The following is a 72089-nucleotide window of genomic DNA, read 5'->3' as shown; positions in this document are numbered from 1 at the left end:
TAAAAAACAAGATCGACTATGCTGTAGAAAAGCTCCTTTGTCTTCATAGTCTATACTGGAAGAATAATGTGGAAGTAGGCACCCAAAGAGGGGATGGCCAGAAGATACTCCCATGAGATCTCAAATATTCCCTAAAACAAATTAGTATTACATAGTGGGGGTCCAGAAAAATTGCAGAGAGACACAAGAAAAGAAAAATAAAATAAAAGAAAGATTATTCTGCTCTTTTTTTTTGAGGGCAGGAGGGGAAGAGTGATGCTTTAGAACTAGAGATAAATCAGGAAGATAGAACTTTTTCTTTCTCTTCCTTTCTTCATACATACATATGCAATTCACAAAGGCTCTGAAGTTTTACAAGATAACAAGCAGTGGAACCAAAAGAGAAAGTGACTGTTCATGTATATACTTCTCCTTAGAGCCTCTATTACAATTATATACTTTAAAATAGTGCATGAAAACGTAATCCAGTCTTTACATACAAAGATTATTCAATTTCACAATTTTCTCCTTTCTCAAAAAATTGTTCAAACTTATCATTTCCAGTGGAAAGAGGAAAACATACAAAAAACTTTAAAGTTTCATTAAATGTATGAAGAAAACATTTGGTTGTTCCTAGTGACTTATCACTTATGAAAATTTTCAGAAATGAGTTAATATTAAATATATTTTGTATGAAAATATTTTCTGTGGAGTAATGTGAAAGTATTTCTCAGGCAAAATATTGCATCAATCCAAGCTATACAGGACCGATTGTAATTAGGACACTAAATGTTATTAGGCATTAGGAATAGGAATGTTATCAGAGTGTCTCACTTAAAAAAAAAACACACCACAAACCACCAAAAATAATAAAAATAAAAAAGAAAAAGAAAAGAAAACAAAACCAAACAACTGTAGGAAAACGAACAGTAGAAAATATGTTAAAAACAGGTAAAATATTTACAGATTAACCATGGGTATTTTTAGGGGAAATTAAAAGAAAAATGGATAATTTGTTATATATTTACACAGATACTAAGGAAAGACCAACTGATCAGAGGAATCATAGATAAAAACATACGATAACAGCCCAAAAGCCAGTGCTTTCATGTGCTAAAATAAAATGCTGCAATACTCTCTGTAAGTATATAAATGATTTTTAAACAAAGCATGACAACAGAACTACCCTGGAGTGTCTGGACAGTATTGCAAGAAAGCTACAAATTATTTCTGAAGTTCTAAACCTCTGTTGCTGCAAACACAAATACATACAACATTAAATGTACATGAACAAATTGTCATCTCTTTAAAAACAAGATTCGTATGTTTATGTATTTGTTCTATTACTTTGACAGATCAAGGCCAGAGTGTTCAGTCCTGGTCAGGAAACAACATCTAGAATATATCCTAGTGCTGACGAGATTCATTAGGGTTTTATGTCACATTTAGATCCATGATAAGAAATCCTCCTAAATGTAACAAGAATGAGGACTGATTCTTTGCTTTAGCTCTTATTCAATTACTTGTCTAAATGACAACCAAGAACCCTGAGCACAGGTGGGATCTGCTGCAGTTTAGTTATTAAAGCCAAAGATTAATAGTCATATCACCTTGATTTTAATCCTCATTTTTTTCTGATTCCCAGTAACCTTAGGCAAAACGTTTTCTTTTTCCTTTATTTGCCTGCAAAACAACAGGTTGTAATAATTCTGAGCTGCCTCCGGGTTGCTGCCTCGTATTTTTTTTTTTTAACCTGTTATAAATACTTTAAAAATGCTTTCAGATGATAACTGAAAAGCACAACAGTACAAAGTAATATCACCATAATGACATGCAGAGCTTTGTCTAGCAACCAAACAAGCCCTTAATCGCAAAGAAAGCATGTATGTATAATATAATCTCTGACTTGGTGTAAACTGGTGCTGTTCACCAGTATCTATTCTTGAAGCCAGTTTATCCGAAGTGAGGATGTAGCCCAAACCCTTTTATTCTCAGAACTTTGAGCCTGTGGTGAATCTTTAATAACCCCAGTGGCTGTCCTGTTTGTTTAACAGCTGCATACAACTGAGCGTGAAACTCGGCATCGCTGGGCTGAGCCGCAATCGCTCCCCTCTCCAGCAGAACCCAAAGGGTCGGGATCTCATGAAGGTAGGACTGCATTTTGCCAGGGCACACCAGGGTGTGGACATGGACTTTTCTGAACCCACACGGTGATCAATTCATGCTTTGAAACTTTAAAATAACTAAGTACAGCATAAAAACAGCGGCCAATTTGTGGCCTGCCTCTGGAAACCACGTTCTTTCCCTATGCAAATCAAACCACGCACAGTGCAAAGGCCCTTCTGGTCCACTTTATTACAGGAAGGAAAAACCCATTTTTTACCAGCATTGGTTGGAAAAAAATGAAATATTCAAATTTCATCCAAAAAAAATAATCGGCACTTTTTTTCACAGAATTTCTTTTCACGCTTTTCAAAGTATTCCTTTAAATAGATCTTTCCTTTTCTGCACGCTTTTTCCTCTATAATACTTCTTTTATTCACTATCTTTTTCCACACACATCTTTTGTTCTAAGCAGAGAGAAAGCATGTATTAAACAAAGCAGACTTGGTCTTAATTCGATTAAGGTTTTGCTCTTTCTCCTTATTACAAGCTAAGTCAAACAGTCTTATTAAAGAATTTTCTTAATGTTTTTTGAACTTACCTTAATTTTTCTTTTTCCCTCCACTAATGGGAAATGCTGTTACTCATTCACAGTCCATCTGCCTAATAGAAACTAGCTTCTGACAATTAAAGTGCTAGCATGTAAATTCTTGTATGACATGCCCCTATCTGAAGATTAATTTGTGCAATTCATGACTGATGAGATGCATTATTATCTGCAAACTTATCACCTCTCTTACCCAAGTTTCAACTCAGTCTGATCTTTGTTAAGACTTAATGAGAACACATGCAGTTCTTAAGAACAATGGAAAAAGGTGCAAAATGCAATACATTTTTTTTTTAAATCATTTTTAGAAATACTGTCTGTGGGCGTTAGTACAGTTATGAATCGGTTTATAACCAAACCTGAAACAAAACAAAACAAATCAAAAAACCAGAAAGGCCATTTGTTCTTAGAAAACTAACAGTCTGTCAAAATGTTTCCCACCTTAGCACCAAAGAGGTGAAAAAATGGAGCTTCAAAGGATTTGAAACGGTAAAAATTATAATCAGGGAACATAAAGTCAAGCAAATGATCATTGACATTTGGAGAGGGGCTATTTTCGTTTTAAAGAAAATTGATCCATTCAGTCAATCTCCTTTGGGGATTGTCATAAAAACCTTCCACAGAAAACACCTTATCTTCAACAGTTTCTTGTAAGAAAACTAAAGATGATGCTTTACTAGCAAAACTGATACCCTATGGGATCTTAGGGTTTGTCTGAATGGCTTGCTATGGCTCCTGGGTTTTGGGAGTACAGATGCTCATCCAGAGCTGCCACGAAGGCTAGTCCTAAGTTACTGCTGAAACACAACAGTAGATTTGACCATAGTAAGGCAGAGCAGTAGAGTCAAGATCAGCAGTCCAGCCCCGGTTGTCATTCTCCATGGTCAATGATACAGTCCAAGCCATGTGCACAACACCATTTAGCATTTTGTGCTTTCTGCCCCAGCCTTGCATTTAGCCGTGGAGGCATTAGCTTGCAGCTGGGGAGTGTTGCAGGAACATGGTGGCAGCTGAGAGATCTGAATTCCAGTTCCACAACTATGGAGTTACCTTGCAAGGTAGTTATTTCATCTCTTTCTGACTCTATTTCCCCTCCCATCCTTCATTTGCCTTGTCAATTTAGGTTGCAATCTCTCTGAGCCTCTGTATGTTTCTTCAGTGTGAGGTGTTGATTTCTAGAGAGCTTCTCAGTATTATCACAATAAAACCAAATCACTGTGTCCAGGACACTCCAGGGATTGAAATCCAATCTCACATGCACTGAGAAATGCCAACGTAGTCTTCTGCAATGAAGTGGCATATCAACTAGATTTGAGCTTCTCTTACTAATCACTGTAGCAGGGTGATACTTCCTTCTGTCAAAGAATTGTTCTCTTTTGGGATGGAGAAAAACCTCCAGTTTCTGTGGTACAGACAGAATCTGAGGACACGTGATTTCTATAGTTCTTTAACCCAACTATCTTGACAACAGAAGTGAAGAAGAGTGGCTAGAATGAGCAAAAGCGAATGAGCAAAAGCTTAAAGCAAACAGGAGAAGGAAGCTGAAGACTACTCAGTGGGGTTATTGAGGACAAATCGAGGACTTGCTGAAAAAAACAACGAAGAGCCTTTACATGGGTTTCAGGGAGCTTTGAAGGAGCCCTCAAACAACTCTGCTACTTAGTTCTGCTTTAATTCTTGCCTCAATGTGGAGAACTCCTCTGCAACTTACAAACTGCACTGCCAAGGGCAACAGTTCATGTTTAATGTCACAGAGGAGTGAAAGGGCTGGGAGGGGGATAGAAGCCCAAAACTTCTCAAAGATTCTTGCAATGTCTTTTCCTTCCTGTGCTGTGTATTGATCTCCTTTGCTTAGATTAAAACCTCCAGCTTCTGAAAGACACCCACAACTGACATCTATCCCACTAGACTGAAAACTATTTGAAAATGATGCTGCCCTGTGTTTTTTTTACAGTCACGCAGTGATAAGAGTGGAATAGATTTAAGACAAGGTTACTTACATTTGAAAAATTTGATTGCTTGTCTAACAGCAAAACATTGTTATATGTCATTAAATGATAAGGACTGGATATAGCACATGGATATATCTTCATTTCATAACACTGAACACATTTCTTATCCTTCTGACATTACAGTAATTTAACTTTGCAAAGTTATACTCAGATCCTGCAAATTTTTAATGGTTTTGTACACGCTTATACAATTCATATTATGATATCCATTCTCAAAATAACTGTCAAGGACTCCTACTGTAAAGAAGACAGAGTATATTTCCCTGAAAGGCTGTATACTGCAGCACTAGAGCAAGGAGACTGAAAGAGTTTAAAAACAATGATGTGGACTATTATTGCCTTGCATCATTTATCAAAATCTCAGTCAGCAAAATGCATTTCAAAAGAGATCCTGCACAACATAGGATTGAGGCTTTAGCTTGTTTGGGGAGGGAGGAGTTTGAAGTTTTTTCCTTCTTTTTTTTCATATTTCATCAGAAAAACGAACACTGCATTCAGCCCTGGTTCAGCCTGGATGAGTGAGAAAATGCAACGTTAAATCCTAAAAAGCAGCATCGTGTAGCAGTGTCATGTTCATAATCTACTTAGTAACCCTCAGGCTGCGATTCAGCTCGCTTCACTTTCGGCAGTCACTGAGTCACCTTGATCAGGATCCTCGTTGCTGATGGCTCCCCCTGTAGTCAATGAGGAAAGATAAGCACCTACGAAGACTGACTCACATGGTAGGAGGCTTGAATCACCCTGGGGGGGTGACATCAATCGTGTGGATGAACCCATGCCCAAGAGGCATGCCACTGTGAACCACCCCTTGTACATAAAATTCAGGGAGCGAAATGAATTTTGGTAGAAAAATCCTTCTTTCTCCCTCCCTTTTTTAATGAGGAAATATGTTTGGTTTTGAAGGGCAAAACAGAGAAATAGTTGTTGTGAAGTGAGTGAAGACTGGGGAAATGAAGCGGATGCACTTCAGAGTGCTCCCTTTCATGGCAGGAAAGGGAAATGGGTTTAAGATCATACAGCAGTACAGTAGGTTTGCTCACCTTTCACTTCAAAGGTTCACTCATCTAATCTTCTGTTCCTTTTGGGGTAATAGGATGGGGTTATGCTGTTTGCTTGACTATATTTAAAATCGCCTTCCTTACACCAGACTTTGCTGGCAAACACCAGTCATGGTCTACAACCCACTTTCTGTAGTATTCTGTGCCAAGTGTTCTTGAGACGGTACAAATATAACCCATGGTACAAAGCACAGGAAACTTCTAAGACAGCCTGAACTAAAAAAAAATAATAAAATAAAATAAGTACATTAATATCAAACCTTTTGCTTTCACTGGAAAATGCCGTTGCAAGAGTGATCTAGGTCAATGAAGATCTGATTATAGCCTTCAAATACCACCTCTATTAATAACAGTAATTCCCTGAAACTCTAAGGGTTTGGTGATCCTGGATAGCAGACCATGAGTCAAATCCTGGGGACAATTTTTTTATTCTGGTCCATTTTTGATGTACACTGACTCAAAATTTATTTGAATTGCTAAACTCTGGCATAAATTAGAATCGGGTTCATTCATGTAGGGAGTCTAGAAATATTAATTTCTGGACTGTTTTCAGCCTTAGTGACAAAATATCAGGAAAAGTAGGAAGAAATTATATTAGACTATTGAGGTCAACTAGCCCTGAAGATTTCTCTTCATATCTCTCAAACATGCTGGTGTTGTTCAATCATAGCTGAAATCCACCTAGAAAACCGAGAAATTTAACAAAAGTGATCACTACTGTTTATGCACTTATGTTCTGCTTGGTGAAGAACAGCTGAGGAGTCTGAGGTGAAATAGTAAATGCTACATAGATGTGGATGATCCCAGCAATAGATCATCAGCTGGTCACATCCTCCAATGAACCCATAACCATCTGGACAATGGATCTGTCCTGAATGTCTATGTGAGATTGCAGCCTAGTACAGCAACAGGCTCATGAAAACCAAAGGTTTAGGTGCAGGCATCACTCTAAACCTCTGTACTTTTGTCACCTCGGGATTAGGACACTCCATACACCTTTGTTTTTTCAACAAATATGGGCCAAATTCTGGAAGGCACTGTGTGTGGATGATACTTTTCAGCTGAAGAGAAAAATAATGGGAAATAGCAATATTATTAGGAGAAATCATGTATCTCTGTGCAGGCCTTAAAATTTTGATTTTCCTGGACATATGCAGAACATAATCCATAATTAATAACAGACTGTGAATACTTCAGGGAGAGATTTTCTGGATTCTGCCAGGGTTGGGACACACATCTATCCTGGGTTAACAACATATATACAAAAGCCCCATTTTACAAGTTCTTCCATTTTGAAAGGCTCTAACATACTTTTCCCATTGCTTATTAAGATGAGCAATTAAAGAATCTGATAGATTCTTTTGACCCTTATTGGACATATCAACTTCACCGACCAATTTAGAGAGCAAGGAGGAGCCCCAAAGAGTCAGGTGGGGGAAAAAAAGGACAGTCCTGTTTTCATTGCATGTACAGATGCTGACAAATAAAAACGACTTTGTAAGCTACAGTTTTAAATGGTTGACTGAAATCTAGGGTACCATCAAGTTTGCCATCCTCTATTTTTCCTGTTGAATGACTGTAACGCATTCAGGGGAAAAAAAAAATGAAAAAGAGATAAACTGATAAAATAGGTCTTTTCCATCTCTCTAAATTCTCTGTTCTTTGAAGTCATGCACACAGTCACGTGGTAATGTCATTTCAATAAAGCTAGCTTTTCTGTCAGAATCACTCCCTTCATCACTGTTGACCACAAGTGCAGCAGTATGTAGCAGCCTTGTGTTAAATACTGATAATATACTGGGTTGCCTTTTCATTTCCAGGGCGCATCCTCTGTTAGGTAAACAAGGCAACATCAAAATGGTTAATAGGAAAACATTTTGCAGAGACCTTAACAAGCAGGGAGTTTACGTATTTGTTAGAAATCTTCATGGTAGTCACTAGCCATGGCTGAGAAGCAACACACTGGGCTCTGCCAGCGAGCAGTGCCAGGGTACTGGAGTGTGCACAGTAAATTGTCAAACATATTCTGGGAAATGTAAAAGAAAAAGACTGGATTCTGCCCCATGTACCACCAGGCCGATTAATCAGAGACTGCTTGACAAGTCATGAAAAACAGATTCTGTGACATGGAGGGGGAAAAAAAAATAATCAGAACCTGTCATTGTGCCAAATCAACCAGAATTTGTAGGCTGGATCCTGAAACTCACTTGGCCATATGTTAAAAAAAAAAAAAGGTAAAACTTTGGACTCTGTTAGTGTGCTAATTCACTGGTCAAAACTGATAAAAATGGATAAAACATATGAATATAAGTTGTGGCATACAAATACGGGGCTTAAGATTGAAATCTGATACTCTGTAAATCATAAACATTGACGTGCTTTGAGGTACACAAGGATTTCTTTCATATTTATCAAACACCAAAAGAATGCATTGTAATGAGCTGCTGTTATCGGACCTATGGCTTCTGAAAATTGCTGATGTTAAGAATTTTGATCAGCATATCTGCCTCCAGTGCAAAATAGATACATGCCTCTCCTGGTTTTTCACAAAATCATAGAAGGCAGTAGTTTCATAGTGATTTACTAGACATAATAAAAGATTATTTGTAATCCTGTATCTATCCTGAAAAAAAAAAAAAAGAAAAAAGAAAAAAAATGATGAAATATGAGGCACTGAGAAGCTACAAATTCTAGCATTTCAGGTTGAATTTTGAGAATTAACTCCATCTCAAAATTCACTTTCCTTTTTTACCACTTTTTATTGTTTGTTAGTTAATACAACAGCAAGAATAATAGGAACAGTAACACCATTTACAAATTCTTGTCATGTTTCCTATTCAAATTGCTGTCATCTTAAGCTATCGCATACTATGGCAAATATTGAAATGTTTAGGATGCAGTTAAGTTCTCCTAAATTGGATGCAAATGCTGAGTTCAGGCATATATGACTTTAGACCTAGTTGTCTGGTTTCCTTCAATCTTGATTTCTTTTGTAGATCTCATTGAGACTCAAGGAAAATTGTTTCAGTGGTTCCAGTCTTCCAGCTGCTTAAATTTGGCAAGATACAGATTAAACTGAGATTAAGTTCATAAAAGAAACACTTAAAAAAAAGAAATAAAAATTCATTTGCATATGTTTTAATAAAACTGTCTAGGAAAACTACCTATGCTTTTCATATTCCTTAAACATTTTCCTACACATTTTGCTTAATAATTAGGTTACTGCAGGAAAAGCAAAGAATGGTCCCCAATTTTAAAACAGCTGAGCACATACTCAACTTTCTGCGTACAACTGCAGCCACTTGAAGTTTTGAAAAGAAATAGGACTACTCCCTAATATAAATGCACCTAGGCATGTTCACAGGTCTGTGTTTCAAGTTTTGATTGTTAATCATTTTTTATTTGTCCTAATTACATTTTTAATTGAAACATACAAGAAAAATTGTGTTAGGTTCACTCTTGAATAATTCACACACAATCATCTTAACTTAATAAAAAAATACAAAAACCCAAACATTTACCTTTCAGTTGAATCCAAGCATGGATAGTCCCAGCCCCTCAAATTTATTTTGAGAAAGTTATGAGTGTCTGAATAGAAAGGGGAGGGAATAGGTTGGAACTGACTCATGAATGACATATTGTGTAGCTAAATCCTGTTTCCCTCTGTTATTACAGAATGTTGCTCCTTCCCTGCAGATTAACAAATAAAGAAAAATATATACTAGAAAGATTCCAGTCTTTCCAAACTATATATTATACACACTGCTTATGATTGCTTTGATCTTTTCAATTTCAAAATTGTAAGTCTATTAAAGGTTTAGTATACTAAGAATCAGGAGCTAATCTTACATTAAAGTGATTTGACTCACAATAGTGTAAAATGTTGATACAACCGTATATGCAATTTATTTAGATGCCATGTAAAGACCTCTGAAATGGTGGTCTCATTTTCAATAACTAGAGGGAACATACCTGAGTCTGATAACTTCCTTCTGTAAATAAGCCGGCAGGGTTTTGACCTGAGAAATGGGCAACCTCAGATAAATGACCTTCACTGAAATGTCCATGTCCATCACTTTCATGGCAGTTAGCTTGACCTGTTACCTAGGCAACTCTCAGCAGAAACAAAAAATAAAACAAACAAAAAAAAACAACCAAAGCTAACGTATGTTTGGAGTTGCTGCTGTTATGTTCTTGGTAAAATGAACACTTCATTTTAATGCAACCTTGTTCCTGGTTTCTGTGTAGTCAAAAGGTACGCTATCACTTGAATAATGATAACTCTTCAATGCTGTTTCTACAATTCCTTACAAAGGACAAATCAACTCTTTTTTGATCCACAAGTTGAAAATGTCTCAGCCCAGGGACTGCCAGGATGTGCCTGAGGTGTATTAACATGAGTGCAGAAATCACAAAATGTTGTAATTCACTGTGGGAGTAATTCTGCTGCTTAATCCCTGATGTCAATCAATCATGTTAACTGGACAGTGAAATAATTCCTTGGAGAGTGTGTGTCTTGGTTTCGTCTAATGAATAGGCAACCTAAGTGTTTTATGGCTTCTAGTCCCAAGACTTAGGATTTGATCCTACAAGATGTTGAGCAGTCTAGTTCTGATCCTATATTGACTTAAAACATACATGTAGGTGCTTTGCTGGGTCATTGCCAGATTAGTCAACACCTTCCGGGACCAAACCTTCAGTGTGGTCTGAAAAAGAGGTAAAAACTTGCTCCTTTGCTCTTGCGTGTCTCAGGTTCTAAACCTGACTGCTTACATGCAAGGAGTTAATTACACCAGCTCAATTTCCCTCTCTTTCCTCTGGTGAATTGTATTTACTGGTGTGATAAAAAACAAAGACAGGTTTCAGGCTTCCTAAACTCTACCTTCTCATGCAGCTACAAATATCTGTATAGATGCAGAAGCCAAAGCCATTGTAGTGGACAACTGTTTTTTGCTCCTCCTTAGGCAATGGTAACAGTGTGATAAACCCCAGATGAATTAACACACCTCTAAGCTTTTAATTCCCTTCAGCTTTGTTTCACTGAGTAGTACAGGGGAAAGGACTCTTGAACAATACTTGAAAATTTCAAGGTGGAGTTGTAAAAATTTTGTCTTTTTGTACTATGTTCTAATGTATACATTTGATACAGATGCCTATTTTTGCTAAGACTGCTTTCTTTTAACTTATGATATTAAATACGTGGACTTTTTTTGTTTGGTTAGTTTGGAGTTCTTTCAATTTTAAATGTATCATCAGACATGCTTTGCTCCTTAGTAAACCTCTTTATGATGGCCTGCTATGTGACAAACACATGGTATGTCATCACTGTGTCAGGAAGAAACAAATATTCATCTTTATCAATTTCATGTGTTTATAAGACTAATAATCTGTAAGCATGGTATAGGGTCAGAATATTTCCGAAATTCAGTGACTACAATTTTTGATAAATAATAGAATCATTATTAAGTAACTTGATAATGACTTTTGTTTTACAGATTTGGGGTTTCAAATCATGCAGGAAAAGCAACTCCTTTGCATTTTGCCCTACTAAATAGAAACCTTATCCATTACCTGGGTTTCTTGGTACTCTTTCAGTGTCAGAAAGAAATAAACAATAATCTAATGCACCTCTGAAATGAAATGGCATCTAAGGAGTTGTTTTTCAGCTCTCAAAATGATAATTGCTAGAAGTGTTGCTTTAAACTCAAACCTGAAATCCTCAGTCAAAACAAATATTGATCACGGTGATGATGGAACAACTTATTCATTTATTTCATGTCAAGTGCTGCATGCTCAAATGAAAAATACAAAGTTCACTTCACCAATACTCACTTTCTTCTAAAAATGTGTCTGAGCATCACATGCAGAGAAAAAGCTTAAGAGAAATCACCCAGATATAGAGCTGTGTAATATTACTTTCAAATTGTGAACGTATCTGTATAGATTTTAACCTGATCTTTTCCGAACAACTAAAGAAAGGCAAAGACTCTCTATTTAAATGGGCTGGAGGGTTGTTGCTGGACTGAATGTGAGGTTACTAGATTCATGCAGAAGGTCCTGAAGGAATGGCTTGACAGGAAGGAGGAAACAGTAGTAGAGGGACTATTTTACTTTAGGCTTGTTAAGAAATCATAGAAGCATTTATGTAGCAGTAAAATCTCCTTCCTCCAGCTACCACATAGTCAAGCTGCAGGTCTTTACAAGGTCTCAATGAGACAAAAGTGTGGTACTCTGTTGCAGCTCTTTCCATGACCTAATATCATTTTATGGAAAATTATTGGAAAATAAAGAGGTGTTTTTGAGAACAGAAATATTTAATTGTTATGTGTTTCTAATCTACAAAATTTTGGAAAGATTAATTTTGATTTTTACAGTTGGTGATATTTTCATATCTTTTTTCAACATTCCTAATTATTTAATGAAAATCTTCAACCAAACCTTTTTAGATTCCTTCCTTATTACTAGAAACATATTTTATGTTTAACACAACACAAGCTGAAAAGTTGAATTCCAATTTGAAAATAAGAAAAGAATTCTAAGTTAAAATCTGATTAAAATTTGTCAGAGAGCTAAAAAAGAAGGTAGTGTCAATGTGGATATATGAAATTAAACTGTGAGATTAATGTGTTCTTGCACTTGGGGCTGTTGCAGAGCTGAGGGGTTCTTACACCACATGTGAGACGCCAATACTCTGTTGTATTTGGGTGATGCGTAGGAGCCTTTGAAGACGTGTCTGTGGGTAAAGAATTCTTTCACCTTGTTTTTCTCCAGAAGTAATAAAGGCCAAGGTTCAACCCATTGTGGTGAGACTGCACCTCTAATACTGTGTTCAGTTTTGAGCCCCTCACTACAAGAAAGACATTGAGGTGCTGGAGCAAGTCCAGAGAAGGGCAACGAAGCTGGTGAAGGGTCTAGAGCAGAAGTGTGATGAGGAGTGGCTGAGGGAACTGGGGGTGTTTAGTCTGGAGAAAAGAAGGCTCAGGGGAGACCTTATGGCTCTCCACGACTACCTGAAAGGAGGCGGTAGCAATGTGGATGTCGGTCTCTTCTCCCAAGTAGCAAGTGATAGGACAAGAGGAAACAGCCTCCAATTGCGCCAGGGGAGGTTTAGATTGGATATCAGGAAAAATTTCTTCATTGAAAGGGTTGTCAAGCATTTGAACCGGCTTGCCAGTGAAGTCATTGAGTCACCATCCCTGGAGGTATTTAAAAGAGATGTAGATGTGGTGCTTAGGGACATGGTTTAGTGGTGAACTTGGCAGTGTTAGGTTTATGGTTGGACTAGATGATCTTAAGGGTCTTTTCCAACCTCAATGATTCTATGAATCTATTCCTCTGTTCTATCAAATAGTGGTCCCAGAATGATATAGTTTTGTGCCTTGTTTACCTATTGTCATCATCAGCCACTGCGATAATAACTGATTAACAGACTTTCAAACCTCAGCTATTTTAAGACTGTCCCATGAGATTAGCTTCTTCTGCAAAACACCTAAGAAGTGACTCTTATCTTGCCTGAGACCTTTGAAACCTGTTGAAACAACTAAGGATAAAATACAGAGCAATTAAAATTCGATGAGGAACATATTTCTATGAAAATGTCAATAAGCAAAAAATAGACCTTTCATCAGCTTCTGGCTTCTGGTTTGAAAAGTGGTTTAATCTGAACAGTGACTGGAAAGGTTTTTGTTTGTTTGTTTCAGAGCCATTCTGCCTTATTGAGCTCCCCTACAGATTGGGATGTTGTTGGGATGCTTTGAATTAGGACTCAAGGTGGAAAGCTCTAATTCTTCATGACCAGAAAGCACAGCAGGATTGCATGGAGCTGGTATTTAATTAAAGAGTTCAGTTTGGTCTTCTTAATTGCAATAAAAATTGGAATTCTGAAAAAAAAAGAAAATCAGAGACAGAAGTGGAACATATCTTTGGCTATATAAAAACAGACTCTCCTCAACAGACACCATGTTGCAAAGATGCCTAATTTTTCTTCCTGAGCTTGTCTCAGAACTGGAGTGAGGAAAGCACTACCGAGCCAGGTCAGGTCTCTACACAGTTTTCCGTATCTGCCCCTGTGCCTGAGACAGTAAGTCTCAGAGAGAGGTAAAGCACATTTTTCCTCTACAATGCACCTTATTAGCCTACTCTACTGATTCTAGACCTCAAAGCCTCCATACTGGATTTACCAGTTTAAATTGTCACTAGCTTGGGGGCTTCTGTACTTGGTTCCTAATCCCTTACTAGATGTATCCAATGAAATTTTCCCCATTTAAAGCAAAGAAACAATAGCATTATGGCTCCACTTCACAGGGTAGGAGAAAAAAATTCAGTGCTTTCTTTGTCTCTTGTGTGACTTAGGTAAATTGTAGGTGACCACTGAAATCTATCAAAATGTAGAATTCACAATATCCTAGAGAGGATGGAAACATGATCTAAGAACATAATTTTGCAGGACTGGCTCTGGTCTGAAGGCCATCTAAGTTCACTTTCCTACTCCTGACAAGAGATAGATCTGGTATGTCAGAAAGAGAATCAAGATCCCTTCCTTTGGGGCTAGTTAATTCTCATATCAAAATAGAGCAAAGCCTCACCTCCTTGGGATTATTTCTGAATTCTTGTAGTAGAATGCCCTACTACAAAAATACATTCACACACACAAGGTAAGATTGTAAATAAGTGAACAGGAGATATTTTTAATAATAATTTCTGCAAGTGCAATACAGATTCAAAAACATTCTCTACTTCATCTAGTATGTCTGATGAGTCATTTGAGTTTAGCTTTTGGAAACAAGTATAGTTGGCATTGGAGGTGGGTTTCTGCAGTCAAGCTCAACATGTGTCTGCAGTTCTTTGCAAAAACATTGGTCCTTATGATGCTGTAAGGTCAGGCATCACTCCCAATGAGCTATATACAATACCAGCAGAAACGGTTTCTCTTCCAAATTTAAGCTTCAGTCCAGAGCTGCCTATACATTCAAATATAAAACTTTCTGAAATGATTGTTAAAAACAACAGGTTATGACCTAAAGATTCCACTTCTTATAAAAATAGAATGGAAAACAGTAACCCAGTAACAGCTGTTGTTAACAAGTTTCAGATGCCCTGCTTGCAAGTCTGCAACGGAGTGTATCTGATTTAGGCTAATGGCAGCACGTTTCCTTATAAAACAACATCAACAAAACTTTTCTCAGAGCCCCGGTGGGTTTGCACAGTCACATGCCCTTGATCCTATGATATATTATGTCTTTTCCTTTATTTTATTTTTTTCCAAGAGTTTAGCTACAGTTCATCAAAGAACAGATACAACTCCAAAGAAGACATCCTACATTATATGTGAAATTCAGTAACTACTGAATAATGGGAGTGTCATAAAACTCACACTAGAGGCTAAAGGCTTAGGATGAATGAAAAAATCAGGAAAAAACATAGAAATATGCCTTTGAGGTCAAATATTTCTGATCAGATTTATTTGCCAGGCTGAACTGTGGTCTCATCCTAGGTGAGGTACTGTCATGTTACTGCTTTCTCCCTGTAGGCAGAAACCAATCCCGTGAGAAGACCCCAGTTTGACCAAAGATGGACCTATTCCCACATCTCCTTTAAATGAATACTCCAATGAGACTTTCAACTTCTAAACTTTCAAATATAAAGTAGAACCAAGTAAGAAAAATCCAGCTCTGCTGAGCAACAACCATAAAATAAAACAGTTTGAGAACAAACCTTTTCCACTTTTTGCTGTGTCCTTGCCTCTCAAACCCTTTTCCCTCTGCTGCCCAACTGCAGACTCTTTATTAAACCACATGGTACCTTCACCATGGCCATTACTGTTCAGATAAACCATGAACAAACTAATCAAATATTCTATTCTATTCTAAACAGTTTTGCATTCCCTCACAGTGAAGAAACCTTATGTGCCTCGATATATGTAGTATATTTTTAACACAGTAATGGCTGTATGAAAAAGCTTCACACAAAACTTCAATGAGGACTTTGTTCTCCAGCCTCCAGCACCTCATTGTTTTGCAGTGTGAAGGATGTGAATTCAAGTTCTGCTGATTCAGGACAAGAATCTGGACCACAGATTTTTCAGAGAGCATGTGAAGGCAGAGGTGAGTTTTTTATGTGCTTATGATAAAACTGTTCCATTTTCTATATAATCTTTAAGTATAACTAAGCCAGAGGAAGGGAAAAAAAAGGTGCCAAACTGACCTCAAAACTGTAGGTTTTAGTCAAAGTTGGGGCAGGTTATACAGCACAGGAACTGTGACAGCAGATTATATAGTATGATGGTTATGGCATCTTCTTACAATGTGGAAGGATTTAGGTTAAATCCTTTCTTTATGGCTACAAGTTACTCCTGGGGAGATTGTGATTAGATACAAGAGGAAAATTTTTCACAATGAGAACAATCAGCCATTGGAATAATCTCCCTAAGGAAGTGGTGTATTCCCCAACATTGGACACTTTTAAGACTCAACTGGACAGGGTGCTGGGCCATCTTGTCTAGACCATGCTTCTGGAATGAGTCCAGAGGAGGGTCACGAAGAAGATCAAAGGGCTGGAGCACCTCTTCTAAGAAGACAGGCTGAGAGAGTTGGGCTTGTTCAGCCTGGAGAAGAGAAGGCTCTGGGGAGACCTCTTAGCAGCCTTCCAGTACCTGAAGGGGCTAGAGGAAAGCTGGAGAGGGACTTTTTACAAGGGCATGTAGTGACAGGATGAGGGGGAATGGTTTTAAACTGAAAGAGGGGAGATTTAGATTAGATATTAGGAAGAAATACACTGGCACAGGTTGCCCAGAGAAGCTGTAGATGCCCCCTCTCTGGCAGTGTTTAAGGCCAGTTTGGATGACACTTTGAGCAACTTGGTCTAGTGGAAGGTGTCCCTGCCTGTGGCAGGGGAGTTAGAACTAGATGATCTTTAAGGTCCCTTCCAACACAAACCATTCTATGATTCTATGATTCTATGCTTTTGCCAAGGAGATGTTGGACCATATGATCCTTGAAGTCCCTACCAACCTGGTGTTCTATGATTTAACGCCAGTGTAAAACAATTTGGTTATGAACATACTGGTGCAGACGGAAGTACCTTACTCACAGTTTGTAAATCAGATACCATCTCCTTATTTCTGTTGTTGTGGATGTTGTTTTGAAAAAAAGCAGAATTCATTATAGGAAAGACAAAACAAACCACACTGGTGAGGATCAAAAATAATCCTTGGTTTCCATCTGGTTAGAAGAATTCCCTACGGTTGCCCTGATTTGCAAGTGCTTTCAAATCAACTTACTTGCATTTTTTAATAGAAAACTGGTTTATGTATTTCTTTCTTCCTCTCCTATATACTCCTTTTCTCAAGTAATCAGGTGCATTATTATTACTGTATTTAAGATTTTTTTGGTCTGTATTAGGATGTGGAATATTGCTTTATGACAGAGCCATGGAATATTTTTTCATAGCAGACATCTGTGTTCCCACAGTTATTATATCACACACTCAACACATTTTCTCACACATAGAAAGGGAAAGAATTCTACTGTCTATGCAAAAGAGAATTATATTCTTTTGGTAGCAATAATAAATATTCTTCCTAATTCTCGCCTAGGACAAACACTGATGAGTTTCATCCAGACAATACTGAATTCCTTAGACATTAATATAGATTCATTATATCCAGCTAGGTTACTCCATTGATTATGAATTGGAGTATGATCAAGCACTCATATTTTTATAGGTTACATCTCTATGGGGTGTAGACTCACAGAAATATTAGGGACCAGGGTGTAGATTGTAGAATAACATAAGAAAATAAGTATTTCAGTGAAAAACAGAGTCATTAGATTTTTTCACTTTTGACTCAGACTTAAGCTACATAGCAGAGTTCTGCATACCCACTGCTTTGGTGAATGAAGACATTTCTGAAGGTCTGAGTCACTTTCATGCTGTGTAATGTCTGGGGGTGGCTCGCCACTGTTGCACATGTATTGCTCTCTTCAGATCAGCACAGTTGAAGCTGTCCCAGTTAGTTTCAAAATCATTCAGAATCCCAAACCTTCAAAACCTGAACAGTGAATGAAAATTGAACTCATTCAAGCACACCGGTGAAAGGAAAAGTTTCATTACAATTTAGCATTTACTTTTTTTTCCGAGGAAAGGATGAAGTTTTCTTCTCTCCACCCTGCCTGAGACTAACACACTAAAAGAATAAATTACTTCTCTGTGCATGTGTGTGCTAAACTAAACTCCCTCTTTGGACCTTCACCCTTTCTCCTGAGCACTTGTTTGATCTGAAACATGCAATGCACTCACCATGTTTTAACATTACTCATCCTTATTTAAAGCAACTTCTAGCATCTAACACAGATCTTATTAGTGGCAACATAATCCCAGCTTTGTTAATGAGTCACTGGGGTCTACATTCATCCATCTGAAAGCAGCCCAAGTTACCCATCCATGTTCCCTATAGGCACGAGACAGGCGCCTCCAGAGTATGATTCCTCCCAGTCCAAGAAAAATTGTCCAAAATAGATAGGCTGACATGTCTTTGGAATTGCCTGTGCTTGTGTGACAACATTCAAATATCTCTTCCTCAGTTAAGCCATTTTAACTCTGGAATTATTATGCTGCTTTGCTTCACAAGACTGTCATTCAGATTGTTCGCAAACTACTTTGAAGGTGGAAAGTGTTAAGTTATGTCTCAGAACGTGTGATTGTGGCCTCCCTGTAATGACAATGGATACAAGTTTTGGTTGATGTGCTAAATAGGAAATAAAGACATAAGCAAAAACCACAATATGTTTGTTAGGCTCTGAAATATGAGGTAAAAGTATCCTACGTGTTTTAGATGGGTAAATATTTCTTCACCTCAGTATAAAAGTGCAAATATTTGTACCTGAAAATAATGTACCATTTTAGCAGGGAACTCATATGAGATAGATTCAATGACCAATTTGTATCAGCTCTACAATTCAAGAATAAAATTGAAACTTACATTTTTATCAAAAATGGATTTATAATCTTCGTCTTTGCACTTTAAGACAACATTTTCTTATTGAGAAGTCAAACTCTTCGCCCATTGAATTTCTTTCCCTTTTCAATTGTCAAAACTATCTTAGCTCAAATTTAGAATTATGTCAAAGAAATAAAAACCATTGGGAAAATAGTTGCTTTCTAAGCAGTTGTAATGAAACCAGGTGTTTTAAGGACAGCTTTATACAGTGCCAGTAACAAAGTACAAGGGATGTATACATCTCACTTGTCTAGAACCAGAAGGAAAAAAATGGACTTTGTATGAGAGAAATACTGAAATAGAGAAAGAGGGAGAGAAAGAATAAGGAAGAAAGAAACACAGTGCTATCTATCTATCTCATTTAAAAACAACAAAAATAACCACACCAAATGTCATTTTTCAAATACTTTTTCTTCTATTTTCTTTTTTTCTTGTTGAAAGAGGGGGAGTTATGGAAAAAAACAAATCATAGAATCATAGAATGTTTTGGGTTGGAAGGGACCTTTGGAGATCATCAAGTGCTACCCCCCTGCCATTGGCAGGGACACCTTGCACTACATCAGGTCTTTTATATATTGAAAGGCCACAATAAGGTCTCCCCAGAGCCTTCTTTTCTCCAGGCTCAACTATTGATAACAATCAATCACAACTAACTTTGGTTTTGATCAAAAATAATGAAAACCTGAAAAGCACAGGAAATTTAATTTAGTATTTTTGAGAGTTCCTTCACCCTTTGGGAAAATTTAAAATTACACACACACACACCCCCTCCTCCTCCTCATTTTGTTTTTTATTTAAATAAAGGTTAAGCTGACAATATTTGCTTGTCTTTATTTCTGTATAAATGGTTCATAATAATGTGTATACATAGCAAATTCAGATTATGTGGGAATGAAAATGCATGTTCTTACATAAAGGAGTGAGAAAATCAACTGTGTTTGGCATCAGCACTTGTAGACAGAAATACAGTTAGAAACAGGTGGGTGGCTTTGTGGTAACAGTAGGGGGAAAAATAAATTCTAAGAAATAAGAGGGGGTTAGTAGCTATCTGGAAAAAGGTGGGTTATTTTTAGACCTAAGGAACATGCTGTGCTAATATGAATGTTTAAGAATTGAGCATAGTCTTGGTGTAAAAAGTCAAGTTCTTAAATCCCTCTTTTTAGACTGACTTCTTACATACATAAAAAGTGGTAATAATATAAAAAAGACAATATTAATTCGGGTGCAATAATTTAATTTGCTACGTAGGATTAAATAGCATTTTATTTATTATTCTAACACCATTACTTTCATATTAATAGAAAGTATTGGATTAAGGTCTGTGATAAATAAACAGCAGGTAGGACAAGAAATCTATTCTTCACTGTCCATTCTTGACAGGGATGATTTTCAGGATTCCCTAAAAGTGATGCATCCTTCCACATCAACTACCCCTGTTTTTCTGTCCACTAGACTGGTCTGGGGCAACCATTAATGGCACAGAGTAGAAGCATCACCTGGAAAATCAGCTGCTACAATGGGGATCCAAATGAAGCGTTCAAAACATTTAGAAATACCTGCAAGGGGGTGGGGGGGGGAAGAAGAAAAATTTCAGTAGGCCCCAGCTACAAGCTCTTTCCTCTTTCAGGACAGATGACTGATTTCTTGAAGTATCTCTGTGGCAGATGGATGGTTGGTTCAGTTTAACCACTGAGTACTATCCAATAAAACTGAAGGACAATTGTTAAGCCATATTTACAGTATTTCCAAGGACATGATGTGACAGCAGCTCTGGGCAGACATATAGGGGAAATAAGGACCCTCAGTGCTGTAAAAAAAAAAAAATTTAAAAAACATCCCTCATGAACAGGTACGGTTTGGACTGTTAATTCTACTCCAGACATGTCCGTGCTGTAAGAACACCAGTAGTAGGTGCCTCAGTTGCAAATAGGGGTTTGTACTCTGCAGAGGGTAATGACAACACTAGGGTATGCCCAGTTGGTTATTTTTGCTGGTCCCACACAAAATACTGCACAGACTATATGAACTTAATTGTAGGACCCATGGTGTGTTGGCCAGTCTACTGAGATGGAGGTACCCAGTGCACTGCATAACAAAGGAAAGTAAAAGTCTTTGACTATCGCTTATTAAGTTGTAAGTAATATCAGTATGAGCTAGATGACAGTGTTTCTCTCACATCCCTGAGTTCTTACCACAACACTGCAGTGTTTCTGTTTCATGTGTGGGGACACGTGAATAATTTTTTCCTATGAAATGGCATTGAGAGAGACGTGGGTGATCTAGGTGACCAAGGAGAGCTGAGTTCTTCCATTCTAACTTAAGTCATATTTGGTGTTGCAGTTAAGTGAGAGAGTCCTAGAGATATTTTATCTTATCCAAAAAATGGCAAAATGAAACATGTTCTTGAGGTGGATTTTTCTATCCATTAGATTGATAGACAGCCTATACCATTCACTTACTTACACTAGATGCCTAATTTTTGGATGCCAAAGGAAAATGAAATTTTTCCCAACTAGAATGAAAATGAGCCAATAATGCGATTCGGCCATGAAAAAAAGCAATTAACAATTTAAGGGTTTTGCATCAGTTGTTTCTCACAGAGACAAAGAAGACAGTGCCATTTACAAGCACACCTCTGCCTTTGTGTAGAGTAATATGGACAAGGCTGATTATGCATTTATAAGAAAATTAGTCTAAAATAGAAGAGGAAAGCTGGAAGTGGGCATAAGTCTAGGAATAAGTACAGTGGTCTACAAATATATTTGGGAGTTAAATGCAAAAGAGATAAAGTCTAAACCACAATGTTATCATGAATAAGGATGATATAAATTGCCCATTAGTACATTTAGGCTGGAAATAGGAATATGATCATATGTTTTAGCAAGAGGCTGACCTATATAAAGAAGGATTCACCATCCGATTCCATGTGCCTGTGACACAGGCTGTGCAATCTCCTTAGCTATTCATTTCTCATTATACATGACACATCCTTCTTGATTCACATTAGCTACAGAATGCTCTTTTTTGCTGACTGCATCTTTCTCTTAAAAGACATTAAAAGGGGTGAGGGAAGTGAGAAGAAAACCCTTAACTGTGAAAGTAGGAAAAGAAAAAAAGAAGCTTAGTGCAATGTGTGTGTGTGTGTGCTCATTTGCAGATGTTCCTAACACTAAACACAGTGTAAAACATTTAGTCAGAAAATGGATTAAGACATCAGGCTGGAACTGAAATTCAATTTTTTATCTGTCTCACAGTTCTTAATGGATTTGAGATTTCTTAGCTTATAAAGTATCTCAGAAAACGCATTGAACACTAACACAAAACTTACAGTCGTCTACCTCATCTTATAACAACCTTGTTTAAGACCTGTGTCCTCAGACATATGCTAGAAGTAATTTTCCTGTTGTTTAAACACAGAACAGGTAGATTCTGGGTAAGGTCTCAGAAAGAGTTTATCTGTTCGGCTCCATGGCTCCTGTTTGGGACAAGGTATTGAATTTCTAGGCCACAAAGACTGAGCACTTATTCTTTGACCTAGTGACTAATCCAGTTACTCCTTGGAAGAACATCCCACCCAGAGGCATATCTTGAAAGGCAGAGTCCATGTTAATCAGTGCAATAGCATGACCTACATCCTACCGCAAAAATCCATGTACGTGAAATATCCCTGTGAGGCCTGGGGCACTCCAGAGGTTAAAATAAGAAACATATTTACTTAATAGTTAGCTAAAGCCCTAAGAAAAGCTCTTATAATTATAAAAGCTCCCAACCTCTTTTCCATCCCCCATTCTTCCTTCTTCCTATGAAACTACAAAGAGAACACACACCAAAATACTGGTATAGGGCACAAAAAAGCATCCATCATTCGGGGTTAGATGGTGAGATGCAATTTACTGTCTCAAAGGCCAGAAAATGTGATGAAAAATTAATCAAGAGACCAAGAGAGACACCAGACGAAATTTCAGCAGCAGAGAACAGCAGAGCATAGACTCTTGCAGATGTGACTAAGGCAAGGTAATGATACCTTTACAGAGCAGAACAGGGGTCCAAAGCCTGTTCATTTCACCCTGGTGACATGGCCAAGATGCCTGCCTGAGTAAAGTGAGCAAGGGTCAGACAAATAGATGTTTCTTATAGGCAAATGCCACAAAAGATTCTTTTGTTTATAGATACAACCAGCTCTGGTTCTCTCATATACTGCCTTTGAATTGCATTATTTTGCTAAGCAGAAGCCAAGTTTTAGCTGCTGAGCCTACACTGGAAGAGCATGGAGCCCCTTTTGCTCAACAGGGATAGTGGACTTTAAAAGCAATATACTTTGAAAAAATAATAAAAAAGCAACTTCTCAAAAATCACAAGAGTTTTTGTTGTTGCCCAGACATAGAAGATAAAACAGAAGTAGCTGAAGAAGGTTCTTGCTCCAGACACTAGTGTGCTCTTCTATTCTGTGCTGTTCCCAGTATTCACAGAAAAAAATACCAGAATTCCCCCTGAGCACAACCATGGAGAGATTTTCAAGGACTCCAGTTATGTGTGATCTAAGATATGGCTTCCCTGCCTCCAGATCGGAGCACACTCAGAACTTTATTCTTTTACCATCCCTGAAAGACAGGAAGCTGTTGTTATGATAGAAGAAGACATAACAGTGTTGTTATGATAGAATTGCAAGTGGGAACTGAAGGTGTGGAGAAACTACATCAAAAAGTTTTCAGTAAAGCGGGGGACTGGACCCAAGTAGTCCTACAGCCAAGAGTAATCTTCCTTATTCTTTTCATAGTCTTATAATCTCAAAATATAACCTAGTCCTGAAATACAGAACCTGTGTGGTCACAAACTGTTGCTATTTATTTTCCATATATCCACATATATAAATAAATCATAACAAATTTATGCAAATACTTATTATATCAAAGCATGATTTTGGTGTCTGAGAGGGAACTGGACTCCCCTGTAGCTCATTGTTTTATTCTTGTTATATTTTCATGTAATGAACATCTTTCTTCCCTTTTCTCATCTGTGGAAAAGTGAATGAAGCTGATGCTGAACAGGGAAGGGTTAGAAACATTGATGACATTAACCCTCAGAAATTAGAATCAGAAGCAGAGGATATCAGCATGGGATTAAGACTGGGTAAATGCAAACAAAAAATCTGTGGAGAATAATATATATTCTAAACAAAGTTTAATATGGACTGGAATTAGAAAAGGAAGCCAACTTAGTCTAAATCTGGTCTTCATTATGAAGCCAACATTTCAAGAAGAGAAGTAATAACAAAAGAACCAAAATACCTAGTAAAAAATGGGGAAAAATATAAAGAAATGCAACTTTTGGATATTTTCATTGCCTCATGGGGTAAAGCAACCAATCAAGCAAATAAAAAAACAAAAAACAACAATAAAACATGGAAAGAAAGTTAAACATTAAATTATTCACCTCTGTCATCCTTGTCTTCAGGCATTTGTATGTCCCATTTTTCCCTCTCACTCATTAAATACCCCACAGCTTTATCAGTTTTGCTACGAAAACTATCTTCTTCAGGGGACATTAAAATTTTAAAAACATCAACTTTTTAAGTGTCTTTGCTGCTTGTACCTTACAGTTTAAACAATTCTTTTTTTTGCTGTCAGAAGACAGTAAAGAACTAGAGGAAAGTTAGAGGAAATAAAAAATAAAAAGGAGAAAAGATAAAAGGAGAAAAATAATGAGCAGACAGATGGACATTACACAGCAGAGCCCTCTTATACCGCAGTATAACTGCTTCCATGTTAAGCAGGTGCTGAAGCATTTATCTGGACCAAGGTCTGAAAGAAGTCAGGGTGTGATGAAAAACTCCTTGGAGTCAGCAGGAAGTCTTCTATTGATTTCAATGGCTATCGATAAGCCCTAAATCTGACATGCTACAGAACAAGAACAGAGAGACATAGGTACCCATAAATATTTACAGACTTGAAGTCCATCCTATAGTTCATGCATAGTAACTTTAAGGGTATTTCATCCATACTGATTTCTTTTGAATGCCACAGTACAAAAGACATCTGAACCTCTCCTTCCTCTTCCTGAGAACACGTTACCTTGTGATGCTAATATATCTTTTGTCATTTGGCGTTATTTCAGGTGACTTCTCTGCTATTCAATCATGTGAGACAGCCAGAAAGATAAATGTATTTGGGAATAGCAAAGAACAATACAGCAGTATTTTAATCTGTGTCCTGGGTTTCTGTCTTTTTTTCATTTTTAATTCCCCCTTTAAAGTTTACTTGACAACTGCATTTATTTCATGTTGCAGTTGTTACAGGTTAACAATATTGTTTTATCAGGAAACATTTATCTTCAGGAAGAAAGTTATCCTAATACAGAAGATATCTTATCCAAGGACAAATAGAAAGGGGAATATTTCCAGAGGGTAATGTTAATGTTTCTAATGCTATAAAAATAAATGAAATCTGATTAACACCACTAGGAAGAAGTAAGTCATAGCTTGTATATAAAATATAGTTGCCTTGATTGGGAGCATTATTTTTTGGCAGTTTAAGGCAGTACATTAAAAGATGTCATGGTGTTAAAACTATGAAAAATATCTTAATGCTTTGGCATTTTAAATAGAGCTTGAAATCTGGGAACCTGGAGAGCTTTTAAAGACAGCTTTTCTGCCATGAGAAGGAAGTAACACACTGCACATCCCCATGTCCTCAGCGTTCTGGGAATGGCATGGAAAATGACACTTGCACTGTGGGGGAAGATGGGCTGTATGGCAAGGAGGACTTTGGGCACCTCTTGTTTCTGGATGTTGATTCGTCAGAAGGCTCCTCCAAATGCCGGTATGCTGTAAAGCTGTCTCTGATTGCTCCAAGATGCATTTTTAAAAACAATCTTACCTTATGCAACTTCTGAGTGGAGTGCAAAGAAATGAGCAGCTTTACATATGCCCTTCAGCCTCCTCATCTCTGTAGAGGGTGGAATGCCCAAATGTGAATGCTCAGACCTGCCAGCACATCATTAAATCAGGATGATCTTCTAACTAGAGACAAGCATCTAAGATGCAAAGCCAGTCAGGGACAGAGGGTTGTCAGGAGAGGTGCCACCTTGGCAGCAGAGCCCAAAGGCTGTTATCATCCTGCTGATCAGAAAATGACCAGACAAAGGCAGCTGAAAGTCACAGAAGAAACGGTGCTGATCTTACTCAAGCAGCCATTTTTCAAGTGTGTGAGATAAAGAGGGTCGCATGAGGATCCTGGTGAGGCAGTGCATGGCGAGCAGATGCCTCTTCTGTCTAAGCACAGAATGACCTTCCCTGTGAGTTTTAAGGCTGTGACAAGCAATAGCAAAACATTTTTTGTTCAGCCTCTGCACCATTTATTCTTTCTCATATTCTGGCAAATGCATGCACAGTTGCTCATGCATGCAAATTCGGGAAAAGTTACGCTATAGGGCATATACTCAAGGGGCATTGGGGAATTCTCTGAAGACACCTAAGGAATATGAAGAGGAAACAGTGAGGGCAAGGAGAAAGAGTCCAGCTCTTCCAAGGAGTGCTTGAAAGGAATCCTGTATCACATGAGTGTGCCTGGACGTTTCAGATGGGGGACTCCAGGGAAGTAATGACCAACAAGCATTTTGCAAGCAATTTGATCTGCTGGTGAGTCTTTCACAATTTGATTCACCAGGATAAAATTTCAGAAGAAAAAACATGTATCCAAAACACTGAATAATATCCATCACCAAGCAGGAATGCAAACAACAATTCTTCTTCAGGGCCCTGAGATCATCTATTTCTTCCTTTCTTCCCTTGCTCTTCTGTTTCATAACAAATTCAGAGGTATATGGAAACTAAATCACCATTCAGGATTCTGGGCATCAGCAGCTTCCAAGGGTATTTGAAAGAAATTTCATCAGACACAAAACTGAAATCCTGGTGTCAGATCCAGATGCAGTTTTCAGCTTCAAAGTAAGATGACTCTTACTTGAGATAAGCTGGGAGCTAGTCCACTTTTGAGCTGGCAGCATAAATGCAATCTTGTCCTTATATTGCATCGTGCTGTTAGTTGATAAACATTAGTATGAAACCTAGGTGGAACCAAATGGGAATGGATACCACATTCCTGTTGTATCCTGTTATATCAATCTCAGTATACAACATTTTGAGAGAAGCTGAGAGGGACCCCAAAGTTCCCCGTTAAGGAGATTTGCATTGTGAGTGATTTACATTGTGTAAATGATGTAAACACAAGAAATTCTCTCCTTCCTCCATCTCTGCAACAAATAAATTAATGGGCCAGATTCAGCTCTGGTTTTCAGTTTCCATGAACATTCCTGTGGTTCCTGTGGTAGAATTAAATACAGAGTTAGCAAGGTCTAAAGATTTTGCATTGGCTGTTATCATAATGCCAAAGACTAACGCAAAGAGAAGATGGGCATGGCTGCAGGGATCTAGTCAACAAGTTAGACAACTGCTTTGGGTCTAAGTTGTAGGTGCTAAGTAAAGGAAGCTTTCTTAAATACCTAAATTTCCTATATGGTCAACAGAAAGAAGCAGGGGGCTTTGAAAGCCTTCAGAACCTTTCTGCCTTCAGAGGCAGATCTCAAGGATTTTAGGTACCTAACTTAGATAAATGAGATCTCACTTTGGAGAGCTTCAGAGGTTTGTAACTCTCCACATTGCACATAGAAACATTGTAGTAGGTGCCAAAAGTGTTGATCTACATAAAATGTATAATGAGGCAGACTATGTCCCACATTGCATGAGCATCTGCAGAACAGAAATGGAGAGCTACATTTTAAAATCATAATTATAGCTACAGGAGATTCTAGTTTTCTGCAAAAATATTGAAGTTCTCTGAAATTCATGTCATGAGAACTGGAAAAGATGGGTTTTCACTGGCAAGTGTCACTTAATGGAAACCAATAATTTCCATGGAAATACATACCTGATCTTAGAAAAGGATGGAACTTGAAATAAAGATTTTCCTTCTCCAGTAGCCTGGTGTGCAGAAAACATTTGCAGTGAAAGAAAATTAAGGTTCAAGTCCTTGCTGTAAGTATCCAGACCAGAACACAGATATTCTGGGTGTCCTACCCAGTAGGTGATTGGGTATTTGAAACAACTGCCATGAATTTCCAGTGAAAATTCTACATACCTGGATTTTTTTTTTTTGTTTAGCTCAAAAGAAAATTTCATCCACGATTATTTTTCTGTTGACACAAGCCATCTGAGTCAATCTGAAAACAAAGGAACCAAAAGAGTTCAGGTCATCTTTCTGTTTCATGTTTTTCTCCCCTATATTTCTATATTTTAATTATACTGATAAATTGATGCAATGCTCCCTTCACGAACACACCCTGAGTGCAAACCAAAATCTTTATATCAAAGATTTTATACTGTAGATAGGAATGCTACTAATTTCTATATAGAAATGGGAATAATTATAGCAGTATATAAGGTACCTCTATTCATACAGCAGCCCTTTGCTTTAAGGAATAACAGCCTAACTGATGTTAATTGAGAAACAGTTATTCCCCTGTGAAAAGAGGAAAACGTGCCTACTCTCTAAGTAAGATATATTGCTTGATCTTTACTTATCGCATTCATATGCACTTAGGCACATCTTGGGGCTGCAGAACTAAGCCTAACTAAACTTATGAGACTGTGGGGTCAACATTTAAGTTGGTCCGTGACTCCAGCTGGATTTTCACAGTGCTGTGAGCTAGTGGCAGACACAGCCTCAATCTTAATAGGTGAGGTCTGCCATTGCAAGTCTGCAGTTGGACTAATTTGAGGTATAAAGCACACGGAGGAGACTCTCACTGCTGGAAAAAGGCTGATGTATCCCCACTAAATCCACACCTGCATTCAGCTGCAGTGAGGAGAAGGAGAGATATGAATGAAGCCAAGAAGAAACCTTCAAAAGACAAGCTATAAGGAAGACTCGGGGAACTACAGGGCAGACAATCTCACTTCTGTGCCCGGCAAGATCATGGAGCATATATTCCTGGCAACTATGTTAAGGCACATGGAAAATACGGAGGTCATTGGTGACAGCCAACATGGCGTCACTGAGGGCAAATTGTGCCTGACAAATTTGGTGGCCTTCTACGACAAGGTTACAACATTGGTGGATAGGGGAAGAGCAACTGATTTCACCTACCTGGAGTTGTGCAAAGCATTTGATACTGTCCTGCACAACATCCTTGTCTCTAAATTGGAGAGACATGGACTTAACAGATGGACTACTCAGTAGATAAGGAACTGGCTGGATGGTCGCACTCAAAGAGTTACGGTCAACGGCTCAATGTCCAAGTGGAGAACAGTGACGAGCGCAGCGTTCCTCAGGGGTCGTTATTGGGACCGGTGCTGTTTAACATCTTTGTCGGTGACATGGACAGTGGGATTGAGTGTGCCCTCAGCAAGTTTGCCAATGACACGAAGCTGTGTGGTGCAGTCACACTGGAGGGAAGGGATGCCATCCAGAGGGACCTTGACAGTCTTGAGAGCTGAGCCTGTGTGAACCACATGAAGTTCAACAAGGCCAAGTGCAAGGTCCTGCATGTGGGTCAGGGCAATCCCAATCACAAATACAGGCTGGGCAGAGAATGGATTGAGAGCAGCCCTGAGGAGAAGGACTTGGGGGTGATGGTTGGTGAGAAGCTCAACATGAGCCAGCAATGTGCGCTCACAGCCCAGAAAGCCAACCGTATCCTGGGCTGCATCAAAAGCAGCATGACCAGCAGGTTGAGGGAGGTGATTCTGCCCCTCTGCTCCACTCTCGTGAGACCCCACCTTCAGTGCTGCATCCAGCCCTGGGGCCCCCAACATAAGAAGGACATCGAACTGTTGGAGTGAGTCCAGAGGAGGGACAGGAAGATGATCAAAGGGCTGGAACACCTCTCCTATGGAGACAGGCTGAGAGAGTTGGGGCTGTTCAGCCTGGAGAAGAGAAGGCTCTGGGGAGACCTCATAGCAGTCTTCTAGTACCTGAAGGGCCCTACAGGAAAGTGGGAGAGGGACTTTTTACAAGGGCATGTAGTGATAGGACAAGGGTTAACAGTTTTAAACTGAAAGAGGGGAGATTTAGATTAGATATTAGGAATAAATTATTTACTGTGAGGATGATGAGACACTGGCACAGGTTGCTCAGGGAAGTTGTGGATGCCTCCTCCCTGGAAGTGTTCAGGGTAGGCTGGATGGGGCAATGTGATCTAGTGGAAAGGTGTCCCTGCCCATGTCACGGCTGGAAGTAGATGACCTTTAAGGTCCCTTGCAACTCAAACCATTCTATCATTCTATACTCTGAGATGATGGAACAATTTGAGGAGAGAAGGCTGGCTCTTGTTAAACATCCATTATTTTTGTCACAAAATACATAAGCAAAACTGTTTCCAGAAACAGGAGAGATCCAGGGCCTTGTCGTTTGCCACCACTGAATTAATTTACAACATTAAGAACTAAAATTTTCGTATTTCCATTATTTAAAATTTCCAAGTTAACAAAGCCTGCAAGCTTTTGCTATTAATCTTGTCCATACTTCAATATTTACATTTGCATCTCTTTTTCTGGTACATTATTCATTAGCTTATTTATGTATCTTTTTAATTTTTATGCCCATCTGCTTAATTATCTTCTTAGAGTGATTATCAATGCTTTCCATTTCCTTTGATGTCAAATTGAAAAGGGACAATGAGTTCACAGACAACTATAATTTCAGCCATTTTGATACCGTGCCTTGCCCTTTGACCAGCTTGGCAATCATCTGACCCTCCCTCCTGACCTTTGCTTAATCACCTTTCCAATTTCCTTATCACCATTCTCCCTTTGTGTTTCACTCTTTACTTTCAGTTACTAAGAGTAATATAGCTGTGGTCACTGTCAAAGTCATGGTGACCTTGTTAGGACTCCTTCTATAGCCCTAACAAGATAACCAGTTAATGACTTATTCCTTTATCTCAATGTCAATTAATTTCTAAAACTCCTGTTATGTCTTCTTTTTTTCTTTGACTAAGTGTTAATTAACTTGACTAACTTTTCCTCTTTTGTATTTACCCATTATTTAAAACATAATAAAATATATCTGAATAGTTTTATTCCTACACTTCCTCTAAGTATTCAGAAAGTCCAGTTATTTTCCAGATTCATTTTCCTGCTCTACTATGTACTCCTTAAATAAACACAAAGTCTAAGGAAACTTTGTGGAAGCAAAGTCTGGGAAGTTCTTCTACAAATCACTCCCAGGAATAAACATCAGGTCTTTTTCTAGATGGAATAGATGGAAAAAGTGTCAGCTTCAGCTTGCTTTTACTTGCCTTCCATGCTGATTTCCTTAGTCTTTCAAACACTCCAGGAGAAGCAGACAGACCACTCCTGGAGACCATTAGAGAAAAGTATAACTGGCAAAAAATAATTTTTCTTACAGATTTGCTTATTTGCCATCCCTAGACTCTCTATCTGCTTCTAAAACTTGCAGAAACCAGTACGTTCCATACTTCTCAGAGGAAGTTACCTCCATACAGAAGTTGCCCCAATTTAAATTTATCAAAGGCCAAGGCAAAATGAAGGCCAAGAAAGAAGTAATGGACTAAGAGAAACGGGTCTGTCATGTCCATATAAGTGCAACAGAGATGGTTAACGAGATCTTCATGCCAAGACAATCCAAGCTGTTGCTGTATAGCATCAGTCCAGGTATCTATAGCCACAGCCATGTTTACACTGTTTTCGGCTTGAGTTAATAAGCTTTACACGCACACACAACTGGCTCAGTTAAAGTCAGCTCATCTCAGGTGTCCCTGGCCTATACATCCTCTCAGGTCTGATTCCACGGGTAGCTTATGAGGAGCCAACTCAGGTGTATGCAGCCACAGGATACGCATGCCTCAGGAGAATTTTAATCAAGACTGAGAGTACAGGATCCAGCATGTTTTTCAGGGATATCAGGTAAGCTGGCTTTCAGAGAAAAGAGAGTCATGGAAAAGAATATCTTCCAGAGGATGTCAGGTGAGACAGCCATTCTGTAGTCCTTTCATCTGAGTCCCAGACAAGCCATTACAATGAAAAATTGAAGTGAAACCTTTTGATAGACATATGAATTTTGAGGTCAAAAAGGACTATTCTGATTATCTACTCTGATCTATGAATAGCAGTGCTGTGGGCTCTTCCTGCTTCCCTGTTAGACTATTTGCCATCCAAGAATATTTGCCTTGAAAGAGGCAAGGTCTCATCAACAAAATTTCTCTGCAGCAAGTATTCATAAGTTTGCCATGAATCCCTCTGAAACTGCACATAAACTAAGTCAACAGATGCTAAATGCATGATCAATAGGCAAAGGCTGTAACTGAACAGCATTCATCTCTCCTTCAAAACTGACATATTCGTGGAGGGAATCAGTGCCAAAACAAATACAAGCAAAGCAATAGCCTGGAAATACTTTAAACATATTATTTGAATTCTCAGAAGTATCATTTTTAACTTAAAGTAAACATTGGCATGCAAACCTAACCGTCTGCGTAATCCAGTCTTGAAGTGTAACTTTATTTGTTATGGAGATTTGCTCAAGGAAAGGGGCGGGGGAGGGAGGGCGAGGTGGAAAAATAAAATAAAAACACCCCTCCTTCCTAAAAAAACTCCTTTTCTCTTACTACAAAGAGGAAGCAGTTCTTTCTGCAACACTGCAGACATTTTACAAGGTCATGGAAGTGACTGTCTCAAGCTGCTTTAGCAATTTGGGAGGAAGGAGGGATTGAATTGTTATGCACTTGGATGTTCATTTGGCACACCGGGATGGGTAGTCTTTGTTGTTGTTTTAATAGGAGTCAGAGGCTAGGACAAGCCATCCAGATTCCCACCCTCACAAGAGCAGGCACTGGGAGCTGTGGGATTGCTCTTATGTGAGGAAGAAAGGGCCATAACCCTCCTTCTTTGGGAGTCTCTTGTGTCATGCTGTGGCCCACCAGCTTTTTCTGAAATAATGCTGGCTTCTGGCAATCTCCAAATAAAGTCTTCAATTAACGAGGAAACAAAAGCCTCTGAGGACTCTAGCCAGGATGTGCTATTAAATGGGAGATGTTGTGAGCACTTTTTCCAGCTGTGAGATAAATGAGGAGAAACATATCAATAATATTTTAACAAGATACTGTTGACAAAAGAGTCCTTCCTTGCTCGGGATCAGTTTTATGCACTAGGGAAGAAAAAGAAATCTTTATGATCTGTCCTACCTAAAAACTAGCCAATAACCTTAATTAACTAATAAAGTAGATGAGTTTTGGCTTTATATGCATCAAGCCTCCATCTCAACAGAGTTATCTGACTTTCAAGGCTCAATATTCCTTGACCAGGCTTCCCTTTGATTGTATTACCTTCACTGAAAAACTAAAACCATCTAATTTAATATCGTGCCATTGGAATACTATGATAGACCATTTATACTTATCACCTGAAAACAGATTGACACTGTCAAAGTCTAGTCATTTTAAAGGAAAAATGAGTTTTGTCTCCCTTAATTTTATATATCTAAAATTAAGATGTCTAGTTGAATCTTATAATCTAGATTTTATTTCTTGACAGTGAACAGGAAACAGTCTATGAAGACATTAATTCTGTCCTGAGGTATTTTAGCAAAATGGGTAACATAAAACACCCTCAAGAAGTAGTCAGGTCTCCTCAGTGGAAGAAAGGTCTTTGTAGACCAGCTTAAACTAATGTCTTGAATTTTAGTTGACCAATAGTGAGGTGGTGAACATGACCCATACTGACCTATTTTATGCACAAGGTCATGTTGGAACAAGTAGCATTATTGTCATTTACCAGTGGGCAAGCAACCAGTACTGACAGCATAAATGTCAGATTACATGGACAGCCTACAACAGATTTCTGCTTTCACATACTGTTTCACATAGAAAACTGAGGGGAATTTGTCTCCACTTAATATTAAATAATTAAATATTCATTGGAACAAAGAGACAACCTGGTTAAGCGGTTAATGCTTTTGTATAGATCATATGGAGCATTATATTTTAAGTCTTTGCCTTAATGAGTGTTTAATTATTTATAGAAAGTGGAAGCACTTCAATAGGAATTTCTGAGAGACACCTACCTCCTTACTGTCACCATCACGAAAAGTCAGCCGATCCCCTGTGTCTGAGGCTCTTATCTGGACTGTGAAAATATGAGGTTGAGTTCTGGACCTAACAGGAGAAGGACTTGAAGCTAGATTCTTTGCATTCTTGGTGAGTCCCAGAAGCCATTGTAACATCAAGATGGACATCTACAACCTTTTCCTCCAAATTCATAACAATTGTCCCAATATGGAATAGAGAGGGGGGTGGAAATCAAAGCCAGAAATGAAAGTTATATTGAAGGTTTTCACATCTTGGGCACTCCTGGTTTCAACTAAAAAAGCCAGCAAAGAATGTTTTAACCTGAGATTCTCAGCACTACTTTCAAACAGCAACATATTTTCATAATGTGAATGCAGCCTCACAAACTACTGAATGACCAGACCCATCTGCTATGATTAAAAAGAAAATTACTGACATAGTTATTTAAAGAAGAGAAAAAAACTAGATTTTAAATCCCAACCCTTCTTCTCTTCCCCAGTCCCTTTAAAAAAAAAAAAAAAAAGAATGGAATGAAAGGAAATAAAAGAGTAGAAAACAAAAACTCAGCATAACTGAAAGCCAACTCACCTCAGGAAAATAATTTGGCATCAGCCTTTATCGACAGCTGCACTCACTTCAGCACCTGTGTGTATCATTTCAAGTGATGAATGATTGGGGAGGCTGTTTTGTATTAATGAAACACGTTGTGGCAAATCATGTATTTATATTTACAGGACGAGTTTGAGTTGAACCTGTCTTATGAGGCTCAGAACTTGGTGGTAAAGGTGGGATGTATTGGCTGTGTCTATATTATTAAACTTAGGAGTGTCTCCAAATTCTAAGGTCTGAGTAGATATGTTGGCCATGTCCCAACTTGGTGTTAAGGTAAGACCATCTCTGCCCTATCCCAAAGTCCTGGTTTTCATTCAAAGGTAACACAATTTCATTAGACAGAAGCAGTGTTGCTCACTGGTTGCTCTGTGATCAAAAATGATCATTTAGATAAAACCCCGTAGCATTTCATTTTTCATTCAAATTGTAGAAACCCACAAGAAGAAAATCAAAATTTAGCTGTAGGAACCCACAAAAAGAAATTAGATTCCTTTGTGCAAGGGGAGGTAGAAAGATAACCTGTATAACTGAACTTAATGCAGAAGGAACTGAAATTTTGTGACTTGTGTGAGACAGTAGGTTAGCCTAAATAGTCAGGCGACCTTAAAGAAAAGTATTGAACACAATGACTTTACTATACTCCCAAGCGTGGTATCTATGTGAAGCGTGGAAAAAAATACATGGCAAATAATAACTTCACTGCATAACAAAATTCTGCAGAAATAAAAACTATTCACAGTGTTTGATGCAAATTTATAAATAATTTCAGCCAGAATAAAGGTGGGGAGTGGAAAGAGAACTAAAAGAAAAAGTAGTCAAAGTAAATCATCTTTCAAAATGCCATTTTCACAAGGAGATTAAGTTGCATCAGGGAAGTATCTTAAAGGGACGATAAAAAATAAAAAAGCCAAACATCTCAGAAGCCATTGGACAAAACACTTGTCCACTAAAAGCAGAGAATGGTTTCACACACAAAGAAGAAAAGAAATTGTTTTGGGTTAATCCAAGCTGAAAATGCTTTTTCTGGAGATCTTTGTTTTTCTCATTAAACTGAAAGCTCTTCTTATTTGTACTGCTTTAAGATATTTATTTCCAGAAGCTTACTTTAAATCCCATTGAGATCAGCAAAAGACTATCAGGTGACATTAGTGACTGTTCATTTGAAGCCTTATGAGAGCAAACTTTCCTTTTTTCTTTTCTTTATTTTTCTTTTTTTTTTTGTACTTTAAAAGCCTTATGAAAGTTCTGTGAAAGAATGGTGTTGTCAAAATCAGGGAATGCTCTTCATCTTGTTCCTTTTCTTATTAACATTGCATTTTTTGACCGATTAATATACTTTAATTACTTAAAATACCTTTACAAAAAGAAAAAAACAAACGAAAACTTTCTTCTCTTCTGTCAGTGGTACTTATTTTTTGATATATTTGACATATCATTATCATAATGCTAGAGTTATGGATTCTTGCCTGGTGGAAATTGCAACAGTGTAATTAATGGATCAACATCAGATTATACCTCCTAAAAGTCCGCCCCACCATTTCTTACAAGTCAGCCGGACATAGCACACAGAACAGGCTGCAACAGAATGGAGTAATGCTTAGTCCATCTAACGCGCACTGATTCCAGGATACAGGAATACTTTCGCCATGCATTGGTTTGTTACCCAAGCTGTTTGCCTAGATATCAATGTTTAGATAATGCAACATTTACGGTGGAAAAAAGTGATCATTGATTTACAGTACAGCTATTTGCTTGATTCTTCTGTCTGTTACTGAGGTTTTAGTTTGTAAAGTGTATACTGGTTCATCAGTACAGGATCAGTACTACCCCCAATAGCTACTGTATTTTTCTCAATTCCTGACTACCATTAAAAATGATCATATATTAGTTATCAAGTACTAATTAAGCAATTCTTAAAATCTAAAGTCCAGAGGGCAACGCAATCTTTGACATGCACTAAGCTGTCTCAAATACATCTCAGCCTCCACTTATCTTCCATTTTACTCAGCTGAGTCGTTCAAACGTACAACTTAGCTTGTTTTTATTAGAGTTTTCCAATGTACTCCTTGGGATTTGAAAATTGAAAAATTCTAGCAAAACAGTTTTAACCTCAACTAAGACAGGTTTAGGTCCCTTCTGTCTTGCTACAAAGTATCTTTAAACATGAAGCAATTAGGGTGCTTGACGACAAGAAGGATCTCAGGTCCCTGAAGAGACAATGCCCATGGTCTTTCAGTGAAGCTTTAGGGTTGTATGTCTTCCAGAGTAAAGTGCAATCCTACCTGTGGTAAACTATCTGATATATCAGGATAGCCACAAAGAAGAGTAAACTAATTTGACCTAGTAGACCTAATGTCACAGTTAATATCTTATGCATATAAGGACATCTTTTTCTATAACTAGAATTGTTCCTCCATCTTTCTCTTTATATCCCTCAAGCATGCGTATGCCCACACACACATACACACACAGAGGTATTTTACCTAGAAATGGTGAAGATTTATGAAGTTTTTTTAAACAGGGAAGAAATGGCTTTTTCTGAACTGGAAAGAAAAACCCTCTGGAAAAAAATGTATTTTAAGCTGATCAAAATTTGATTTTTACACTTTATGTTATACTGCATATTTACAGTATAAATAATGACAAGATATTAAAAATGAAAAGCCATTAAAAAAATAGAAAAAAAATCTTTTATTCAGGGAATGGTAAAATTCAACTGTTCATATTGTCATAAAAATATTTATTTTAAAAATTAATTTCTGGTGAACTTCACTCTAGTCTATGAATTGATTTTCAGTTCAAAGAACTACTTAAGATGGAGTTATCAAATGCAGTTGTATCTGTTCACCTAAAATTTATCTTTCGGAATAATACAGTCTAATCATAATTTTTGTCATTGTGCTTTAAGTTCATATCTGAAAACTAAAATAGAATATATTCTCACTAATTATAGTAGCTATATGATTATTTTTACAAATGCTCTTTCATTTTGTCCATTTTTCAAGGTAATTCTACATGTTACCCAAATAATTCCTTAGAAGAGTGAGATGCATTTACCTAATTACTACAGGTGTGATATTCCCAAATGAAATGATTGCTTTAAAATGAGTCTGATGCATGCCATTGGTGTCAAGGGGATTATCTATTTGCCTAGATCTAATTATGCTGAAGGGAATCTCAAATGCAATTAGCTGCTTCTCCCTCTTTTATATGGCAAAAGAAAATTAGCTGCTTAATTAATAATGAAAGCTTCTGGATTTTACCAATGGAAATTAAAGGTGTGTGTTGATACTTTAAATAATGATGATATTTGAAGTTTGGCTGAAGTTTACTTGCTTGCAGAATGCTACATTTGTTTTTATTAAAAATCTACACACAATATTTAGATGGGAGGTCATCTTGCCTAACCATTAACAGGTTAGTCCAAGCTACTCATCAGACATGGTATTTTAGAGTCAAGGAAGACAGGCAGGGATGCATTATGTCAGTGGCTTCTATGCTATGTTTACAGGACACACATGGAATGATATTTGAGTTAACTATGAATTAAATAGGTTTGAGGACAATTTGGACATATTATTTTCATAGGTTTGAACTTGTTATAGCTAGTTAGGGTAGCTCTGCATATTAAAACCTGAAGGACCAATGCATTCCCCAAACACTGCAGCATCTGAGCACCTTCTGGCCACCAAGCAGTATGTCAGCAAGGTATAGAATTGTTGTGATTTCCACTTTATTGCAGGTGAACCAGGTAACCGAGATTTACATGACCTAAGTCACGTCAAACCTGTTCTGAAAAAGATAGTGAAACCTGATAACACTCATCTACAGAACAGACGCAGAGGGAACCACTCAGCTTTCCTTCTTCCATGACTTTATTGAAGGGGTCCAGACAGGCAGACAGGGTCTGAAACGCAGCATCTGCTGCATGAGGGACAGAAGGCTTGGCAAAGTGATTCTGTCTGCTAACTACATGGCCATTCGCAACACCTTCCCCACTCTCTGAGAAAGTAGACACAACAGTAGTGGTGCTAATGTGACTTTGTCCAAAAATCAACCTATTTTGAGCAGCAGTTTTACAGAGTTTTCTCCCTCTGGGTTCTTCCTTGCGACTGTTGATTGTCCGCTGCAGCCCATCTCTGTCCACCACCTTAAGAGCTTTCTCTCTGTTTTTCTCTACATATGCTTTCTCTATGTCTTTCTCTTTGGAATGTACACTGGCTATTATGCATTATTAACTCTTATATTTTGCATTATTAACCCTTTTTATGCTACTTCAGAAATTTGCCTTGTTTTCAAGCTGTGATGCCATGTCCTCATGTCACTTTTTAAATAAAAATCTTGACACCTGTCTCCTGAAACATCACCACTGCTTTCAACTCTCACACAAGCAGGACTTTCTTTGCGTTGCTCTCGATGAAGAGGTAAAAGGCATTAGTGGTCGATTACTGGCTGTCAACCATGATTATCAATATCTTTTTTATGCAGCTTAAATTCTTTTCTCTTTTTGAAGGGTTCAGTGGAGTAGTAGAAGTCACAGAACTTCAGCTGAGACCATGTCCTGTTTGCCTGCCACAGGCTTTAAGCACTAGAAAGTCAAGGATCAGTATATACTTTCAAGGACTTGGCTTATCAAGGACGCAGTCAGCCTTATTTCTCTAAGATGTGTCTATATGAACAGAACCCCTTCTCTCCTGTTCTGCTTCTATCAGATAACTCTCAGATGATTTTGATGCATGTATTTCAAAGGAGAGGAATTCTAGAAAAAGTACCTGTGTGTTGTGTTACCATGTGTATTTTACATACAAGGAGGATACAGGAATGAAAGTGTTTCATTACTCTGAATACAAGCTGCACATTATTCCTAGTCTTTCTCCCTGAAGTGTCCAAGTCTGTGTAGTAAGGAACTCGTGCAGACACAACACCCAACATGAGAGGCGTACTTTTAATCTTACACTAAGCTTCACAAGATTGGAATTTGACGAACATCTCAAAAGAGCGTTTAAGATGTCCAGCGTTTACCAAATTCTTACAGATTTACCATGTTTTTCTCTGACTTAAGTTACGTCTCTCTCACTGCTGCCAGGAATGAACAATTTAAAATAAGCACCTACCACTATGTAATGCAATTACCCTATCTTTCAATGAAACCAATTCTATATAAAAGCAATAGAAGGACGAGATACAAAAACCATCTTGATATAGGCATGTGGTATACATTATGTGCACGATTCTCTGTTACAATTTTTCTCTTCTTCTTCCTCTGCTTCATCCGCACCTCAATACCTTTTGTATAAATTTTCAATTTGTTTCACTCTGTGTTCCCTTAGGAATCTTTCTCTGTGTCATTTTATTTATTCCTTTCTTAATACTCTAATTATGTTCAACTTCAAGGTGTATATCCAGTCCTTTAATGGTTCATCAAATTTTGAGGAAGACAAAATAATATTGTTTACTGTTATTACAACACCCTTACTTTACTGCTTGAGGACATTTACTATGCCACATAAAATATTTATCTATTAGAATTTTACTTTATAATCACATCTTCTGTCAAGGCTGTTTTTTTATCCAAGAGTCTAGGCAAGCTGCAAATAGGTTCGAGTCAAGATATTAAATCAGGCAATGTTCTTTGGGACACTGTAGTTGGTTAAAGAAAACTTTTTAAAAATCCTCCATTCCCTGGAGGTAGAATTTGTCAAGATGCTCATGTAATTGAAATTTTCTATGGCTGTTAAGAACCAAGAGAATAGTAGCTCTTCCCTCCAAATGAAATCTCACTGCTAGATTTGTATGACATTTCATGATCCAAGCTTAATTTGTTATACATTGTTCCCAGAAGGTGAGATGAGATTACATGGAGCCATACATTAGTTAGAAGATTTATTTTACACTTACCCACTCAAAGTTCCTTTCTAGTTATTCAAACAGAATAGAGCGATCTTGATTAGTTAATCTCTCTACATCAGCGTTTTTGCCACAGAGCACTTCACAGAAATGTTTTAAAATTTCACCACAATTAAAAAAGCAATTAAAAAGGATTATCAAAATCAAAGTTGATCTTTAATTACTGCCTATATCTAGATCTTTATTCCATGATATACCAGATAAAATACTCTTAAAAATGCTTTGTTAATAGCGTTTTATTATTGAGAACATAAGAAATTTCAGTCTTTTGAGCTGCATCCATTTTTAGATCAACTTCATTTTCAGGTTGTCATCTAAAACTTTATTTCCATCAATCTTGCGTTGCTATAGCTGAGTAAGCCATTCCTTTATCTTCTGTCCACCGTAAGAATTGGCCACCTTGCAATGACTTGGGTAACGTGGTCAAAGTACAGCTGTAATTTCTCCAGCAAAAAATTACTCTCCATCTTAGTGAGCAAATCTCTTCTGGCATCTATTCATTCAGGTCTGCCTATGTGAACGCCTACAATCAATTTTCAGTCATTTGGAGTCTTAGAAATATTCAGGGCCACCACTGCTCTTTTTCCTCAGACCAGTGCTGGCATAATGGTGTGATAAAAATCTTTGCAGTTTTACAGTTCTTGCTAGAAAATAGCTGTTGTTGAGCAGAAGCAATAGTAAAATAGCAGAAGCTTCTCCAAGAATGATTTCAGCCTGACTAACTGTAGTAGTTGGATGAACAGTAGAGAAGAGAAGAAAAAATGCTAATAGTCAGAACTGTTCTGTGTTTGAACATATCAACAGTAAAAAATTCTTCAGCTTTTCACTGCCTCTCTTCTGTTAGGCATAATGGTGCAAGATTCATAAGGGATGTGTGTTTTAATCCATGTTGCCTAATCCACAGAAAGCTGTTTTTATCCATATGGCATTAAAAGAGTCTTAGAGGACACTGGTAAAAAACATCCAGTACTTACATTACAGGTTTTGTCTTTGGGTTTGACAGTGGGATTGCATCATCACAGAAAAATTCAGACACATGTCCATTTTATAGTTAAAGCACAAATCCCTGCCTGGCTATGGGTGGTACAATGTCTTATCCTTTGAGGTACTTGGGGATAGACTGTCGTAAGCAAACGTTCAAAAAACCTTAAAAGAGACTCACTTCAACTATAGGAAAACTATAGTTCTTTCTTTCTAAAACTCTTCAGTGGTGTGACCTTGAAGTCCCGGCAGAACTGAATGTTTTCATTGAAGTAGACTATTCATGTAGACAAATACGTTGTAATCTGTATTTCACTGTTCATATTTTTATCATAAGCAGTGACAGAGAAGACCAGCATCTAAAATGAAAGACAATTTTTCAATCTTTCAACAATGAAAGATTTTACATTTCTAAAACATTCTTGCTGAACTTGCAGGAGGTATTTAGGCACATAAAAAATAATGAAGATATTTTGCTTATTAAGTTTGCCTTCATTGAGCCTTTTTTAGAACAGAAGATTAAACTGACAACAAAGAAGGATTTTCCATCAGATTAACCAGACCTCCTCAGTTAAGCAGAATTCAGATGAAAATAATCTAGATCTTACTATTTTAACATCTTTCTGGTAGCTGACATCGTTACAGGACTGGTGACATCTAGGAATGGGATAGAAAAGAGAAGAAGAAAACTAATTATCTTATTTATACTTCAGTAGAGGCTAGAGGTCCCAAGCATAGAGGTCCTGAGCATAGAGAAGAGAAGAGAAGAGAAGAGAAGAGAAGAGAAGAGAAGAGAAGAGAAGAGAAGAGAAGAGAAGAGAAGAGAAGAGAAGAGAAAATTCTTTTGTCCTAGACAATGCTAAACTCAGCTATAAGGTCACCAACTCTCTCTCACCCTGGCCAAGAAAGGATCCCCTCTTTTATTTATCTACGCCTTTTTTAAAACTACCACTGATAAGGATTCCCACTGCCATTCTCCAGTACTTACTTAACCTTATATGTAGGAAGTTCCTCCTCCCCAATATTTAGTCTAAGTCTTCTTTACTAAAATTTAAGCCCATTACCTCTGATCACAGTAGACATGAAGAACAAGCTATTCCCTTCCATTTTTTTTTTTTTTTTTTTGAAAATGCAGGTCATATTCTTCTCAGAACTTGGTTTTTGGAGTATGTATTGGGTTCGTATAGCAAGGTTTTGACAATGACATGCTAGTGAATTCTAGCAAACTTAGGACCTTTGAATTCAATCTACATTAATAGATTGGATGAATCCAATCTACGCTAATATCTAAATTTACTCTGGACACCTAGGTAGGGTGGAATTGAGCTCCACATTTAGAGCTTCTGTATTTAGAGTTGGGATTCATCTATCATAAGTTCAGCACTGAAAAGACATCTGAGCTCAATTCAGTTCCCATATGTTGGTGCATAGTGCTCTTTGATGCCTTAAGTTATCCCACCAGGTCCACTGTTACTGCTCTAGAAAGATATAAGTCTACCACAAGTCCTGTATTATATCTGCCATCCCCACATTGATATCTTGAACATTCTAGAGCATCTCAAATGACCCTAGATAATTCCACATACAGAACTGGATCAAACCTTCTTATGTCTAAGCTTTTAGCTAGGCTCTTGCTATAGCAACAATACTAACAGATTCTTTCTCTTGCAATATATTCATTAACATATATACGTTCAAATATTTACATTTACAAATCTTACAGTGGCTAAATATTTTAGGTCTTTTTTTTCTCTCTGTGAAGCTTGATTGAAACTGGTTAGTGGTTTCAAAGTCTACTGGAGAGGACAGAGACATATATGCATATCCCATTGGAGTTCATTTCCTGAGCAAATAAAACTTAAAGGTCAATAAAAATTATTTATCTTGACTTCTAGTATAATAGTGTTTGTATTCAAGGTCTTATAAATGTGAAGTTTATAAGGATCACATTTGCACTTTTTAATCAAAATTCTATGAATATATGAGTGTGTCTAGATAGGTGTGGCTCCAGCCTCATGTGAACTTGCACTTCCATCTCACTGGAATCACACAGTGCCTCTCAGTTTGGTAGCAATGGTGGATCCAACAGCCCCCCTGGATTCCCTGGTAAATCTGCCAGGTGCATTGAGGACAATTTTAAAAGGTATATTTCAAACTGTATTCTCTTCTCAAAGTCACTAAGAATTCACTGCTAAATAGACGAATTTTATTCTGGCCTTAGGGGTAAAACTTCATGTAATCTGTACTGTGATGGGATAGTGGGGAGCAAACTGAAGCTTTCAAATGTGGAAGAAGTAGCTGTGGCTCATGGTTTGGGAGGAGTTATGTTTGACAATCAGAATGAGTTAAATATTTGCATATGTATTAAAAAATACAGCACACCCTCCACAAAAATAACAGCACTTATTCCTTAGATGTATAATAAACTTTTGGACTTTGTGAATTTTAAAACAAGCCCTCTAAAAATGTTTCATCTGTCGGCAGGACTATTTTTATGCCCTGTTATCTCAGTCATAAATTAACACACTCTTCAAATGTCATGTGCTGTTTAAATTCACTGGGATCTCAAACATGGACAATAGTGGAGGTTTATTTTTATTATTTTAAGACAGGTTATTATTTTTCTATTTTTTCTTTCACTCTAAAATTTGCTTTTCAGCAGAGATTGGGAAAATTGTCTATTCCAAACAGTTCTGTGTAGAATTTCTGCAATGGCTTAGAGCCCCCACAGCGCTCAGTGGAACTGTTGTTTCAAGAAAGGATGCAGTCATTGTCTCACAGTTCATCTTCTGACTGTCTGACAGGACGGTCGGCCTCCATGTCATTCGAGTGAATGTTGGCTTCACTCCTATTAGGAATAAAAACAAGACAGTCACTTTCAAAGAAGCCTCTCTACAGACTTAAGAGTATGTCTAGTGTGTAATAAAAATACATGGCTGAGTTAATGGAGCCTGATTGTTGAGTTAATGCTTCCATAATTGTGTTTTTTCATAAAACAACAAGTTTGGATTTCTAATTTTGCAATACTTTTTTTTCTGAATGTGTGCCTTCAAGATGTTTTATCCTAATATTATTTAAGATATTTAAAAAACATGTTTTCATTTTAGCATTCTAGTTTACATATAACATCACTATAATCATAGTACATATAGTATATAGAAGTATGCACTTACCTAAATACATATACATTTACTTAATAATATGTGAAGATATTAAATCACAGAATCACAGAATGTTAGGGATTGGAAGGGACCTCGAAAGATCATCTAGTCCAATCCCCCTGTCGGAGCAGGATTACCTAGATCATATCACACAGGAATGCATCCAGGCATGTTTTGAATATCTCCAGAGAAGGAGACTCCACAACCTCTTTGGGCAGCCTGTTCCAGTGTTCAGTTATCCTCACTGTAAAGAAGGTTTTCCTCATATTTAGGTTTATGTGGAACCTCCTGTGTTCCAGCTTGCACTCGTTGCCCCTTGTCCTGTCAATGGATGTCACTGAGAAGAGCCTGGCTCCATCCTCATGACACTTGCCCTTTACATATTTATAAACATTCATGAGGTCACCCCTCAGTCTCCTCTTCTCTAAGCTAAAGAGACCCAGTTCCCTCAGCCTCTCCTCATAACGGAGATGTTCCACCCTTTTAATCATCTTTGTGGCTCTGCGCTGGACTCTCTCTAGCAGTTCCCCGTCACAGAATCACAGAATCACAGAATGTTAGGGATTGGAAGGGACCTCGAAAGATCATCTAGTCCAATCCCCCTGCTGGAGCAGGATTGCCTAGACCATATCACACAGGAACGCGTCCAGGCGGGTTTTGAATGTCTCCAGAGAAGGAGACTCCACAACCTCTCTGGGCAGCCTGTTCCAGTGTTCGGTCACCCTCACCGTAAAGAAGTTTTTCCTCATATTTATGTGGAACCTTCTGTGTTCCAGCTTGCACCCATTGCCCCTTGTCCTGTCAAGGGATGTCACTGAGAAGAGCCTGGCTCCATCCTCATGACACTTGCCCTTTACATATTTATAAACATTCATGAGGTCACCCCTCAGTCTCCTCTGCTCTAAGCTAAAGAGACCCAGCTCCCTCAGCCTCTCCTCATAAGGGAGATGTTCCACTCCCTTAATCATCTTCGTGGCTCTGCGCTGGACTCTCTCTAGCAGTTCCCTGTCCTTCTTGAACTGAGAGGCCCAGAACTGGACGCAATATTCCAGATGCGGCCTCACCAGGGCAGAGTAGAGGGGGAGGAGAACCTCTCTCGACCTGCTAACCACACCCCTTCTAATACACCCCAGGATATTCTAAGAGCACATATATATCATACCCAGTATTTTATTTTCTTCTGAATAGTAAAAGAAGGATTTTATGTAAAACAAAAAATATTAAACACCAAGAACATATAGATAGATATAGATATCACTGGAGTAAAATTCCTCCTTTATTCAATTAAAGATTATTATTGTCTGTTAACCTCAGATTGTCAGTAAATTCTGATTTATTAAAAAGAACCCCAGATTACATACTTCTTATGTTGAAGATAGTGAAGGTGAGGCTCAGCTCATCAAATTTCAGCAATCTAAAAACTGTGCATGTGGTCGATAGTGAAGTTGAGGCTCAGCTCATCAAATTTCAGCAATCTAAAAACTGTGCGTGTGGTCTAATCTAGTCATCTGAGGCTTTACCCACATGCTTCAGAGTGTCAAGTGCCATCTGAGGTGCACTTGGCATCCAGTATCTACCTGGCCTCCAATTGCCTCTCCAAAGGGGCATCTCTTGCAGGTCCTGTATCCCATCTACCAGCCCCATGTGAATATCTCAGATTTATGGGGGGCTTTCAGATGGCACTAGACACTTACTTCAGAAAACTTGAATGCAGACTTTGTTTCCAAAATGGTCTAGCAAGTTTGCACCAAGGATGTAAAGTCACAAGTCGTTTTATCTAATTCAAGTATCTTAATCTACATGCCAGATCCCCTAAATTTTAGATGCTTATACATAGGAGTGTGAATGTGAGATGAATGTCTGAGGTCAGCAAAGAGTTAGATAAATGCCAGGGAAAAGAGCAGAAAAGAGGTCACCATATAATGATAAGAATAACTATATAATGAAACGTTTCTAAATTCTTCAGAGTGGAAAAGACAAAGAGAGCAATTATTCTCAAATCCCCTCCCACCCAGTTTGAGACAGTAGAGAAAACCCTGAATCATTACATTATACTAAATTCTAATATATAGAAGATCAAAAGCTCAACTTCTGCCCTGCAGCCTTTGGAGTTTGTGGGACCCTGAACCCAACTTGTTTGGACTAGTGCAAATTGATATATCCAAATCAATTAATCCCTTGTTGGCCTCTCTAACTTCAGTCTGAACTCATTCAGTTCCCAACCACACTGAGCCCCTACCAAGACAGTGAAAGCATAAGGCAAGTAACAAATCTCAGGGCTATGTGAGGCTTTTCTGAAGTGACAGCTGAGCGAGGACTTTGACAAAGAGCTTTATTAAAGTCACTCTCCTCTCCAGCAAAAGTGCTAGGCCATCAGGCAGTGTTTACAGACTCTCCCTCACACATGAATTTTATGCTGCAATAAGACCTGAAATCCTAATGTTCTCAAAATCTTTCCTTTTAAATATCTGGATTCTTTCCTAATTATTTGCAGATTAATTTCCAACTAATACATAAGGATGAAATTTGGCACGTAACCTATAACCCTAAGCATGTTATAATTCTGTTACCAATCTCCTGGTTTCATGGAGAGCTTAACAAGCACCATATGTGAAGCACTGTGTTCCTCTGCATTAATGTGGCCTAACGATCTAGGGAATCTCTCTGCTACTATATTGCTTTGCCACAACGTCAGCAGCTGAACAACGGCAATATCGAGGTCTGCTGAAGTGTTTTTTTCCATGTCTATGTACTCGAGGCTGCAAAGAACCCTAAAGCACGACACAGCCATGCACAAACCAGTCCAGAGCATGCTTAAACTGAACTGTGCTGAGCAACATAGTAGAAGGAGCAGGATGGCACTTCAGCTCTATGGCTCAATGTCCTGCTGACTGCCACCTTTCAACCAAGGCTCTGGATTCACAAGCTTTTTCTGTTAGTACTTTACTTAACTTCTTTCATCTGCCACCACATTTTCTCTTTCTTACTTGCTTCATGCTCCCACCTCTGGGACACTGTGGTCATGTAGTGAAGGTGATCACATTTAAAACTGATTGTATTTAAAGTGGAAAACTGAAAAGTTGGGGTTTTATTTAAGCTGGAGGCACTTCTAGGTCCACTTCACGGTGGGACTGTGCTAACGGCTACACCAGTGTGGGGTTTGGCCTATTTGCCTCTGGTTGGTGTCTCTCCTCAGATGATGCACAAGGTCAATTTTCCCCAATGCCGTTTTCCCCTAACCCTTGTGATCACTATGGTCAATTTCTCAGCTCTTCAACTCGGACACAACGAACTGATGACATAAGAGCAACAACATTGCCCTGAACTATTGAGGCTTTGAGCAACCTGATCTAGTAGAAAGGTGTCCCTGCCTGTGGCAGGGGGGTTGGAACTAGAGGATCTTTAAGGTCCCTTCCAACCCAAACCATTTTATGAGTCTATGATGATGATTCTATGAACTGGGTTAAAATGGCCCACGCTGGAGGGGACTAAGGGCAGTCCCGGGGGCAATTTGGAGGCAAGAGCTTCTCAACTCTCCACTACTGGCTCTGGCCCAAGAGAGGAATCACTAACAGCAGTAATGAAGTGGTCAGCATGTGATATCATAGCAAAGGGGAGAACATATTTGGCATGTTAGCAGTCGAGTCAGAAAACATTCAGAGCTGAACTGTATACTGATCCAGTTGTCTCTCTGAACACACATGCTTGACCCCAAGCCCAGAGATCTCCATGGAGTATTTCTACCAGCTTCAGTGGGCTTTGTGGATCACACCTGATGGACATTACACATTTCTTGCTGCTGGAGGGAAGTTTGGTCTCATGCAGTAGAAATGGCAATTAAATCACAGTCTGTTCCCCCACTGAATGCTTAAGAAAGTGTCCCAAATATGCTCTGCTCTCTCCTGGACCTGTTCCCTCTTTCATGAAGGACTCCATTTTCCATGCTTGCTTCAGAGAAGGACTTGTTCCTCCTCTCCTCCTTCATGGTTTGCCAGATGTTGTCCTCCCCTAGTCACCTGTCCCTGACACTAACCCATAAAACTTTGCCACCCTGACTACACCATTAATGCTTTCTTAAACGCATATATGCAACAGCTTTCAGAAACTGCCATAGATCTAGAGTATTGTCTGAAAATGAGCCTCAAATCTAAAGGTTTGCAGGCCTGTGGGAGAGAAAAACCATTATATTTGATAGCTCTCTGCAAATGTGGGCAATTACAGATGATAGAAAAATCCTCCTTAACACTGCTGAAACTCTGTGATCAGCTGCATTCATGGTTTCAGCCTATAGACCGTAGGACTGAAAAGGCTTCACTAATGATTTCTACACTGGACCAAATGATATCCTTGACAATAATGTAATTCCAAGAACCCTCGCTCACTTCCAGTTGTCACTACTGGGGCCATAGGCTTGCAAAGATCAGCCAACACTCTCCTCCAGACCTGCACTTATGTTTCAATAATAAAAGCCCAAACACAGAACATTTCTCTCCCTCTCCTCCCTCCCAAATGCTACTGATCATCCTATTACCATGGCAACCAACTCCTGCTGGCATGATCAAGAAAAAACCTGATTTGGGATTTTAATTAATTGCTTGGAAATGGAAATGTAACAGTGACTGGCAGTTCAACTAAGCACGTTTGCAAAGTGAATAAAAATAGAGTTTCTGAAATACTTGAAATTGTTTCACTGGATATAACCCACATTTTTTACGAGACACCTTAATTTATTCCGCTTCATAAAATAAATCTGCCAAATGTACTAAGCCATTTTGTCAACACAAATCATTTTGGCAAATACTTTAATCCTTCTTCTTAACAAAATGTATTGTATTAAAAAAAAATCTAACCCATCAGTATAAACCCATAGGTTTCATCTGAACGTATGCCTTTTTCACCAGTAGGTCATATTTATAAAAGGCTTTCATCTTGTCTTCACAAAAGAGGATGTGCTTCTTTCGATGCACGTGATCTCTCATTAACATTTATGGCAGCTACACCCCCTATTCAGTTCATAATGGAATAGAGATGGCTTTCAGTTGATTTTTATGACCTTCAGTCTCCCTATTTTCAAAGAAAATAAAGTAGTCATTGCTTGCATATACCACTGCCTTTTTCTGGGTGCCACAAGCACTGCTGAGGTGGGTGTCATAGGTCCTATGTTGCTCATCCAAGAAACAGCTCCATTTCTCTCCTGATTTTTAGGAACAAGAGGATCAGGAAGATGTCCTCGTTGTCTGTGTGCAGTTCTGACTGCCCATAGTTTTCAGCATCATGCTAATTTTATAGGTGCTGTAGTTTCACACTATTCATTATATATATATAAATAGATACATGCATCATTTTTTTATTTAAGAAATTAGGAGAGGTTGTGAAGGATTCAGAAGCCCTGCATCACACCTGAAACTGGAAGTAAACTTCATCAGCCGCATCAAGTCCTTCAGGCAGCTCTCCACCTTGAAACATTGGCCTGGTGGGAAAGTTACATAGCGTAAACGTTGTACTGTAAACATGTCATGGATGCTTCCCAGTGACAACATGATAATGCGGTGCCACATGGAGACAAAAGTTCCATGACATTGCTCAAGGACCTCCTTATTCACAAGCAAGGGTCAGGTTGCCTGGGTGGAATCCGAAGCCTTCATCACCAACTGCTGCCTTACCTTCCTCCTTTGAGATATTAGCTTTCCACCTCCTTTTACTCTTTACACACAATGAACTCTCTGACAATCAAAGGTAAATGTGAGCAATTCTACATTAACTCACTGATGTTCACATATTCACTAATTTTCCTCCAAGCAGCTTTTGTCAGGCTTCCAGATTTAAAATACCCTACAGCTCCCGCTGCCAGCTCAACAGTTACATCACAGGATCATATCACTGACCCAGAAGATATTAAACTTCCTTACTCACTGTCTTAATTACATTTGAGAGGTGACTGCTCTTGCCAGTTTTCACACATTTGCAATGTTGCTCTTTAGTGAATATTATTCACTCAGCCCCCAAATTGTACTCCAATTCATGGTAGACAAGCTCAGTGAGCTGAGACATGTACAGGATGATCTGAATTGAGGTTAATGAACTATCTTTAAAGATTTCACATCACAGGGTTGGAAGAGACCCTGGAGAGGTCATCGCGTTTTCACTCTTGGGAAGTATTTATTCACCATATCCCACTGCTTTTCCTTTCTCCTGTGACATCTTTAAAATGTAGGTAATGATTTCTATTACTGGAAAATATTTTAGGAGCTAAATATCATTAAGCCAGTAGAAATTGTGATGCAAAATGAAAACACAAGAAATCTGGTTGTTATCTATCTCTTCAACTCTCTATCATCTATTGGTATTTCTAAGGCAACTATCTTTGTGTTATCTAAGCACTGTAATATAATACAATCACTTGTGAGTTGTATCTAAGTGCAGTGGGTATTACTTATTAATAACGTAGCACTTATCTTCAAAGTGCTTCACAAACTAATTAATTCTCATAGCACGTTCTCCCTGTCAGACAGGTGAGACAACTATTATTCCCATTATGCATATCATTATGATTATTACTTGAGGAAACAAGGTTAAGTTACTCATCCTATCTCTGAAAAGACACAGAGAGTGTTAGAAAGAGCACTTGAGCTCAGATATTAGGGAGCAGGGTTTTCTGACTTGTTTTGAGACCACCTCATCACGCCTCATGACTGGGCAACGTCACTGGTAACATCGTAATTACATGTTTCATTAAATACTAGTACTGCAAAGCATGACAGGATTCTTTGTCTGACATCGGCTATTCTTTTTCTTTTTTTAAAAAGGACCCTAACCAACCAGTCTGCTCCATGCTATTGCATCATCCAGATTCATCAGGCTTGTGAAATGACTTACTGACTTGGTTGCTTCTATTTCACATGTTTCATTATGTTGGCATTATTCCTCAGCCAAGCAATTGCTGCACTCAAGTTTCTGCATTTTCAAGGCAAGGAAGACACAGAGGAAGGACATTTAACCACCATGGAGAAGAAAGAAATTACAATAATAGAGTCTACTTGTTGGACCATTCTGATTCCTTGATAGTATGAAAGCATTTCTGCCTTGTTAGATCATTTACAACTCTCTCTCTTGAGTTTATCTGAAGGTATTGACATCTGATACCATGTGAATATGCATTTAAGAGTGAATGTCACTCCTCCCAGCTTCAATGGATAGCTTGGATTTAGGATCATGCCCAGGGATATTGCATAATCATGGGCAATAGCTAATGACATTCATCATATGAGGTAGGCAGAGGAGGTAAACAAAGATAAAGGCATAACAGTTGCCCAAGTGAAGGAGGTCTTATATTAATTAGCCCCATACTACAAAATAGCCTTATCAAGTTGTAGGATGTCTTATAATCTACTTAAGCTACCACTTGTTGAGTAATGATGATACAGTGGGCAGAAATTCGCCAGCTGCCTCCTTGTAGGAGAGTACCTTCTCCAGGGCATCTGCCAACAAAAAACATTACGTAGCAGGATTAAAATGCATTTTAATTATTTGCTGAAGGTCAACTTGACAGTGTAGCCATTAGTATATACATACACACGCATACATATACAGACATACATAACTTTATTCCTATAGAATTAAAAACATGAGAAATTGGATATTGGCACACCTGTATTCTATAAGGATGAGGAGTTCAAACTTCAAAAGGTTGGTTTGAGTTTCAGGAAAACACTCCAAGCCTTTGAGGTAAGATTCATCTGCCTTAACTTGGACGTCTGAAAACTAAACAACTCAGTCTAAGTTCGTCACCCCAAGCTCCCTTCTTGGAGAGAAATGGGCACCTCCAGAGTGTGATTCATCTTATCTCATCATAGGTGTCTGAGATAGATTGGATGATTCACTCCCTGGAGGTGTCCGCTTGTCTGAGGACTCTGAAGTGAGCCTAGCTCATTTAGATATTTAAGTTTTCGATACATAACATTAAGTGAGATGAATCCCACCCTTATATCCTCTGCTCAATTTTTTGTTCAAGCCCTTTCACAGTCAATTGGTGCTGACAGAGAAAATTCTTCCTCACAAGATTCAGACAGAGTTTGTGACATTCTGTAATTTATAAGAGAGGCACATCCTGACAAGACACTCTCTACTTGGTATTTCTTTACTGAACCACAATATACAGACCTCTATTTTAGCAGGTGAGTAATGTCGTTGACTTCAGGAAGATCACATGGCCAGTGAAAGCTGAGTACATACATAAATGTTTTCGGGATCAGGCACATCTAAATTAATTAGAATTACGCATTTAAATACCTTTGTGGATCTTGGCCTTTGTTCATAACCTTCCTCAGCTGAGGTTTGAGTCTGTAACCTTCACAGAACATGATACCAGATGCACATTTTCCATTTGGAAGAGTGATGCTGAGGATGGAGGGGAGAAGGAAGCAAAGCAGATTTACAGTTTTGACTAGACAGTGTGACCACGATTTTATTGGCAAGATTTTAGATTGTTCCTGAGATATTGCTATTTATGTAAAATTGCAGGAGACTATTTATTTCAGAAAAAAAAAGCAGTAGTAAGTATTTGCCAGGAGAGGTCTGAGCTTTGAAAAGAGATGAGGATACTCTTTGCATTTCTGTGTATTTATCTGCATAAATACACAGAAACTGGGTGGGAAGGGGCATGATGAATTTCTGCCTATTTCTACTCAAGCTGCTAAGTCACTTATGAATCTCCTTTAACTGTAATAAACTTTAACTGTATAGAATCATCTTTGCGTAGACTTTTCATGTAAATACTGTCTTTCTGTATTGTGTTTGCACTTAGAATAAAAAATAATAAAAATAAAAGCACGGTTACAAAAAAAAATTAATTTCTGTGCCCAAATCAATGGAAAGAAAAGGATCCATAATAATTCACCCACCTTCATCTCATGGCACACCTTTTTCTTCACATTTCAGAAGAATTAGGTCTTGCAAAGGGTCACCCACTACCACTTTCTTATATCTCATTTTTAAAATGAAAACTTCAAGGTCAGTGGAAAGCAACAACATAAAAGCAACCAATTCGTGTTAATGTAGCCTGGAATAGTGGGTGGGCCGTCTCTCAGGTGAGAAAAGGCAAGCTGCAAAGCAAATACCTGAGGTGACTTCTGCTTGTTTGAGTCTATTACCCTTAGGGCTGTGTTCTTTTGGCTAGGGATATCTGTTGATCTTACCTCTTAACAGTAATTATGCCAGACAGCTTTTTGGCTTTCAGTACTGCTCCATAGGTAACATAAATCATACAAATTATTACCACAATACTAAACTATAATTACCCACAGACCCTGACATGCCAAAAAGTGTATTAATTTGATAATATAATAAATACTTTGCTGCATAAAACTATAATTATTACTTCAAAATTGACACTTATACCAGCTTGATTTTTTTTCCCAGCAGGCAACTCAATTGTACATTGACCAATACCAGAAATGCTATTTAAATTCAATGAGAGACATTAAATGTAATTTGGTAGCATGTGGAAGGGCTTCCTTAAAGGAAAACGTCACTAAAGTTGGTTTGTTTTTTGGAGATTATAATTCCATAAAGCAATAAATTACTCAGTAGTTCAAGAGCAAAAATGTTTCTGACAAATAGCCCAGGAAATGGGAACAATATCAGCAAAATATCTGAAATATTACCAATAGGGAAAATAATTCACAGATCAACATAAAAAAAACACCCTTATTTATGTTACTTGAAATGCTATTGCGAAAAATAAGTGACTGACGCTATAGGAGAAAATTCTACTTTTTTTCATGGAAGGACTGACAAACCATATCTGTGGGAAAGATCGAGGTCTCAGTTCTGCAATTGCATGGGTGTGGACAACCCCTGGCACAGCTCCCAGGTTTGTTTTATTCAGTGACTGCCTAATGCAAAATACATAAACAAGCCTGGGAACAGAGGTCATAATCCAGACCTGCTCCTTCTCAGCTAGGCAGCCTAACTGCTATAAGATGAAGTCAGGATTCCATTTCCCATTTTCTTTACATTTTGCTTCTTCCACATTGTCGATATAAACCTGTGGGAAGTGAATCTTATATGTACGAATCTACTTAAACTCAGGGAAAAAATGAGCTCACTTCTCCCTCCTTCTGACTGACCATTTTAACTGCTGGTTACTGTGCATAAACCAGTCATATACACCTCTGTTGTGCTATATTGAATTGATACTTACATGCTGAGTGGTTTTGTGAACTAAAACTCTGCTTTACTTTGTTATTGTTATTAGTATTTTTAAAAGTGTAGCTAATAATGGAAATCTTCATAAGTATTTGTTTCCAATTTTTCTTTAATAAGCTGAATGCCAATGATTTTTCATGTTCTTCCCTCATTTTTTTCCCCTATTTGTACTTTGGTTTGCAAAAGGAGGGAAAAAAAAGTATCAAAGGAAAAGAGACTATCAAATTAATTTCAAGTTTTCATTCCTGGGTGGTATTGCTATCATTTAACTTCACGTATTTACACTTAGGTGTCTGAGTATGAACCAGTTGCCATAGGCGTACTCTGTGTTCAAAGGACAGCTATAGGCATCTTTGGAAGAGGTAGCAGCTAAATCAGAGGATCTTCCTTCTGCAGGTGCTTCCACTAAGAAAAAGGGAAACTACAATTATTAACTCAGCATCAGAGCAGATGAGTTTCATCCAGAGTTTCTGTTTTTTTCCACTATCAAAGTAGAAATAAAAGAAGGAGAGAATTGCTCGGAAGGATGAAATGAAGAATGGGGAAGAAATTAAGGGGAAAATATTAAAATATTAACATTAAAAACCTGAAAACTTCTTAGTTTCTCTTCTTTGATTAAAAAAAAAAAAAAGACATAAATGCATTTGTTTAAAGAGCTTAACGTGCCCATTAAAGAGACTGTCATTTGTTTTAAAATACTGAAAAAAGAATTAACAATAAAAAGTGTACAGGGAGAAGGATAGTTTGGTACCTAAAACATTTGCCAGTGAAGCACAAAACCTCATTTCAATACTGTTGTCTGATACAGACTTCTATTGAGAAGGGATTTACTCTCTATGTACCTACCTGCTAGATAAATGTATTGTCAAATCTGAGAGATGTTGGGAAGATATATATTCTGAAGATTCTTCATTATGAGACTTGAGACCATATTAAATAGTTAAAAAGTCCTGATTCTGTTATATGTAAATATTTATTCAACTTCTGTGTGAACAGTCTTAACAAGGTGAGTTCCCGGGTTCCCTCTAAAGGTCACTGAGAATGGCTGTTGTGCAGCTTTTTCATTAGCTTTAGTAGTTGCTCTTCCACTGATTGAACTGAACGAGGCAAATAGGTCAATGAAACTGCTTGGCAAGCACTCTTCATCTGACCTACTACATGTATTATATAAGGCTGCATTGACATGGTTCTCCTCAATCACCTATTAGAAATGTATTAATGGCTTTGACAGGGCTTCTGGTGACTTTCACCCTGGTGAGACAAAGAGTGAACCATGTCTCCTGTATGGGGAGAACAGGAAGAGGAGCTTTCCACAAAAGCATCTTTATTTTCAGTGAAACGTTAGCTGAAAAATCACTATATTAATGCCCAGATCTGAGCAGAATTATTGGGCAAAACTGAAAAATAGTGAGAAAAAGAAAAAGAAAAAAAGCTGTCCAAAGTAAGTGAGAATTTTGTGCAGAAGATGTGAAACAGGCCGTTCAAATATGTTGCCTAACTTGGGAAAAAATTAGGACCTAAAGCTGGAGGTATGAAGACTACCTTGGTTAACTTCTTAGAGAACAGCTACTGCACGCTGCCCAATGGGAGCCTAGAGGTGAATTCTAACAATTTTCCAAATTGTAGGGTAGATGAATGTGTCTTTTTAACTGAATTTTTTATTCCTTCTGTTCATAGATATTCTTGATCTCAGCAAATTGCTTGTTTGAATAAACATGCTGACAGTAAATATGATATGTTACAGAAAGCCTTAACCAATTTACCTATTTGTCTTAGGTTTTTCCTATGTAAATTATTACGGCTATCATTTTGATGTATCGTGTTGTTTGATGGAAATAACAGCTGACATACACAGTTGGAATTTCCTTTTCTTCTTATGGTACTTTGGGGGGAAGGAGGGAAGAAAATAAAAAGGTACGTGTGATTACTTAAATCTTTCCTTTTAATAACGTGGTAGACAGTCAGCGATGATGATGTGATTCATTACTTGCCTATAACGTTAATTATACATTAGCTGTTTCACAGTATGATAGCTGGCAATTGGTGATATGATTCATAAAGTGCTATTGTTAAGCAAATCTGCAAATCTGTTTGATTTAGGTTAAAAGAAAGGGCGATAGGTCATAAGAAGTAAAAAAAAAAGAGAGAGAATAAAGAAAAGACACTGACATAATTTGCGGTTCTATTTTTATATGAACAACAAGGTTTACAGTGAAGAGCTGTTGGATACAGTTTCAGTGAGCAAGGATTTTGCAGAGAGATTAGATCAGTTACAAATTGCTAAATCTGATGACTTAGATAAAAATTTAACCAGAGGCTTTGAAAGAGGTAGAACATGTTTCTGTGGAGAAGTGATTGCCCCGTACTTCCAAGACAGAACTAATCACAGAAGGCCGCACTGACTGTATCTGCAGTAAAAGGTGAACAGGGAAGAAATCATTCTTTTGAGAGAGGAGATCATTTTCTCATGTAGCAGACTGAAAACTACACTTCACTCTGCAAATACACCCTATAATTAGGGGAACCCCGAGAAAGCCAGTCCCACAAGTGTACAGCATGTGCTCCCTTCCAACGTAGTTCTATCAATCAGATCTGTGTTACCAGCTGCATAAATTGAATAAAACAATTATTTCCTCCTCCAAGGTCTTTGTAAGATTCCAAAACCTTTTCCCATTTCCACAAAAAAAACACCAACCTTAACCAACCACTTAAAAAACCCAAAGACACCAGATTTTGCCCAGAGATAGCAAATACTCTCAATGTTAAACATTCATTCCAGACTGGTTCATATCTGCACTGTATCTCAGCTACGAAGGGGAACTGAACCTTCATCTTCCTTGCTCCAGCAAGCAGCAACTCATTCAGAGTGGACCTGATTCTTTCACTTATGTAAGTCAAATGTGTGTTTTACATCTGAACTTCTGTTTCCCAATAAGGGTACTGTCCATACTGGCTTATCTAACAAACAGATTTCAATTTTTAGGAGTAAATACTACCTGAGTAGAAATTTTTGTTTAAAAAAAATAAATCAACTAAAAAAAAAATTTAAAAAATCAAAGTAGTAAAACAATTCAAGCAAATAGTTTTTCTTTATTAATAGCACTTTAACTTCTAGGGGAAGTTATGTCTATTTCTTAAGGCAATGATTTTGTGGGACAAACATAGGCCTGGGAGCTAGGAATTCCTGAGTACTGTCTCCAGCACTGTCTTGACTATTACCTACATATCACAGTGATTGGGTGATTTATTTATAAAACATAGATTAGATTAGCTCAAACAAGATTAAATTAGATAGAACAAGTCACTTAAACTCTCACTGTCTATTTCCTCATCTGTAAAACAGCGATATCTATATTTACCTATTACACATGGTGACTGTCAGGATTACTTAATCTCCCTAAAGAATTATCATGTTTATCATTAATCTGGAACACACAAAACAAGTCCCGATAAAGAAACAAGTTTGTGAATCAGATGAGGTGGAGTAAATGTACCAAAGCAATTCTTCTACTGATCTGATAGTTAGGCATTCTTGACAAAGGTTTTGAGATGGCTTCATCTTACATTTCAGTAAAGCGTTTGACACTGTCTCCCACAGCATCCTCACAGCTAAACTGAGGAAGTGTGGTCTGGATGATCGGGTAGCAAGGTGGATTGTGAACTGGCTGAAGGAAAGAAGCCAGAGAGTGGTGGTGAATGGGACAGAGTCCAGTTGGAGGCCTGTGTCTAGCAGAGTCCCTCAAGGGTCGGTACTGGCACCAGTACTATTCAATATATTCATTAATGACTTGGATGAGGGATTAGAGTGCGCTGTCAGCAAGTTCGCTGATGACACAAAACTGGGAGGAGTGGCTGACACAACAGAAGGCTGCGCAGCCATTCAGAGAGACCTGGACAGGTTGGAGAGTTGGGCGGGGAGAAATTTAATGAAATATGACAAGGGCAAGTGTAGAGTCCTGCATCTGGGCAAGAACAACCCCATGTACCAGTACAAGTTGGGGGCAGACCTGTTGGAGACCAACGTAGGGGAAAGGGACCTGGGGGTCCTAGTGGACAGCAGGATGACCATGAGCCAGCAGTGTGCCCTTGTGGCCAAGAAGGCCAATGGCATCCTGGGGTGGATTAGAAGGGGTGTGGTTAGCAGGTTGAGAGAGGTTCTCCTCCCCCTCTACTCTGCCCTGGTGAGGCTGCATCTGGAATATTGTGTCCAGTTCTGGGCCCTTCAGTTCAAGAAGGACAGGGAACTGCTAGAGAGGGTCCAGTGCAGAGCCACGAAGATGATTAAGGGAGTGGAACATCTCCCTTATGAGGAGAGGCTGAGGGAGCTGGGTCTCTTTAGCTTGGAGAAGAGGAGACTGAGGGGTGACCTCATGAATGTTTATAAATATGTAAAGGGCAAGTGTCAAGAGGATGGAGCCAGGCTCTTCTCAGTGACATCCCTTGACAGGACAAGGGGCAATGGGTGCAAGCTGGAACACAGGAGGTTCCACTTAAATATGAGGAAAAACTTCTTTACGGTGAGGGTGACCGAACACTGGAACAGGCTGCCCAGAGAGGTTGTGGAGTCTCCTTCTCTGGAGACATTCAAAACCCGCCTGGACGCGTTCCTGTGTGATATGGTCTAGGCAATCCTGCTCCAGCAGGGGGATTGGACTAGATGATCTTTCGAGGTCCCTTCTAATCCCTAACATTCTGTGATTCTGTGATTCTGTGATTCTGTGACATTATGCATCTAAAAATGTAATGTTTAATATAAGATAGTTGTCTAAGTTCCCCCTGTAGTCCAAATGTGTGTAGACGGACATCGTGCATTACATGAGTCAAACACCTCATGATTCTGGGATTAATCACCTTATGGATTCTCTTCATTATCTGTAGAGGGAGCCTACACAACTAGACAAGATATATCTTAGATACTTAATGTTATGTGACGCCAAACTGAAGGATTTAGTAACTCACTTGAAAGACTACAGCCAGATGTCGTGTTCTGCCTGCACTGCAGCAGACTAAAATAACAACCAATGCCAGTCTGTTCCCAAATGCTTGTCACCACCTTCCTGCACCCTAAAAATTTACCGTCCCTTTTGAATAGTCAACAAGACCACATGATAGATTTGGGAAATGTCATTTGAATTTTTTGTTAATTAAGATACAAAAAAGTATCATAATATGGCCAAGTGTCACAACATGGTTAAGTATTTTGTACAAGGAGTCCCTATATTTGGGGGCAGGGAGGACAGAGAGGAAGAACTCAGGGTAAATTTGTGTTTCCTAGCTGACTTGCCCCTGGAAGAAGTCACTCCTTTTTGCAGTCTTTAGTAGAACAGGTCATTAAGACCCACTTCTTCCCTCTGGAATTTCTTTGCCTCTCCACGATGGAGCGAAGGTCCTCCTATATGACTTTCCACCCCAGCTCCTCTCTTATGAAGGCTTATGCTCCTTCCTCCTCATAGAAAAATTCCATTTTTTCCCAGTGTTAACTTAAGGGCAGAAGATCTTGCTTCCATCAGAAGGAAGAAGGAGCATCTCCCACTTTGGCTCCTGCTCTAAAAGAGAGATCACATAGTAACCAAAGGACACAGGAAGAAAGGTGGAGGATGTGAGGTTGTGGTGGGGACAGACATGGAGTGGGGCTGGGATGAGCCTTGTTGCACAGGTTAAGTCAGAGTTGGGCACAGGTCAGTGTCACATATACTATAATTATACCAGTGCCTGGTTGCTTATGTATAGTTTGGTATCACACACATGTAGAGCTGCAGTATGGTCATGGTGCCACTATGTCACATGGTCCCAGGTTTGCTTAAAAGTAAGAAGATATTTCTCCTCCAGAACACATTAACAAAACCTTACCAGGCAGCAGCTGTCCTGACGGCACGTTTTGTGTGTATGTTGGGGGCAAGAAGTGAGAAATACCTTCTTAGCTCTACAAGAGAGAAGGTTGGAAGAAAACAGTGAAAATAAGCAGGTGGGAACAGGCTAAGAGTTACAACCCCTTAGCAAGGCTCAGCTGCAGAAAGGCTTTTAGGTTAGATCTAAAGCTTTTCTGAGTCAAGAGGAAAGCTGTTATTGATGTAAATCAAAATACGTGGGTGAAGATTATTGGAAAGGAAAGTTCATTTTGAAGGAAAAAAAAATGCAAAAAGCCTACAAATGCATATTTATGCAGTGAAAAGCAGTTTTAAAACTACTGTTTCTTCTTAAGAACAACGACAAAAAGAGCAACAGGATTGAGCAGACTTTTAGAAGTTTAGAAGCCAAAACATGTCTGGGCTTTAATTTATTCTAATCTTAGAATGGGGGTGAAGAAAATCTTTCTAATCCTAAACTATCTCTTTGTTTTTCTTAGAAAAAGGAAAACTATTTCAGATAAAATAGAAACCACCCTGAAAAACCATCTGGAATTTGAAATTAATCCAGACTACCTGTGAGTAAAATCTGCAAAGAAGGGTCTGCCTTCACTGTCTTGTACTGAACTAAGCATGCTGTCAGCACTTAATAAATAAAGTTAATAGTAATACTTGTTTTCACACACCTCTTCACTTCTTGGTGCTGGCTGGGACTGGAAAGAGCAGAGCATTTCCAAATGGAAACAGAGAGCACTAAAAATTACTTTTTAAAAACAAGAACAAAACAAAACCAAACAAACCGAGGCTGTGCTGAAGTTTTCAGTCCTTCAGTCCAACTTTGAAAACTCATTAGGGGTAGATAGTTCAGATAAGGTATGAATCCAGATGTTTCTGTGTTTATCTTCAGCAATACTGAGTCCAAAATTTTACTAAAAAAAATGGCTAGGCTCCTAAATCTGAATTTAAACATGTAAGAAAATGCCGTGATGGGTAAGAGCATGAACACATCCAGCTTTTCTTGACCTTAATGAGATGTTCAAGGTACTTAACACTTTTGAAAATCAGGCCACAATTCAGCAAAGCATTTCAACATGTGTTTAATGTTAAACACATATTTAATCAGATTAAAGCATATACTTAAGCACATTCCTGAACCAGGATCAATTTAAACATGTGCTTATGATCTTTACTAAATAAGGTTCTCACTTAAGTTTCTAAATGAGGGTTTGAGAGCCTAAATTTAGTTTTTTATTTTATAAAATCTTCTGTCTGTTTTGAACGAAATAAAAATTTAAGTGAAAGGGAAAACACTTAATACCCTTATTTATTTTGTTAATCGCGTTAATCAGTGTTTGATAACAACTAGGTAACTAAAAATTTGAGTCACCTAAGAAGAAGTAAAAATATACTTTGTTGAAAAATGTAGATCTGTCATATGCCATCCAATTTTGATTCCTTAGAAGTGTTTTATGTCAGATATTTTGACCCAATATTTTCCAAAATTAGAGATGCAAATGAAATTTCACCAAGATTTCTCTAATTTTATCCCTATTATTTCTATTGATAATACTGGCAGAAGTAACAAAATATTTTTTTCTCTCTAATTTTTTTTCTTCTAGTTTTTCTTTCCCTTTAATTTCTCTTTTTCTTTACTTATTTTTTCTTGTTCTTGTAACAGAACAAGCTACATTCTGTCCCTTTCTGTTAACACTGCTGCATACATTTGAGTTTCCATCAACCATCTATCAATCTACCCGTTATGCAATTACACGCGTTAAGACAAAAGCAGTGTTGAATGCCACCATTTTGATTAGGGTAATAGTGACTCATTGGGACAACAGCAATTCAGAGCATGTCTATACACACATTTGCATGGATGTAAGTCAGCCAAAGCAGTATACAGACACATAAATAAGATTGAACAAGGAGGCTGAATTTGCAGTTTGTTAGAGATTAGGCGCACACTGTCAGGCTGGATGGTAACCGCCCCCCCTCCATCCTCTCTGTCATTCCTGCAAGGTAGAAGACTGCAGTCCAAACCATAGGATAGTCCTTACCTACATGTCTTCCCTCTTTCTCGGTTTCACATTGGACATATACCAAGTCCTGACGGCTTCACAGTCTTTTATGTGTGCATGTTTTCACCCTGTGTTAAACTGGACAGCAATTTGAGGTAGGTTATCTCTTGATGAAAATTAAGTTTTTTGGAGAGGAGGTGCTGAGGGGTAAGTGCACTAGCAGGTACCGCTTAATCATTTAGAAGCTATGAATTCAGTTTCTAGCTTATGCTGTGCTAACTTGTGTGCATATTCATAGACTTGGTTAAACTAGAGCAAATCCCTATGTGGACACACTAATTTCAGTTTTAGAGTGGCTTATCTCAGTTTATCATAAACTTGTTCTGAATCAGCTTATGCTGAACTGAAATAAGCTTAATTTAAAATTGAAATAAAAGGATTAGGATAAATGAAATTGGTGTAAAATCACACCTTTATTTAAGCCAATACAACTCGGTATGCAGAGAAAGCCCTAGGCCATGTGTGTTTATTTAAAAGTGAGTGTTAGAGAAAATAGAAAAAGACAATGAATGGTGTAAATATGTCCAACCTCTGTTGAGAGGATATTAGTAGCAACAAAGAGTTAAAAATAATGCAATTTGAAAAGAACTGTTTTGAAATTACCTAATCTCCATGGTTCAGAGCCTCTCCCATTCAGCCACATTAGACAGCAAGACCCTGCAGGCACTTAATAATACTTTTATATAGTAGCACTTTATATCTCCACTGTGCTGTAAAAGCATTAACTAATTAATCTTCACAACAACCATCTGAGGTTGAGAAGTAAGGATTAGTATCCCTTTCTTAAAGATAGAGAAGATAAACTACCAGGCATGTCAAGGGCCCCTGTTCCTGAGTGTTATGTGCTTTGCTTTCCAAGTGAGAAGGTCTCTGACACCAAATATGACGGGATAAAGTTAGGCAGCTAGAGTTGGAACCTCCCTCCCTCCCATGTGATAGGTTGCTGTTGAAAATTTGGTTTCAGGAGATACATTTTGCAAACTCCAAACCAGGAAGGTCCTTAAGCGTATGCTTAACATGCAATGCAAATCACATGGGGAAGCCGACAGTTTTCTATGAAAAATATATATGTAGTTCAGTGCTTTGGTGGCTCAAGTCCAGAGGGTTAGATTTCTAAAGAGGCATCAGTGCTGCAGACCCACTGGGGAGATGACAAGTCAAAACACCAGACTACTGGGCCTTGATTTCCTGAGCCTGACTAGAAACTCAGAAGTTCCTGATTCACATTTTAGTTCACAGAATTTGGACCCTATGGACTCACAGGGAGGTGAGCAGGTATTCACAGAGGCCACCAGTCCCCTAGGAAGGCCAGGCCCTCTAAAGCAGTGGAGATGTTCTTAATCACCTTGAGGGATCCTGCCCTGAACCACCCTCGGTCAGTCAGCCACAGCCTCTGCAATATGCAAGGTCACATAAAATGGTGAATTTTCTTAAGCTAGTGGGTGGCATTTAGAATCATAGAATAATTTAGGTTGGAAAAGACCTTAAGATCATTGAGTCCAACCATAAATCTAACACTGCAGAGTCCACCACTAAACCATGTCCGTAAGCACCACATGTACACCTGGAGGTCTTTTAAATAGGGATGGTGACTCCACCACTGCCCTGGGCAGCCTGTTCCAATGTTTGATAACCCTTTCAGTGAAGAAATTTTTCCTAATACCCAGTCTAAACCTGACACAATTTGAGACCTTTTCCTCTTGTCCTAGCACTTGCTACCTGGAAGAAGAGACCGACCCCCACCTCGCTACACCCTCCTTTCAGGTAGCTATAGACAGCAATAAGGTCTCCCCTGAGCCTCCCTTTCTTCAGGCTAAACAACCCCAGTTCCCTCAGCTGCTCTTCATCACACTTGTGCTCCAGACCCTTCACCAGCTTTGTTGCCCTTCTCTGGACTCGCTCCAGCACTTCAATGTCTTTCTTGTAGTGAGGGGCCCAAAACTGACCACAGTATTCGAGATGCGGCCTCACCAGTGCCGAGTACAGGGGGATGATCACTTCCCTACTCCTGCTGGCCACACTATTGCTGATCCAAGCCAGGATGCTATTGGCCTTCTTGGCCACCTGGGAACACTGCCACCTCATGTTCAGTTGGCTGTCTACCAATACCCCCAGGTCCTTTTCCGTCAGGCAGCTTTCAAGCCACTCTTCCCCAAGCCTTCAGCGTTGCATGGAGTTGTTGTGACCAAAGTGCAGGACCCAGCAATTTCTTCATTTCTGTATCAAAAAGGTGGTCTGAATGTTCTGACATAAGTCTTCCATGCAAACGTTTTTATTGTGTTTTTAATTTATTTATTAAGATGGATTCTCAGATATTTATATTTTTATTTACTCCTTTCTCCGAGTTCCCTGGAAGGGCTCATTTCCCTGTTTGTGTTTCATTTAGAGGAAAGGGGCATTCTCACCACCAGACTTCATCTGTCTCAAACTTTAACAGACTATGCTTCATAACCACAACTTCATGAGGTTCCCTTAGCTCAGCTTTAGAATCAGGCAAATTGAATGTCTGAGCTGTTATGACAGATACTGGTCTTTGGTCACCTAAATGCTACATATTTAGTCAAAACTACTTGGTTATAGTTCATTTCTTGTCCTTCAAGACACATGGCACCTCCAAGATAATTAAGCAACCATCTCGATAGCCAGCAAGGTGCCTCTCTCTCACTCTCTCTCACCTATGGAGGCACTTTAGATAGCTAGTTTAGACTAAATATCCAAGTTTAAGATAGCTAAAAGTAGATCAGGCAAATGTGGGTGTAAGTGAGGCATATATGATTCTGTGTTACAAGAGGCTAAAGAAATCACTCCTGATAAACTGACATGGTCGTTTCTGATATTTCTTCTGGTGAGGATAAATGGTTATGTGGTTAAGTAATTCCCAGTGTCAGCTGGAGTAGGACTGACATGAAGTCTTGCTCTTCTTGGAAACAGGCACATATTCGAATTATATCACACAGCATCAGTTTAATCTTGGTATATTATTCCAGTTATTTCTCTGTGAACTTCCTCCCTAGTATTTTAAAACACATTTCAGATACCAAGTCCTCCTTTTTAATATTAATTTAATACAACAGGAACATCTTGTCTAGCAACGTGAAGGTGGTGGAGAAGGAGAGCTCTGATCACGTTCTAGCATGCCAAGTTCAGATTTTTGGCTGGCACTAACAAGCATTGCAACATTTATTAATTCATTACTTGGGAAATTGTCTCACCCAATTTCTTTGGGCAGCTCCTCACTCATTGCTACACGTTTGGAGAATAAGTTAAAGATGCCTCATGCTATTTCAAAGTCTTAGTCACTGTTGTTTGGGTGTGGGCACTCCTTAGCCTGGGCTTCAGAAATTGAAAATAAATGAGAGGTGGAGGTACAGAAACTATTCTCATCAAAACCAGGGGGAAATGAAGAAGCAGAAAAATGAAGCCTCAAGTAATTTACAAAAAAAAAGTTGTCTCCTTAATTCAAAGGATATAAAAGAACCTATATTGGTTACTGAAAATACTGGATATGTGATATCCTGGGACTCCACAAGTCGTTATTGAAATGTAAAGCGCTATAGTGCTCATGGTATCTGAGGTACATCATGTCGTATGATCTGATACGCCTCAGTATTTGGGCATTCTTTTCAATGTAGACCTTGGGTGCAGAGGAGATAAATGCCGACAGAAAATATATCGGTTGTTAATAAGGCAGACTAGGCCTCCAAAGTGATGCAGAGAGTTTTATTTTTCTCATGCTTATCTGGTGTGTCTTCTTTTACCAGGGTCCAACAGATCTGGGAATATTTTATCCAAGTACCTGCCTCTTCTTGAAGAACTTCAAGTATTTTTGATGGTTCACAGCCTTGACTCACAAATGGCAATGCCTTAGTTTAGGACAAATATGGTGGTTTCTACCATTCTTCTCTCATCCCCATCCTTCTCTGACAGTATGCCCCAGGGACCTGCCTTTCATATTCCTCCGCAGTTTACTGCAGAGCATATTAACATAAATCAGCAGTGCCTTCATTTTCTTTTAATAAGCCAGGCCACAAACGGTGGCTTTGTAAGAAGCTGAGATCTCCCTGAAACATTGCTGAGGACCATGAAAAAAGTGACATGTGGACAGATAGAAACAGGACCACTGCAGCAGTTCCAAGTCATATTCACCTGTAAAGTCCAAGTCCTTACTGTCTGCACCCTGGGTTTTAGACTCCAGAGAACTCAGATCCTTTACTATGACCACAGTTATGAGACTCTAAAAATAGCCAAGCTGAACTTATTAGCCTGAGTTACACAAAATATTAGACTATTGTTCTTAGTTGTCTTTTGTCTCTTATGTTTAGTGAATCTGTATTTTTTCTATGAGATTTCACAATATCAATAAGAATTTGGAGTCTGTTAGCAAACTAAATGGAGTACATGCAGAAATATATTCTAACAGTAAAAAGAACCTTAACAGGTAAAAAAATAAAAATAATTACATTGACTTTCTATAGCCAAACAATAGAGTATGTAAATTGTGAAGCTCGATTTAGTCTTGGCTAGTTCATATTAAAAATAAATGAAAAAAAATTACAGACATTGCTAATTTAGCATGAAGGCAAAAACACTGCTGAAAGAATACCATAATGGAGTATAGTTAATTCCTTTCAATTCTCTTTCATGGTTCTTAAAGATAGGTCAAAATAAATACTAAATCCACAAGAAATTTATTGCTTCCTTGGAAAATCAATATGCCATGAATCAATGTTCACATGAACTTTGGACATTCTCTGTGTTTTCTTTCCTGGGGAATTTTTTGTAAGTCTGACTGTATTTGTGTGGATTTTGACCACAACTCATGAAAAACTGTATTTAGCATCATGCCAACTAATTGTGCTTAATGCGTGGATTTAACTAGGTTTGAGGCTGGTGAGATCTGAGAACATTCTCAAGCAAGGTGGAGAATCGAGACCTAAGTTTTGAATGCAACTGAGCTTGGCCTAAACTGACTTGAAGTCACAGTCAACATTGTACAAGTGACTCAGACTTCACCAACATGTTAAACACAGCCAACATTTGTAATGGAGACTGCCCCACCTGCCCAGCCTTTGCTAGTATTGCAGATAATTATATACCATCAATATTACCACCCTCCTTTTCTGGTATCTCCCTTTTCATCTGCTCTTTCTGTCTGTTGCCATCACTAATTGAAATTTTGCTTAGATGCTATTGGAATGTAGGTTGGGTTTGTGTTGAATTCCCCAGCATTTCATACAAGGTTGGCATACACTGTTAACCTGTTAGGACTGAAAGTCAGCAGATTGGGGCAATATTTCCCCTTGCATACTACCTGCCTGACTGAAGTGTACTACTAATTTTAAGTCTGGTTTTGGTGTTGTTTGGTTGGGTTTTCTTCCCAAAAAAAACTTACAGTCTTCTGCCAGAGGTCTGTTCAGCACAAAGCCTCATTAGATGTTATTCAGTGTCAGACACCTAAATTTAGAGGTATAATTATGTGAATATAGACTTGACTCAGTTGCTCACATAGGCATTTAGTGCCATTTGAAACACCATGGCATATCTGAGACATGTTTGTAGGCCTTCCATATTTGACCTGGGACTTATAGGAGCCTCTCAGGTGCTCTCAGGCCCTTCACAGAATCACAGAATCACAGAATGTTAGGGATTGGAAGGGACCTCAAAAGATCATCTAGTCCAATCCCCCTGTCGGAGCAGGATTACCTAGACCATATCACACAGGAATGCGTCCAGGCGGGTTTTGAATGTCTCCAGAGAAGGAGACTCCACAACCTCTCTGGGCAGCCTGTTCCAGTGTTCGGTCACCCTCACCGTAAAGAAGTTTTTCCTCATATTTATGTGGAACCTCCTGTGTTCCAGCTTGCACCCATTGCCCCTTGTCCTGTCAAGGGATGTCACTGAGAAGAGCCTGGCTCCATCCTCATGACACTTGCCCTTTACATATTTATAAACATTAATGAGGTCAGTTCTCAGTCTCCTCTTCTCCAAGCTAAAGAGACCCAGCTCCCTCAGCCTCTCCTCATAAGGGAGATGTTCCACTCCCTTAATCATCTTCGTGGCTCTGCGCTGGACTCTCTCTAGCAGTTCCCTGTCCTTCTTGAACTGAAGGGCCCAGAACTGGACACAGTATTCCAGATGCGGCCTCACCAGGGCAGAGTAGAGGGGGAGGAGAACCTCTCTTGACCTACTAACCACACCCCTTCTAATCCACCCCAGGATGCCATTGGCCTTCTTGGCCACAAGGGCACACTGCTGGCTCATGGTCATCCTGCTGTCCACTAGGACCCCCAGGTCCCTTTCCCCTACGCTGCTCTCCAACAGGTCTGTCCCTAACTTGTACTCATACATGGGGTTGTTCTTGCCCAGATGCAGGACTCTACACTTGCCCTTGTTATATTTCATTAAGTTTCTCCCTGCCCAACTCTCCAGTCTGTCCAGGTCTCTCTGAATGGCTGTGCAGCCTTCCTCATACCCTAGGGTATCACGAATGCCAGTAAAAGCCCATGGTTAAGTAGCCGGATCATGTGTTTACATTTGGTCAGTTGAATCACTCTCACACAGACAAAAGTAAGAGTTTAAACACCAATTGATATAGACATCTGAACGGAGATGCCTAACTTGGGTATCTGAGCCTAGAGTCAATATTTTCTTCATCTGGGATTGTTTCTGTTGCTTAAATAGAAATGTCTTGAGATATGCAAGGGTATCCCACCTGATCCCTCCACTCCAGCTGATAAGTCAGTCAGGTGACAGCCTCCCACAGATCCATTCATGTATCTGCCGTTCATCTGCCATCCACCTTGGATACTCTAGAGTATCTCAAATTGCAGTAGATAGCTGTATTTTGGTAACAGAACGGTGTCCCTTCTGTCTTCAAGGCCCAACTGTCACAGTGTAGCTTTCCTGTCTCTCTGCCTTCCCCATCTTTTCTGCATGGGCTATCAGCCTATACAGCATTGGTCCTTGTTTCTACCCCAGAAGGCTGGGCAGCTTTACAGACCATAGGTAAGACTCATGTAGGCTACAGGCTTTTTGATCATGCTGCAGGTGAGCGCTCTGCAAATTGGCTTTGGTGGGAAGAGACTGGATCTTTGATTCTTGTTATCAGAGGTAATACATTGCAAACCTGCAAGCCTGATGAGGTTCCTGCAGTAATCTCACTGTTGTATCTTGTTATACAGAAATGAATCATGTTTAGGAACAGATTTATTTCCAGGTGGAGTGAGTAAAGAGGAAGGGAGAACTGTGAGATATTAACTCTTCTAACTGACGTCTCTTACTCACCCACCACAACATTGATCCCACTCATGCTCCTAATCCAGTGCAGCACCAAAGCTTTCAATCTCCTCAGACAGATGCAGGGAGCTAGGAGAAAGCTCTTTATACAACAAATGCAAAGGATCTGTCAGGGGAGCTGGAGCTGGAGGTTCAACCTTCCTCCAGCTGATGCCTTGGCCATTTCTTCCCCACCCGAAACTCCCCCCTTTCTACATACTCTATTTTCTGGTTGTGAACCATGCCAAACTAGTTCAGGGTTAATAAACTGATTATGCAACAGTTATTGGCAAGAATTGGAACTAAGTAGGAACAATTTCAGTTGCAGCTAAATACAAACTAGAATGGAATTGAAAAATCCTTTGCTAAACTCTCTGGGGCAGGGTTTACAACAATTGGCCTTCCAGGTATGCCCACGTTGCAAGTAATGGTAAAAATAATAAGAAAAATTATGCTGATGTTGCTGTTGACAATATAATAATAATAATAAAAGATATGATTAGATTAATTTTAAAAAGACCCACTGCCTGAAAGTATAGAACATGATATTCAGGTATCATTTTTCTTTTCTAATGTAATTCAACATTATAATAATTACTATTGACTTTTTGGTTATCCATCAGCACATGGTGGGTGGAAATAACTTGGGGTGTGACTGATGGAGCTAGTCGTTTGGGGTTTTTTTTCTGTTGAATTTCTTTATGTGTATGCTTTTCCATGCAGATGGCACCTTTGGCAACAGCCTGCCTGGCAGCATTTCAGGGCACCATTAATCTATCAAAGCAATGCTAATGAAGTTGGACTCTTAACAGTTTACTCACCATCTGTTTCTAACCGTCATCCTTCTCTGTGCTATCCCTAATGCTTCCCTCGTGGAGCATGGGAACTCTGAACAGCACTGATTAATGTTCGTAGCTTGCAAGCACCCTGAGCTTTGTGCAGCTACTGCCTTCCTCTAACATTTTTGCTGAAAAACAGCATTAAAAAAGTCAAAACCACAGCCATTGGAAAACTTTGCAGAAGCCAAAGGTCATGTTTTAGATCATAATTGCCTAATTTTGCCTAACCCTGTACCCACCTAGGTTTCCATCAGTTTCTACCTTTCCTCAAGACTAGTTTACTTAACAAAAGTTATTAAATTCAGAATAATCATTCACAGTTTGTCATTTGCATTAAATTTTTATTGCAAGCCTGAAAAAAGGTTTGGGGCTTGTTTGCCTAAACCATTTATCTGTTTTTTTCCAGTGATATCAGTTGGTCTAAATAAAGACATTAACTGTCTGCCATCCTCACCTCACATTATATCCCCAGACCAGCAGTACCATTCTTCCAGTAAAATCCCTTATACTTCTGCAGCAATCTCGTGTTGCCAACGTGCTCCACACCTATTCTTGTTCCACTATGGACTGCATTTGCAAACTAGGTGGTTTCCCTGCCTATCTGGCCCGCAGGACCTAAGCCAGAAACATTCTCAGAGCACAGAGAAATGCATCCAAGAAAATTAGATTTATAACCCTCTCGTTGACTCCTTTTTATTCAAAAGTCTCATGGCTTCACCTGGAATGGGGCAGTCCCAGGTGCAAGTTTCTCTTGTTCCTGAGGGGATTTGAAACCACATCTCTATTTTTCTACCTCCCAGGAGAATACCCTAACCACCAAGAGATAATCCAGGAGATTGTGGGTCTCACAATCTTTTCCAGCAAATCTGTTCCACTTTAATTAAATATTCATTGTGCTTATGGATGAGATAATAATTCTACACATAAGCAGAATGGGAAAACTTGGGTTCTAATCCCATATCTAACAGATATGCTCAACATGATGTACTGTGTTTGTGAAACTAATTTTAGGAGATGCATACCTTACTCTGTGAGTTTGCCTAGGGAGAATATAGACTCCCTTTGAAGTTGCATACGCCAGTCAGCAGCCAAAGTTACACTGCAGCAATGACCACTGCAGTGTTCTAGTCTTTCTGCATCTCCAGTGGCTAATACGTCACTACCTGAGTTATTTCCTTTTAATTAGAAAAAGGAAATAATAGCAATTCCCCAATGTTGTAACTGTAGGTAAATGGTGATTTATTAATAACAATTGCTGCATATGGGCTAAGCAACTTAGGAGAGTGAGTAAAACCATTAATTATAACTGCTGCAACATTTATAAGACTAGTCAATGACAGTGACAAA

Source organism: Nyctibius grandis, chromosome 5, assembly GCF_013368605.1.
Source record: "Nyctibius grandis isolate bNycGra1 chromosome 5, bNycGra1.pri, whole genome shotgun sequence".
Lineage (NCBI taxonomy): Eukaryota > Metazoa > Chordata > Aves > Nyctibiiformes > Nyctibiidae > Nyctibius > Nyctibius grandis.
This window is presented reverse-complemented; position numbering follows the sequence as displayed.